Below are 64,044 nucleotides of genomic sequence, written 5' to 3' on the forward strand. Positions count from 1 at the left end.
CTCTCTGAGTCGAACGCTCACTCCTGTTCAAAAATTTTTCCAGGCCACAGGAGGATATTTTTGAGGTTAACCTGCTTTCTCCCTCGCAGGTCGATTACTAATGTTTGTATGAACTTGTTAAATCTTAGAATTTCTGCATGTGTTAGAAATGTTTATTTGATTTGGGTCTGTAAACTAAATTATTATTTTGGACCTGTAAACTTAATATTCTATGCATGTTTGATGGATTGGATGAGGGAGCTGAGCTCCCATTTATTTTTATGCTGATGAGTATGTGGAGGGTGAGCTGAGCTCCCCAATTGAGTATTTATTGTGTTTACAGGTCGGGTGAGTCGAAAACTCCCCGTTGGAAAGTCCATTTTATGGCCGGACTCTGTCCGTTTGATTTCTTGAATTTGGGCCCAAATAGGCCTTAGAGTTGGGTTAATGAACAGTTAGGCTTACTACGGGCCTCGGGGGCTTTAGGTTGGCCCAGGTCCTAGTGCCGGTCCGGCCCATAGGTTGGGTCGTGACAAGTTATATATAATTTTTTGGGAAAAAAGTGTAAAGGAAAGAATAATTTTCTCATAACAGAATTTTGTATTTTCATTAAGGGGGTGTTTTGATTTAGCTGGTGGATGCTGATGGCTGATAGATATTTAAACAACTAAAGCAACCTGTTTAATAAACTTATTAAGTGAACAAAAAGAAAACCCTTTACACTACTCACCGTAACTCCTCATCCAAGTATGTGATTTCCAACTGACCACGGCCACTTCCATGCGACGCAATAGGTATCTATAGAGCATTTGAAATAAGCAAAGAAAGTGATGCAGAAATCTCAGAAATTTTACTTTAAGATTGCTGAAGACCTTTGCTCAGAGATTTTCAACACAAAGAGTTGCAATATATATATATATATAACATACCAGACCAGCAATTCTAAAGAAGTCAAATTTAACAGCCACTCTTCTTGAATTTAGAGGTACTAAATTAGCAGTGACCTGTGGATAAACGCATAACTTTCAATTTTTACAATAGATAAATAAATAATGATAAAGTATGAAAGAAGAAAGGCATATATAATACTTGAATTAGAATAGCTTTCAATTTAAAGTGTTTCAATACTCATTCAACTCATTTCTACTAAATAATTCAATAATTAAATTTTGTAGATTTAATCTACCCCAATAAGATTTATAAAATTTGAGTCATTTGCATTTGGTGCATTTGTGGTTACTATTCACCTAACTATTTATTTTAAAATGTTAACTTTTTCATGCTTAAGGGATATACTAGTTCTAATTGCACCCATATACCACATTTTGAATTATAATTGTGATGGCATTGATTGCCAATTGAAATTCAAAACTCACTAAGAGAAATTTCAAAATTTCAGTTTTAGTCACTTGGGTTTACTGTTCCATTGGACCTATTTACAGTAGAAATTTGGCCAACTTTTCTTCATCAAAGTTGTTTCCTTAATGTCTTAGCTTTAATTCTCTTTCTGAATCACTCCATTTGGAGTTTTGTAGCTCAAATTATGCTATTTTTACTAAGGCTGATCGAATTGGTCAAAACCCAGAAATTCTAGGCACATTAGGTTCTGGCAGATTTAGAGAGCTAACTTTGGTTAGCAATTTAACTAGGTTATGATCAAAATTTGCATTTATATTCTGCATGAAAGTTGTTCTACTATGTCTAAACTTTCCAATGGTATAAAAATCAGGTTATTTGGACTTTTCTACACCAAATTATGACCATTTGAACATGTAATGTTTATATAATTAGTTTCGTCCAGTGGCAGGGTACCTAATCCGGATTTAACCAAATTGTGGTCAGTTTTAGGGCAAGGTTTCTACATGAAAATTGTTACTTTGGGTCTTATTTTTATCTCCAATTCGCCTTACACCAATTGGAGCAACAAAATTTCAATTATGGCCATTTGAATGGGCAAGGGTTAAGCTGTCCAGATTTAGACATTACCATATTCAATCCCATTTCAATTCTATGCATTCAATCACACTCATACACACATCAATTGACCAATTTAAGTATCAATTATGTCAATTGTGCATCAATTCATCAAAATCCCCAAATTTTCTCTAATTTCCCAATTGCCAAGAACCCTAATTTCTAATTGTCACAATTCATGAAATCAAAGTGTACAAGACTTATTTACATACTCAATCAAGCATGAATACATTTTTAACTCTAACAAATTCCATCAAACCCTAATTTCCACATGTTGGTCGAATTTCCTAGGGTTCCATACATACATGATTTCTTGATTTCCTATTTAAATTCCTACTTATTCAATTCCATCTCTATACATAATACTCAATTTAAATTGAAAGAAATACTTACCTAATTCAAGCAAATTTTCCTCTTCTCAAATCTTCAATTTCCTTCTTCCTTTTTGCTCCCAAGTGATTTATCTAGGTCTAAAGGTGAGATTTTGTGTTAGGGCTAAGAGAATTTATGAGAAGAAACTAAGGGGATTCAAGCTTTTTAAGTCCAATAATGAAGGAACATGAGAGAGTGTAGAGAGAGAAAGAGGACGGCAAGGATAGAGAAGAAGAAGACCAAATATTTTTTTCTTTTTAATTATCATTATCTCCTTTTAACTTATCTCAATTAAATTAATTAAATTAAAATTCTTTATTGTGTCATGCTTGTGTTATCCATGATGTCATAAAACTTTTTAATTTTTTTTATTCTTTTTCATTTTTTTTTTCCTTTTCTTTTGCTCACCTCTTCACTTGTAATCTATTTTTCATAATTTTAATTCATTATATTTTCATGGACATTTAGGCCAAAAATCACCTCTAAGGGTAAATTTACCATTTTGCCCTTACCGGTCTGATCCATTTTTCCAATGGCATTAAATTGCTTCCGGAACTCTGGTTCAATTATTTAAGCTGATTCTCTATTCTTTTCTGTGGTTTTCATAATACCATTAGCTTCGCAATTATCTTTAGGTCTAGGATGCCATAGGGTCCCATTCGAAAATAGAGCAGTGATTGACCTCGCAGTCATTTCCCGATTCGGTCACCCATTGCTGTGGCCTTTGCTCATTAAACCCATTATGCCTAGTTTTCTTAATTTCTATTTTACCTTCATGTAATTATTATTAATTTTTACTTGTAATTTTTCTAGGTGACTTAAATATGATTTTACACATCCCAACTGTCCGAGCAAACACTGATCACCAAAACAGTGAAATGTATGAAACTAATAAACATAGGGGTGTTACATTTCTAATTAATGTGCACAAATCTTAAATAATAAATAAAAGTAAATGAGGGGAAATTTTCCGTTGGTTTTACTTTCATAAAAGTATGAATGATTATAAATAAAGGATTTTATGAAATGGATTTTGAGCATATTTAAATAACAAAGGTGTAGCTATGTAAGCGAACGAGTTTAATAATCACTAGATTAAATATTTATATCGAAATGTGTCTAGATAAAGAATGCATAAATTTATATGCAAATATATTATCTAATAATTATTAAATTCATTCTCATATGAGTTCCAAGTTAGACTATGTTTGATAAAGTATAAATGCAATGTAATGTAATCAATTATATAATGAAATCAAAATTTTAATATAATAAAATGTAATTGTCGTTACATTACTATGTTTAGTTGCTAAATAATATAAATAATATAATGCAATGATAATTTTTATTTTAATTTTTAATTTATTTACGATATTAATAATAAGTAATAACGATTAAAGTGATTAATAGTCAAAAGTTAGAGATAACTGAGTGACAGTAGTGGTAGTGATGTTAATGGTGATAACGGTAGTTAGATGGTGGTAAAATGAGGATAGTGGTGGTGGTAATGGTCAGGTGGTGGAGGTAATGGTCAGGCGACGGTGGTGCGGTAATAGCAATCGTGATGATAACTTGAGGATAACGTTAGCTAAGTAGCGGTAGTAATGGCAATTTTGATAATAAATAAATAAAATCACACTGAGTAATCATAATTTACATCAATTTTATTATGAAATAATTATTACGTTACTTTTAAATGTAATCAATTATATGATATAATTATTATTTTATTATATTAATTTTTTTATCCTACTAAATAATGTAATAAATATGTAATATAATCACATTATATTAAATCTGATTCCGTTATATCAAATACGCACCTCATCCATAGATGATTTAATTTGGCTCTAAATCTAATTGACTAAAAACATCAAATTAAATCATATTAAATTAAAAATTTTTTATTTATGTCTAATCTGATTTAATACTTATTTTTTTTAAAATAACCGAGACAAGTAAAAAATCAAATTTTTTTAAATAACCAAACTATTTAAATTAAAAAACCCAATTAAAACAGTTCATCTCAATTTTTTATTATACAATTTTACTTCAATGGTTATATTCAATAGCGATAGCGATGACCTTAGAAGGGGACTCTATAGGATGGATCCACCATTTTCAAAACGAACAAATTTCCTCTATTACCTCTGGAAATTCTGCAATAAGGAACCAGAATGCGGTAAGTAATCGGTTATATATATTCTTCTGGAAAAAATGTAAAGACAAGAATAATTTTCTCATAACAGAATTAAGGGAGTGTTTTGGTTTAGCTGGTGGATGCCAATAACTAATAGATATCTAAACACCTAAACCAACCTCTTTGATAAACCTATTAAGTGAACAAAAAGAAAACCCTTTACGCTACTCACCGTAACTCCTCATCCAAGTATGTGATTTCCAACTGACCACGGCCACTTCCAGGCGACGCAATAGGTATCTATAGAGCATTTGAAATAAGCAAAGAAAGTGATGCAGAAATCTCAGAAATTTTACTTTAAGATTGCTGAAGACCTTTGCTCAGAGATTTTCAACACAAAGAGTTGCAATATATATATATATATATATATATATATATATATATATATATATATATATATATATATATATATATATATATATAACATACCAGACCAGCAATTCTAAAGAAGTCAAATTTAACAGCCACCCTTCTTGAATTTAGAGGTACTAAATTAGCAGTGACCTGTGGATAAACGCATAACTTTCAATTTTTGCAACAGATAAATAAATAATGATAAAGTACGAAAGAAGAAAGGCATACATAATACTTGAATTAGAAGTTGAAATTTATAATTAGCCAAGATCAGCACTTACCATGACTGCTGGAATGACAATAACAAAAACAAAAGGAAACCAAAATTCTGGTAGAAGCAAACAGTTACAGGAAGATAGTGTTTGAGACGAAGCACCTGATTAAAGAATGGCCAAGTTTCCATGTTTTGAGCCCTTAGAGTCTCCACATTAATTGCCTGGTAGATTTTTCCATTTGGTCTTAACAACTTTGGCCTCTGTTACAAGAATATTATTATCATATTATTGCAAGAATTTGTTCTGAAAAAGGTCATGCAGGCCATGGCTAGATTTCTACTCTCTGAGTGAAGTTTAGCATGAAGATTTGTGTCATGATATGAAGTCTTGTGCTCCTTTCTTATAATCTGCTGAACGTAGCAATTCCAAGCTAATTTGAGCAATCTACTGTTAAATGCTTTGCTTTTAGGCAATTTCATTTTGTCTAAGCAGACATATCTTTAACCTGCCTTATGTTTCTGTAGAATCTTATCCTGCACTGTCACAGAGTCGTGCCAGGTAATGTCGTGTCTGACACACTCTGCCTGCAGAAAAGGCATGCTGTCCAAGAATAGCCCTCCATAACTATCTATTTGGTACAACGATAACGTTATTCCAATATAATCTAGAGCTAGAGCTCACAGGTTCATGTCTAAAAATTTGTTCTGATCATTACATTTCTGTTGCTACAATAACTGTGGAAGATTTGATTCACCTGTAATAAAATCATGTAAAAATATACGCAGCAGCAAAAAAGCAGGATCCAAGTAAAAGGAAAATAAACTGATAGGGTACAAATCAATGCATAATGTAGACACCATTTGTATGCAAAGAAATGATTTTTGTTAAACAGCTGTGAGCACATGTTGACAAATCAAAAGTTGAGGATAATTCAAACCTTTGTTTGAAGAACTGATTGAGATGTTGTAAATATAAGCTCCCATTTTCCATTCAACAGCTTAGACTTCAAAGGTTCCTTCACCTTATTCGCTGCCTCCAGTTTACAAGCAATCTGATCGAATGAAATAGTCCACATATATGATTCATGGACAGAGGAGTGCTTAACTGCGTTGAAGAAATTTAAAGATAAAGCCAAACTAAGGTCAAGCGCAGACCTCATCAACGCGTTCTTGATCCACTGGTGTAGCCTCAGCTCCACGATCAAGGGGAGCTATGGCGTCAAGAAGTTCCTCTTTAAGGCTCTTAACGTCTTTTTCCTTTATCAAAAAGCCCTGAAAGAAGGAAACTTTGGTTCTCCATTTCCAAGAATCAGCAGAGGCATAAAGCTTGTCCTTGTTGCTAGAGCTTATTTCGATTTGGGTATTGGGTTTTGAAGGTAAGGAGAAAGATTTTGATGAGAGAATAGTTTGTGGAGGATGGGAAGTGCCGAGTTCAGCCGAGGAAAGAGGTGTTTTCAGGTTCGCAGATGAAGACGTGATGGCCATTAATGGCAGCAGGCGGTGTAGTCAAGGATTTCTTTTTTTCCTCTCTTTTGGAACGTTGGTATTTTCAGATTGTGGATAAGGGGCTCTGTCCATTGTCTTTAAGACACCTGTCTTTTGAATATGTAGTACTGGACAGATATTGCAATGAATTAGAAAATCAAATTATTATTTGAAAACTATTATTTTTCATAATTTGTATAAATGAAAACCGGAGGATTTTGTTCACATTGGGTTGATCTGTATTAAAGAGAATATCGTTACTTGAGTATAATCGATTATGGCATGCTAGACCAGCTTCAATTCAATCAAAGGCAGAGACAATCCACATAAATATTGGATTAAATATGTAAATTTCTCTTGTTATATTTCAAGTCATAGAAACTTTGCCTTCTCAACCTTTGTGAATTATGAAGGAAGAATATGAGAATGAGGGAGAGAGGGGTATGAATGGTCTCATAACACAGTCTCGTGTTCTTATGCGCATTCCCCAAATAAAGGCAAGGGTAGCCTCTGCAAACCAATGTGTAGGGAAATAGTGAAAGATTTTCCTATCTGATTTCTCATAACAATAAATATATTCAGTCATCTGAATTTTACAGCTTCACAAATGGTAAATGTATATACAGGAAAAGAGTCGGCACGTCTGTATACAAAACTTGCAGGCCTGAAAAAAAGAAAGCTAACAAGCAAAACTGTTTTCTATACCGTTTTTATACAACAAACGAAGCTAAGGGATGTCTGAGTAAAATCTGCAGTAAGCTTTTCATTCTCATTGTCTGACTACCCAAAAGATTACAGTGCCTCAATGTGATCAACACATCAGACGGGTACACGGTAGGAGGGATCAATCATTTTCAAGATGAACAAATTTCCTTTGTCACCCCTGGAAATTCTGTGGAAGTAAAATGCAACATATTTCAGTTGAAGAATACAAGGGACTCTAGCTATATAATTGCAACGGAAACAGAAGATACATTATCCAAGTATAACCTAAGGAATAGACATCCAGATGTGCTTTGGAACTTGAAAATTTGGAGATGAAATACATTGCATTCAGATAGGTCAATTATGCACTTTACTGATTTATCAACAGAACTTTAACTGACCACGGGATAATGAAGGGAGATTGAAAAGAATCCATATTTAGAAGAATGACAAGCTGATTACAAGAGACCAGTCAAATAAGACAGATATTCTTATCAAGATATGTTCCATATATATGAGAGGAAGTAGGCATAGCTAGTAACATTTGCTTCTTGATGTGCCAACAAGGACTCGAATGCACGGGTTATACAGTGATTTGGGTCTTGTTAATCAGTTCAAAATTTTGCACTGCAGGTAGTTCAATGTGTTCTACCTGAACAAACTAATTAACCCATTATTAGAGGAAAGTTATCATCTTAACACTAAGTTGGGATATCAGGTGCCTAATCAATCAACAGTTAGCACAAAAGGGAAAACAAAAGGCAAGTGAGGAACTTTAAAATTGATAAATTTCAAGTCCATATGAATTGTAATATCACTCACCGCAGTTCTTCATCCAAATATGTAATTTCCAACTCACCACGAGCTCTTCCAGGTGCCTTAACGGGTATCTGGAAACCATGATAAAATCAATTATTTGTTCCATGTAAATTAAGGGCATGAGTAAACACTCACAAACAATTTAAAACTCTGGCTGTATTCATTTCAGATAATGCGTCATCAGTTTATTACCACTTGCACTTTTACATTTTCAAGTACTTTTGAACATGTAGAAAATTCACCCTATGAGTTGATTTTCCCGATGGTAGAACTGCCTTGGATGGTCTTCATGAAGTTTGCAACAATAAAATGCACAGATATAGTGATGCTAATTTTATCTGTTATTTTTAGGCAGAAGATCCCATCAATTCAGCTTATGCCAATTGAACCTCCAAATTCCAAAAAAATACAAAACTAAAAAAAGATATAACAGAACAACATCAGAGAGAGAAAAAAAGAGGTTTAAACAATCCAGTGCTTAAGTGGAAGAGCATATTTAGTACCCACTTTATCATCAATCAGTAATTTCTGATCTTATTTAATGAGTTGTGAACTTTGCTGGAAGATTTCTATTGAATAACATTCGTACTGCTCAAAAGCTTTTACTTTTGGTATTATGGCTTATTTTTCAGGGTATTAAAGCAAGAGAATCTGAATTTTAGATCCCATTCACCACATCTTCAAAATAAATTAAAATTCCCATGTCTTGAATACTATTCATGAGCAGGGTTAATAAATAAATTTACTCATTACACTGTCTTTTAAGCTTTTAGAATTGGCAGTTGCTCATCAAGCTTTGATGTGAACAGTAAAAAGTAAAACACACATGCTATAATTGTAAGTAGGGTGTGTCTATAGAGAGCTTGAGCTCATATGAGAACGAGTTTATCTACCATTAGATTGAATTTTTATATCGAGATATGTATAGAATTAATTGAAGTGTATATATAGAGTGCACAAATCTATATGCAAAAATTCAATCTAACGGTAGATAAACTCGTTCTTATATGAGCTTGAGTTCTCTATAGACACACCCTTGTAAGTAACAAGAAAAACACTTACCAGACCTGCAATCTTGAAAAAATCAAATTTTACAGCAACCTTTTTTGCAGTCAAAGGTGTTAAATCTGCTGTTACCTACAAAACATGAATGTCAAGTTAGCAGGGAAAATAGAGGTAAATGACTTCACTCAAACCAAGTATATTGCTTACATCAAAATCATAATTCAAAAGAAATTGAAAAGTTGATGAAATTAATTAGAATATTACCTGGTTGAAGATTGGCCAAGACTCCATGTTCTGGGCCCTAAGTGTATCCACATTGATTGCTTGGTAATTTGTTATGGATCTTAAGAATTTAGGTCTCTGCATAACATTGTTTCATGATCTAAGAATCATAAACTATCTCAAAACAAGACAGGATAACTCAAATAAATTAAATCTTAATTAAAAATTAGTCTATGCAAACCCCCCCCCCCCTCTTTTTTTTTTTTCTATTCCCCCCGATTTAGGGAGGACAAATAAAGTTTTCTATCCATTTCTCAAAAAATGGACCAAAAACACCCATGAAAGAAAAACAAGTTTGCAAGATATTTCAGCTTACCTGGGTTTGCAGAATTGATTGTGAAGTAGTGTAAATAAGCTCCCATTTCCCATTTAGTAAATCAGATTTGAGTGGCTCCTTTGTTGGATTAACTGCTTCAAGTTTGCGCGCAATCTATTAAGAAATACACTTAAATATTGAGAACTGGCAAAGTTTGTAAACTTTTTAATTAAAATTTTAGCTCGCTGTTACTAAGTCGTCTCCAGTTCTTGAGTTCGAGTCAAAGCCAAATCAACCGCAAAAAAAGGAAAAAACTTTAAGAAGCTTATCCAATTTACTTTACGGGTTTCTGAATTCCATGAAATCTATTCTTATTTCGTATCATAAATAACAATCCTAAAACCCAAATCAAAGCTAAGAGGCCAGGCCAAATCCAAACTGGGTTTGGCTCAATTGTTGAAACTGGAGGTAATTTCAAATGGGTACCATGGACTTTTAAGAGGCCAAAGAAAGAAGCAAATACACCAACCTCATCAACTGCCTGCTGGTCTTCAGGAGTAGCCTCAGCTCCACGATCAAGAGGAGCAATTGCTTCAAGAAGCTCTTCTTTGAGGACCTTAGCATCCTTGCCCTTTTTCAAGAAGGCAGGAAAGAAAGAAACTGTAGCTCTCCACTTATCAAAGCTCGAGTTATCATTGCTTGAAAGGTTCAAGAAATTGGTTTGGTTGTTGGTGGGTTTGGAAGAGAAGTACAAGGTCGTGGTGTTGGTGGTGGTGGTCGTGGTGAGTTTGGGGATTGGTAAGTTAGTGGAGAATTGGAAGGCAGTGAGGATTGCAGAAGAGCTTAGAGAAGATAAGGCCATGAGCTATGGTGAGCTTTGGAGGAGCTGAAGCCTGAAGGTGGGGTTTGCTCTCCCTTCACTAAAAAAAATGCTCAATTATTAAAATTGAAAATGAGAAAAAATTATTTAATTATTTAACAAATCTAAAAATTAATTTTAAAAATAAATATATGAAATAGTTAACATGGCAAAAGGCTAAAAGCTATAATCATTAATGATGCAATAATAATTAGATCAATTATGTAAATTTTTATAATTTATTTTTTTGAAAATTAATTATATTTTAATATTATTTTTCATATCCTTTTAATCTTTAATAAATGATAGTAGGTCTTATGTTTTTATATTTTTGTGTATTAAAAAAAAAAGTAAATTTCGAAGGGTGAATGGCTTAATAATTTAATAAGATCCGCGAATCAGTGAATGTGCTTATTTTTATTGAGTTTTAGGAATATACATATGTGTAAATTTATAGGCGCTGTCAAGACTCTTTTTATTTAGTATTTTCCTAGCTATAAGTGTTGAAAAAATAAATTTTATATTTTTTATGTATATGTGTATTTTTGAAAAAAAAATATAGAGTCAAAATAATAATATTATTGATATTAACTCTGTTGAACAATAATATTTATGCTCATAATGGAGAATAATCACCTTCAATGTTAAAATTTAAATATAATAAAAAAATTATAAATATTAAAAATTTTGAGTTTCACACGACAATCACATGTTTCAAAAGTTTATTATATTTTATTAATTTATACTATCATCATATTCACTTTTTATTGTCATGAATAACAATGACTGATTGATACTATTCATAAATTTTCCCTGAAGGCATATATTAAAACTGTGATAGCGAATAATTACTTATAGAAAATAACATTCCTAATTATGAAAGTTTAAGCTTATTATATAAATATAAAGTAAATTCTTATATTTTAGAGAAAATTTAATTAAAGTAAAATTAATAATTCAGACAAATAGAGATATTCATTCTCAATAGATAATATTTATATTTTAGAGTGCTACTATATTGCTAATGTGATTACTATTAATAGAATAACTTATAATTTAATCTTATAAAAAAACTTATAATTTAATGTATATGAAATATGATAAAAATCATAGTTTAATTTTTTTTTTATAAGAAATGGGTTAATTTTAAAATATATTTTTGTTAATAAAATAATTTTATTAAAGTCATTATTAATCAATTAATAATTATAATAATTTTTAATCTATATTATTTTATAATAATTTAGTGACTATAATTTTAATAAGAAATAAATTAGCTTAGTCTTTGACCACCTTTTGTTGAAAAAGAGAGGAAATATTTATATTTTGATATAATTAATAAAAAATAATTAAAATTTAATTAAAGAGACTAATTCGGTAATAAAAATAAATTATAAAAACTAGTAAATTTAATTTTTAAAATAAAAATTAATTAATAAGTAAATATTTTTTTAAATTAATAAACAATGGTAAGTTTTAAAAAAGATTGATTTATTTTAATACAATTCAAGTGATGCTTTAAATTTTTTTTCTTATTTTATTTAATTTTTTAAATTAAGAATGTATAAATTTTGTTAATTTTACCACTATTTATTGTTAATTTCAGTATATTTATTTATTTTTCATATTTTAACTAATTATTAAGATTTTTTTTATAAAAATAGATTTTTTTAATTATTTCATTAAATATTGTGTAAAAACTTTAGAAATGGTTGGAATTAGACGGAAGGAGTAAATAGTAATTATTCTCCGTTAAAATGACGTCATTTGACAGTTAAAATCGAGGCGGACAGAGCCAATTCGTTACAGGGAAACAAAGCAACAGGCTTTATTTTAACTACGCGCTCTCGGGCAACAAAGAAATCGTAGTCGTACAAAGCTGAAATAAACAAATCGTAGCCGTAGAAAACATCAGCGCAAGGAAAACATGGCCAAACTCGCTTCCACTTTCTCTTGCCTCGCTTGTCGCTACTCTAATAATCCTAATCGTTCTTTCTTTTTTATTTTATTTTCTTTGAAGCATCAAGCTTTCTTGGAGTTATGAACTCAAAAGCTTGAATCTCGAATCCTGAATATCCCAAAAAGGATGCATTCAAAATTCCCAGTTACCCATTTGAAAGCATCAGTACCAGTTGCACCCAGTTCTTTGATTTTGTTTAAAAGTGACTTCAGCAAGTTTGGTTGCTGTCAATTCAATTCCCCCGAGCGCAGGTTGAGGTTTAAGCTCGTGGGTCAGTCTCTTGGGGACAGATGGAAGATTAAAGACATAGATGCTAGTAAGATTTTACCCCCTTCTCTTTTGTTTTAAAATTTAGTACTTCTCTTCATTTGTTTACTTGTGAAAGCTAGAAATTAGATGCAAAAGATGAAAAATTAAGTGAGAGAATTTTCTTGGCTTTACATGAGTTAGGGGTATACTGTGTTCCAGAGTAACTATAATTAGTAACCAAAAAGGAAAGAACTTTTGCTGCTTCCTTGATTAGTTTTGAAACTTCAATTAATCCATAGCTAGCTGCCTTTTTTTATATATGCATATATGTGTGTGTGTGTAATTCAACTCAGTTAAGTTTTAGTCACAAACTAGTCAGGGTAGCTACATGGATTCTATTCTTTCAATCAACTCTGTTCAGGGTTTTTTTTTTTTTTTTTTTTGTGAATTCACTAAATCACGTATAAAACCACATTTATCTATGATGTTTTTGGTCTATTTCGTTTTTTCTCACCATATGAATCTGGAAACCATCATGCTAGTGCACTCATAGGTCTGTGTTGGATTTGAGCAAATCATCTCAGTTACTCACTCATCCTTCCCTGCAAATGCTCTCATTTCTTATCTGGTCCATATTAGTGCTTCCACTAGCAATCTCAACATTCTCATCTCATTGTTGCTTTTTATGAGAATACACAATTTTTTCATTGTTGAGTACTCAACTAAAGGCTTTTTTATAGAATTTACTCTGCAATCTAGAACAAGGACTTTACAATCACATAGTATTCTGGTCATGCTCTAGTGATTCAAGAAGATTTGAGTACTTGTGTAAATTATGGTGATGCAACTTAATAATATTAACTACTAAGAACATTGAACCGCGTAAAACCTCGGCTCTGTTCTGGATCTGTTTATATTTGTATGATTCTATTATGTGGGTATCTAAGTGTACAGACTTGTGTGCATTTTGTTAGTCATTTTATACTGAGTATGCTGAGGAGTTCATAATATATTCAAGAAAATCCGGTCATTGATCTTTCTGTGCAACTTTAATCTCGACAGAGGCAGTCCAAAAAAGAGTCAATTCATGGCTATCTAAGACCCAAAATCTTTTGATTGAGGTGACTTTGCCGCTGGTAAAATCTGGTCACATTGGAAAGCCTGATCCTGGAAAGGTGCTCAATGTAGCAGAGCTGGAGGAAATATTTATTACAGAACAGACAATTCATAGTAGCACACCGAATGGAACTCTCTCATTAGCTGCTATAGTATCCATAGAGCAATTTAGCAGGTAAAATTATCTATATTTTTGGTTATATTCATTTGAAATTCTTTCTATTGGTCTATATAATGCAATTAATTCTTATAGAAGTCCCAAAAATTTGGTCTTCCAGGATAACTTGGGGGGTTGAAATTAAAATTATTAATTATGCTTATACTTCTGTGAGAAAGAAAAAGAAAATTGAGAAAGGGGGGAAGATATTTGTCAGCCAAATGGATTTAAGGATCCATCTAGATCCCTATCTGAGACAAATGAACTGAATTATGAATTTCCTCGCTCAATGCCAAAAATAAAATTATTTTAATTGAAGGCAAGTAATCTTCTCCCAAGTCATGTACTACATTGGTTCCCCTCTTGGTCACAACCAAAGATCTGCACCTGAATTTGCAAGTTGGCAAGCAACTTAGACAATTTAGCCTAGATTTCATGATTGATATTGTTTTGCTGAACTATTATACAAATATTTAGGTTGTTGAAAATCTTTTATAGCTTATATTATTTCTGATGGCAGTATTAATATGAATGTGCCATGAAAATGCTTTTCTTTGAGTCTGCTGCTTAATCTTCTAGCTAAAAGACTGATCAAAGAATTTCGATTGACTTTTGGGACAAGATTTGCAGGATGAATGGATTGACTGGCTATAAAATGCAGAAGATATTTAAAGCACTTGTTTCTGAATCTATGTATAATGATGTCCGTAATTTGGTGGAGTATTGCTGCTTTACATTCTTGTCAAGGGATAGCTCTGCTATCCATCCCTGCCTCACGGTTTGTGGAATTAGTATTAATATTTTTTTTTTTGGACTTGTAAATTAGTATGTTCTTAAAATTATATATTTTTTCAGCCTGCTAATCTATTGATCTGGTTAGTGTTTTTTTATCTAGCCTTTTCAGTTTAATTTTGTCATTTGAAATTTTGTTGGTTTTTTTGGATATGCATAATTATTTGCTTTCTCCATTTTATGAAACATACATTATATGTTTACAGGAACCAGCATTCCAGCAGCTAATTTTCATAACAATGCTTGCATGGGAGAATCCTTACCACAAACAAGATGGTTCTGAAAAGGCTTCTCTTCAGGTTCCTTTTTTCGGTCTCAAATATTTCTTGGACAAACACTTGTAGCGTCATGAATTTTAACTCCAATTTATATCATAGCAGTTTTTTTTTCCCTTAAATTTGATTAAAATTCAATAAAATGGTTCATTTGTAGAAAGATATGGCAAACATCATAAAGATGGCTTTAGATGCATCAATATGGTTCCATTGATGACAACTAAGAATTTTATCACATTAATCTTGTTTATGCTTAACTGAATCCCACTCTATGATAATACTGAGATAGCACAGGAGTCGCATAGTCATATCTTTCTTTAATGACAACTGATGGGTTAAAGTTCACTGTTCTCCAACTGGGTTTGGTTCTTCAGTTAGTTGTAACCATTTTTCCCCTGAGAGAAAAAGAGCATGAATAATGAACTGTATTTGGCAATCTTTCTATCCTAATTGACTTTCTTCATTAGTTGGTTCTTTACAGCCATTACAACAGTGAAATATTTGAAATGCTGGAAGGTTCACTATTCTCTTTCAATCTCTTTAACAAGAGTTTGTGAGGGTGATAACTCAAAAGCTAATGCATTTCTTGCTGGCATTGAAGGGTAAACTTGTAGGAGAAGAGGCATTCGTACGCATTGCTCCTGCTATTTCAGGTGTGGCTGATCACTCTACAGCACATAATCTTTTCAGGGCCCTTGCTGGGGATGAACAAGGCATCTCTTTGGGCTTGTGGTTAACTTATATTGATGAACTTCTCAAGTAAGCTTCATGATATCCTTTATAATGATATTTCATATCATAGCTTATGGTCTAAATATCATTTCCACATTGAATCTTAATGAATTCTGAATTTTCGTTGTGACTATTAGGTGAACTGAATACGCATAGCAAATAAACAATAGGTGACCGTTCAAACATTTCAACTAGGATTCAACTATCAAAACAAAGAATTTGAGTTTTTAGTGGAAATTCTAGTAAAAACAGAATCCATTGACCAATGAGTTAAGAAAGATATGAGGGAGATTGTTGACAGTTATTAATCATGTCTGTAATATAATTTGTAGGCTATTTGTAGTTTTTAAAAAAGCCACACATAAGGATTATTGGCACTTACAATTTTTATGTCTCTTTACGCTAGGTAATTTTTACTTGACATCCCTAAATTTTGGGAGATATTTCATTTTCGTCCCTATATTTCAATTTGTTTCTAAAAAATTCTTGAACTTTTAATTTTATTTTAGAAAAAAATCCTATAACGTGCAATTACAGTTTCTAGATAAAAGAGTAGGAGATTGAATTATACTAGTAAAGCTAGTACTAGAAGGATAAACAATAAATATAGTTGGTGCTTATGCCCCACAAATAGGACTAGATAGTAAGAGTAAACAAAGGTTCTGGGAAGATATGGATGATCTAATGCAAAGCATACCGAATGAAGAGAATATTTTCATTGGTGGAGATTTAAATGTACGTATAGGAAGTGATAGGTAAGGTTATGAGAATGTTCATGGAGGTTTTGGTTTTGGTAGACGAAATGAAGAGAGAAAAAACATTTTGGATTTTGCTATGACATGCGACCTAATACTAGCAAATACCTACTTTATAAAAAGAGAGTCACATTTAGTGACTTTCAAAAGTGGGCAACATAGAAGTCAAATTGACTTCCTTTTAACTAGGAAGACAAATAGAGCTCTATGCAAAGATTGCAAGGTCATTTCAGGAGAGGCTTTAACAAGTCAACATTGGTTAGTGGTATTGGATATCAAGTTTAGGAACAATTCAAGTAAGGTCAGAAGAAATAGTGTAGCTCGAACAAAGTGGTGGGGGTTCAAAGGAGTAAAGCAAGTGAAGTTCAAAAATGAGCTTCTCGAGTCCGAAGTATGGAGCTGGATATGGAGGCTAATGGTATGTGGATACAGATGACATCAAAGATTAGAGAAGTAGCTAGAAAAGTACTTGGAGAGTCTAGAGGACATGGACCACCCTCAAAAGAGAGAGAGATGGTGGTGGAATTAGGAAGTACAAAAGGTAGTGAAGAGAAAGAAGGAATGGTATAAGAAATTACCTAAGTGTGATAATTATGAGGCACATGAATAGTACAAGATAGTAAAGAAAGAGGCAAGAAAAGCAATTAGTCAAGCAAGAGCGCAGACGTTTGAAAAGTTATATGAGAAACTTGGAATTAAAGAAGGGGAGAAAGATTTTTATAGATTAGCAAGGAGGAGAGAAAAGAAATGTAAAGATCTCAATCAAGTTAGGTACATTAAGGATAAAGAAGGAAAAATATTGGTGAAAGATGAGGACAATAAAGAAAGATGGAGAATTATTTTGATGATCTCTTTAATAATAGTCAAAATGGTAATAGCGTGAATATAGACTACAGAACAATAGAAAAGAATGTGAATTATACTAAAAGGATTAGATCTTTAGAAGTAAAGGAAACACTTAAGAGAATGAAAGTGGGTAAAGCCTGTGGACTCGATGGAATACTAATTGAAGTGTGGAAGTGTTTGGGAGATATGAGAGTGGCATGGTTAAGTAAATTATTTAATAAGATTCTAAACTCAAAGAAAATGCCTGATGAATGGAGGAGTATTTTAATACCTATTTTTAAAAATAAGGGAGACATATAGAGTTGGTTAAACTGTAGGGGAATTAAACTTATGAGCCATACTATGAAGTTGTAGGAGAGAGTTGTGGAACATCGACTACGTCATGATACTTCTATCTCTCCCAATCAATTTGGCTTCATACTCGGTCGTTCAACTATGGAAGCGATATTTCTCATTAGAAGCTTGATGGAGAAATATAGAGATGTGAAGAAAGATCTACACATGGTTTTTATCAATTTGGAGAAGGCTTATGATAGTGTTCCAAGAGATGTCTTATGGAGAGTGTTAGAACAAAAAATGGTATCTATTAGGTACATACAAGTATTGAAAGATATGTATGAAGAAGTAACTACTATTGTGCGCACAGTTGGAGGGGACACATGAGATTTTCCTATCTTAGTTGGATTACACCAAGGTTCAGCTGTAAGCCCTTACCTTTTTACATTAGTTTTAGATGAATTGACGAAACATATACAAGAGAGTATCCCTTGGTGCATGATGTTTGCGGATGATATAATTCTGATAGATGAGACACGAAAAAGAGTCAATAGAAAGCTAGAATTTTGGAGAAGTACTCTTGACTCAAAGGGTTTTAAGTTAAGTAGAACGGAGACAAAATACATACATTGCAAGTTCAATGAAGACCGAACTGGTGATAGGGAAAGAGTTAGTTTGGATGGAGTGGTACTGTCTCAAAGTAATTATTTTAAATATCTTGGCTTAGTCCTTTAAGTAGATGGGGGATGTGAGGAGGATGTTAGTCATAGGATTAAAGCCGGATGATTGAAGTGGAGACGTGCTACAGGAGTTTTATGTGATCGCAAGATTCTCAATAAGTTGAAAGGAAAATTTTACCGTACAGCCATACAACCAGCTATGTTATATGGTAGTGAGTGTTGGGCACTGAAAGAGTAGTATGTGTCTAAGATAAGAATTGCACAAATGAGAATGTTAAGGTGGATGGGTGGCCATACTAGACTAGATAAAGTCCGTAATAAGAGTATTAGAGAAAAGGTAGGAGTGGTGCCAATTGAAGATAAGTTGAGAGAAGGAAGATTGAAGTGTTTTGGTCGCGTAGACATACGGAGGTTCCAGTTAGACAAGTAGAGCACATTAGGTTATAGGATAAAAAGAAAAGAAGGGGTAGACCTAAACTGAGTTGGAGAAGAACAGTACAACATGACCTAGAAGAATTACACATTTCCGAGAATTTAACCCAAAATCGTATAGAGTAGAGAAAGAGAATCCATATAGCCGACCTTAAATTTTTGGGATAAATGCTTAGTTGAGTTGAGTTGAGTGTATTTATATTTATTATTAATTTAAATTTTATAAAATTAATTATTTTATTATAAGTGCTTCTTTAGACACAATAAAATAGTTTTTTCTTAATTATAGGGAGGTGGGACACTTCAAAGTGAGGGTGCATGTGCACTAATTGTACCTAATAATCTCTCTTTGCTCTCTCCTCATTCCACTTCTCTCTCCCGTCTCTTTCTCCCCTCTCTCTCTTATTTTGTCTCCCTTTTACTTCTCTCTCTCTCTCATTCTGCCTCTCCCTCCCTCTTCTTTCTCTCTCTCTCTCTCTCTCTCACACACACTATGCCCTTTCTGTCCCTACCTCTTGTCTGCAGCTTACAAGTCTTCCTCTTTAACTAGTAGATTTTGGGGTTTACCTTTGAAACGTGAAGAAACAGAGCAAAAATTGAGTACAGAGCAAGTGGACGCAGAAGAAGACAGTCCCACATCAAAAAGAGAGTCTATTGTACAGAATATAACCAAGAATCAACATTGGATCTCGAAAGTGAAGTTTTTTTTTTTTAAAGAACTTGAAGCTCCAATCACTTCAATTAGGAAAATAAAAAAAAAGAGAAGAGAACCCTGCAAAAATTGAAGATTGAGAACAAAGGAAGAGGGTAATAGATTCTACAGTCTGGCTTTGATGGCTCCCTCTTCTAGTCCTTACTATTTTTGTCTCAGCACTGACGTCCTAACAGAATCCTGCGACGCAGCATCTGCCACTATCAATGTCTCAACAATCGCATGGCAGAGTTGTAACTGCTCAAAAAACAAAACTTGAACCATCATCCGCAGCGGAAGCTGCTTGTATTGTGCCGTGAGTTAACTTTTGGCAGTCCATCACTCCACAAATCTTCCCCTGCTCTACCTCTGAAACCCATGGATGCACCTTTAACGTAGAGAAAGTTAAAATTGCCAGATTGTAGAATCTGTCAGGTTTCAGATTCATAATCTATCAGAATTGAGAAATACCATAACTTTGAGGGAAGATTCAAAGCAACAAATCAAAGATTTTAGAAAAATAAAAACAAGGAGTGATATATAATATATGGTGGTGGAGAGAGGACGTGAAGAGACAAGGAGGGGGGAAGGAGTGAGAGTAGAGGAGTCAAGGGGCAGTTTTAGAAGACAGAGAGAGAGAGAGAAGGCGGGGCGGGAGGGGGGGGGGTGTTGGTTGATATGGGGGGTGCGCTGGAACAAAAAAAGGAGATGAATAGAGTTAAGGAAGGGTATCTAGGTAATTTCTCTCTCTCTTTTTTTTTTTTTACCTTGAAACGTGCTACTGCAAGTGTGGGTCATAGGATTTTTGTCTGAAATAAAATTAAAATTCAAGGACATTTTAGTAATAAATTGAAGTTAATGGAGATAAATGAAATACACCCCAAAGTTAAGGAATAACATATAAAATTACCCTTCTTATGCTAGTCGTATGATACTTAGTCTTTCCCTCTGTTGAATGTAATATGATAGTTGGGGAAATAGGGGTTAGTTTTAGAGAAGCATTCAAACCTTTCTCACTTTTCTCCTGTTATTTTCCTTTTACTTCCCTTTCCTGATATGATAGACATATTTATTGAATGCATGATTTTCTTTTTCTTATATATTCTTGAGATCTCAGTTCTTATTGTTTTTAGTGCAGAGTTCATGAAGGACGGAAATCATACCAGATTCGTGAATGTCCTAAGCTTTCAGAGGAGAGAATTTTGTGCATTGGTTCCAGCAGGAAACGTCCTGTTCTAAAATGGGAGAATAACATGGCGTGGCCAGGAAAAGTTATTTTAACTGATAAAGCACTTTATTTTGAGGTAGTTATTCCATTCAGCTACGTTGAATTTGTGAATTTTGATAGGAATCCCTGATATAATTGGTGAATGACACAGTATGAACGTTTTCTATGGTTTACTGAAAAAACTTTGAGAATTGCATGGAAATATTTGTTTCGTTTAGTAATCATGTTCACATGATAATATTTCTATTTAATACTTGGCTAATTAACAATGGATGTATTGGTATAACTGCCAAGTTACCAATTCAAAAGTTTTATATATTTAAACTTGCAAATTTGTTCGACAGAGAACATATCTGTATGATGTGCTGAATACAGTGGTGTGCACTAGGCCTGCTTATTTTATGGTCTGCCCAGGCCTTAAGGAATATTCCCAAGCAATACCATGTTTGTTGGTGGGTTTGGGTTGGGCTTTGGAGAAGCCCATTTCCCCAGTACAACATTTTTTCCAGCTTATTTGGTCAGGCCAAGTGGGGCCTTACACTAGGCCCAGGAATATCCTGGTGTTAGAAAAATGATTAGGTGTTGCAACAACTCATCCTCTCCACAATGTGTTTGAGTTCATAATGTACAGTGGTTTGTCACTACTTTGGTATTTACTTCTTCTAAATATTACATATGATGCAGTCTTATACTTAACCTCTTTGTGGATTATCAAAAGTAGATTCATATTAACTCTCCATTTGTGAAAAATGAAAAGTTAGCTAATGTTGAAGCTTGGATCTGACTTGGAATTTAATACTTAGACATAATTTTATTGTTGACCCTTCTTTCAAGAATTTCTTGGTCCTTTCTTCAGCGAATCATTGCACATATGAAAGGAATGTGGGATTTTTTTTTTTGTTCTCTATGCTTTTGTGATTAATTTGATTTTGTACTGTAGAGAATATGATGCGATCATCACAATGCTAAAGCAACTTAACAGCGTTAACTGAAATGCTGAATTTTGAAGTTTGTTACGGTGCCTTATACTCAACTCAACTCAACTCAACTCAACTAAACTAAACCTTTATCCCAAAAATTTGGGGTCGGCTATATGGATTCGCTTTCTCCACTCTAAACGATTTTTGGTTAAATCCTCAGAAATGTGTAATGCTTCTAGGTCATGTTGTACTACTCTCCTCCAAGTCAATTTAGGTTTACCCCATTTTTTCTTTCTATCCTCTAACCTAATGTGCTCTACTTGTCTAACTGGAGCCTCCGTATGTCTACGCTTCACATGACCAAACCACCTCAATCTCCCTTCTCTCAACTTGTCTTCAATTGGCACCACTTCTACCTTTTCTCTAATACTCTTATTACGGACTTTATCTAGTCTAGTATGGCTACTCATCCACTTTAATATTCTCATCTCTACAACTCTTATCTTAGACGCATACCACTCTTTCAGTACCCAACACTCACTACCATATAACATAACCGGTTGTATGGCTGTACGGTAAAATTTTCCATTCAACTTATTGGGAATCTTACGATTACATAAAACTCCCGTGGCACGTCTCCACTTCAACCATCCGGCTTTAATCCTATGACTAATATCCTCCTCACATCCCCCATCTACTTGAAAGACTGAGCCTAGATATTCAAAGTGATTACTTTGGGACAGTACCACTCCATTCAAACTAACTCTTTCCCTATCACCAGTTTGGCCTTTACTAAACTTGCAATGCATGTATTCTTTCTTCGTTTTGCTTAACTTAAAATCCTTTGACTTTAGAGCATTCTCCAAAGCTCTAGCTTTCTATTGACTCTTTCTCGTGTCTCATCTATCAGAACAATATCATCCACAAACATCATGCACCAAGGAATACTCTCTTGTATATGTTTCGTCAATTCATCTAAAACTAATGTAAAAAGGTAAGGGCTTATGGTTGATCCTTGGTGTAATCCAATTGAGATCGGAAAATCTCTTGTGTCCCCTCCCACCGTGCGTACAATAGTAGTTGCTCCTTCATACATATCTTTCAATACTTGTATGTACCTAATAGATACCCTCTTTTGTTCTAACACATTCCATAAGACATCTTTTGGAACACTATCATAAGCCTTCTCCAAATTAATAAAAACCATGTGTAGATCTTTCTTCATATCTCTATATTTCTCCATCAAGCTTCTAATGAGAAAAATTGCTTCCATAGTTGAACGACCAGGCATGAAACCAAATTGATTGAGAGAGATTGAAGTATCATGACGTAGTCGATGCTCTACAACTCTCTCCCACAACTTCATAGTATGGCTCATGAGTTTAATTCTCCTATAGTTTGAGCAACTCTGTATGTCTCCCTTATTTTTAAAAATAGGTACTAAGATACTCCTCCATTCATCAGGCATTTTCTTTGAGTTTAGAATCTTATTAAATAATTTAGTTAACCATGCCACTCCCATATCTCCCAAACACTTCCACACTTCAATTGGTATTTCATCGGGTCCACAAGCTTTTCTTACTTTCATTCTCTTAAGTGCTTCCTTTACTTCTAAAGATCTAATCTTTCTAGTATAATTCACATTCTTTTTTATTGTTCTATAATCTATATTCATGCTATTACCATTTTGACTATTATTAAAGAGATCATTAAAATAATTTCTCCATCTTTCTTTAATGTCCTCATCTTTCACCAACACTTTTCCTTCTTTATCCTTAATACACCTAACTTGATTGAGATCTTGACATTTCCTTTCTCTTCTCCTTGCTAATCTATAAATATCTTTCTCCCTTTCTTTAGTTCCAAGTTTCTCATATAACTTTTCAAAGGCCTGTGCTCTTGCTTGACTAACTGCCTTTTTTGCCTATTTCTTTGCTATCTTGTACTGTTCATATGCCTCATTATTATCACATTTAGGTAATTTCTTATACCATTCCCTTTTTCTCTTCACTGCCTTTTGTACTTCCTCATTCCACCACCATCTCTCTTTTGAGGGTGGTCCATGTCCTTTAGACTCTCCAAGTACTTTTCTAGCTACTTCTCTAATCTTTGATGCCATCTGCATCATTATATCATTGGCCTCCATATCCAGCTTCCATACTTCGGACTCGAGAAGCTCATTTTTGAACTTCACTTGCTTTACTCCTTTATGTTGCCTTATCTTCATTTAATTTCTTGCCCATTATCTTTGTGCTTGTTTTCTTACTTATGTCAAAATTTAGTAATTCAATTATATAAAGATGAATATTGATGTTGTGTCAAGCAGATAGGAATTTTATTATTATCATTTTGTTTTGGATTTCCTACGTTATTTACTTACGTTGTAATTCATGTTTTTGTTGTAAATATTATTTGGAAAGGTGTGTGTTCTTGATTGCTCTTCAGCTACATTAATTCATGCATGTCCTACGTTGTTATTAACAAATATTGGAATATGTAAGGCATCTGGTCTTTTCAATTTGGTGTATAGCAACATAGTTCTTTAAATGCTTAGCACTTGTTTGGCTACTGTGAACTTTGGAAAGATAATTTTGGACCGGGGAAAACCAATATTTTACCTAATTGTATAAGGTAAAAGATAATTGGTTAGTGTAAAATTATTGAAGTGGCTGATAAATAGTTTTAAATGTGCAAACTCATGAATCATGTATACCTAGTAGACCTTTTTTTTTTTTTTTTTTCCGCTTTACTTGTTTAATTGGTGTTATTGCTGCCCTTAATCATTTATCTTATCATGCCTATCTTGCAGGCTGTTGGTTTGGCTGGGCAGAAAGATCCTATAAGGTTTGATCTTGCTAGAAAAGGAATACGGGTGGAGAAGACAAAGGTTGGACCTTTGGGTTATGTGCTTTTTGATTCTGCAGTCTCTATTTCATCTGGTCCCAAGTGAGTAAGCTTCTTCAAGCCCATCTCTTTGGAATTACCTGAGTTGTGGTCTGTACTTGTACACGTGTGTTTATAAGTAATATCCTGTTATCTTTGCACATCTGTCAGTCTGCTATTATTTGATTCTCCCATGCCAAATAAGATTTCGTACCATGATGTTATAGTGGTAAGGCCTGCATAAGTGAACCTGATGATGTAAAAATGGCATTCACACTCGTAATTTTGTAGAACAAGATGAAGCCTAAATGACAATTTTGGTAATTCTATCTTCTTGCTAGAAGAATTTATTGTTAGCCTTGTTGGATAAAGTTAGGTCCATGAAGAGCATTTATGCAAAGAAAGGAAATTTAAGAGTAAATGAAATGGACAAGCAATATTTTCAGTATATAAAAGTAGACATAAACACAGGAAACAGGGTGCTGGTTAGCTGCCGTTCAATCAATGAGTAAGCTGAACTAAACTACCGCTGGCAGAGTTGTGATTATTTTGGAGGGAAAAGAGTTCTTGAATCTTTTTCATGTTGTAGGCAGATAATGCATGTTCTGTACTGCATATATATGGCTGGAAGCCAGTCTTTTGCTTACATGATTCATTGTAGGTCACTGGTTTGTAGACCATATCATTCTCATGCAATTGTATACTTGTTGAATAATTGGAATTTAACATGTAACACACTTTTATTTGCATGGTGAACAGAACAAAGAGTTGTTCAATTGAGGAGTTTTCATGTTGAAGTACTTATGGCTGCTCACGCTCTTTGTTCCATTACAGTTTTTGCTCCATTGATGCAAATCCTATTTTTAGGAAAAAATATAGAAAGTACAAGTTGTAGGGATTTGTGATTGTGTAGTCCTAATTAGATTGGGATTCCTAATCCTATAAATAGGCCTAGTTATGTACATAATTTTCAGATTTTGATATGATAATTATTTGAGAATAATAAAATTGAGAATTTTTTTTTTTTCCTTAAGGATTTATTCCTTGTTTGCCTTTATTCTTCTGGTGCTTCATCATCCATTGATTGAACTTTTGGAGTATTCGACATTGTTAGTGGTATAATACCAGTTTCTTTTAGACAATGCATGGAATCTTTGAAATATAGTCAAAATGCTCAGAAAATATTGTGGCAACATTTGAAAGCATGATTTAAAAATAAAAAAAAATTGGGAGTACATTGACTCAATTGCAGTTAGACAACTGATAGCATTTGAAAATTTTGCTTAGGAGCTGTTCTTCATTGTTGCTTCTGAAGTTTCTCAATAATGATGTCAACAAACAAAGTGGCAAGATGAATGTCAATTAACCCAAATTCTTACATTACATGATCATGTTTATGCCATAAATTCTGTTTGTTTATACTAATATTTTTCTACTTTCACCTCATATATGTACATATAGATTGTTAATCCAAGCTTAGCTTATTATTTTTTATTTCAGCAACCTTAAAATCTCATAATTTTTATTAGGTCCATTTATATATCAATTATGAATTCTTTTGTTCAGCTCGGAGACATGGGTGCTAGAATTTGTTGACTTGGGAGGTGACTCAAGAAGAGATGTTTGGCATGCATTTATTAATGAAGTTATTTCCTTGCACAAGTTCATCTGTGAGTTTGGACCCGAAGACAGCGATCAGTCAATATTTCAAGTGTATGGTGCCCAAAAAGGGAAAGAAAGGGCTATCACCAGTGCTATTAATAGTATTGCTAGACTTCAGGCCCTTCAATTTATGCGGAAGTTGCTGGATGATCCCATCAAACTTGTTCAGTTCTCATTTTTGCAGAAGGCACCCTATGGAGACATTGTTTACCAAACTCTAGCTGTAAATTACTGGGGTGGACCTTTAGTTAAAAAAGCTACCATGGCAGAGTATCAAGCAGCACAAGGAGCAAAGCCTTCTGATGAGTTATTGGAAATCAGTAATCATGTATTTGACATAGATGGAAGTGTTTACTTACAGAAGTGGATGAGGTCTCCATCTTGGATTTCCACTGCTTCCATTAATTTCTGGAAGAACTCTTCAACAAAGCAAGGTGTTGTATTAAGTAAAGATCTTGTTGTGGCTGATATGACTCTTGTAGAGAGGGCAGCAATAACATGCAAAGAAAAATGCCAGGTGGTTGAAAAAACTCAAGCGACAATTGATGCTGCAATGCTTCAAGGGATACCAAGTAACATCGATCTCTTCAAGGTTTGACTTTTTCTTTTGCACTGTTTCTTCTTCTGAGTAGTTTTCCCATTTGCTTATGGAGCCAACATCTTTTAGATAACTCTTAACTTGTGTCACTTGGTGAAGACATATTGTTGAGAAGGCATTGTTTCATACTTCCCTGAATGGCTCTCTTATAGATTGACAGTAGTGCAAGTGGAGTGTAAAGTTAAAATCCCATTTATGTCATTCTTTTTTTTTTCTCCCTTAAAGTACCACATATGTGAATCGAAAGTTCATATCTTTAATATAGAAAGAGGTGAAGTGAATTTTTATTCTGAAGGGACTAGTTCATAATTAGGATTTTATCATTTTTGTTTCTGCTATTGCTCTTGTAAGATTGGTAACTCTGCTTTGAGTTGATCTATTTCTGCTTCCTTCTGGGTGAAAGAAAGCAGTAAAGAGAAAATGCATGTGAGTTGAGGGCAGTATGAAGCAACTCATGATGTGATGAGAAAATCTTACACAGTTGAACTTTGGTCTACTTTCTATTCTAGTCATTGTTGAGAGTTGAGACTGGTCAATCTTTTGAGGGAATTTATTTTGGACAACAAGAGTTTTAGAGTCTGCTTCTCTTGCTCCAATTTATTGTCCCAAGTCCCAACCCATTAACTATCAACTTTTTTCGATTGTCCTCTGTGTCTGTGTTTGTGTTGACACTTCACACACACACACGCAAAACAAAAAAAAAAAGGAAAACAAAAAAGACAATAGACAATTAGTGATGACAAGCATTAGGAAATATAATTTGGTGATAGTAGACTGCATTTCCTGTATTGGAAGAAGATAGTGTCCAGATTCCAGGGCAATTCATTGGATCCCAGCAGCAGTGGTTCTAGTAATACCATTAGCATTAATAAATTTTGTTTGTTTTATTTCATTTTCTCATGGAAGTCAATGAAACAGTAGTTTTTGACAAAATTGGCCTTTATCTTGATGCAGGAACTGATACTTCCCCTGGCTATGGCTGCCAATAATTTTGGAAAACTGAGACGCTGGGAGGAGCCACATCTGACCATCTCTTTTCTTGCATTTGCATATTCAGTTATTTTCAGGTCCATTCATTGCTTGAGCAAATTATTATGGGAACAACTTCTGGTTTTAATCCTTGCAGACAGCTTTAACATTAAGCAAAGCCTAGTGCATAATACTATAAAGATACTATTTAATTTTTTAAACTAGGTGATTAACTTGTAATACACATACTATTTCATTTTCATGTCTGACAAAGTTTTGCGTGTAGGTTGAATTTCTTAGCTTTTTGATTGTTCGTCTGCTCAGTATTGGATTTTGCTGAAATAGCTCAACAAATTCTTGAAGCTAATAATATGTGCAAGTTATTCTTTACAACATACATTATGTTTATTTGGAGCAATTTGCATTAAACACAATTTCAGTTATATAAACAAATGATGGTGTCACTTCAAATTTTTCTGGCATATGGTCACAAAGAACTTTCCTCTCTTGGGCCATGATTACATCTAATCTTTCCAGGGAAGTGCTTATTTTTTACTTATAATTTTCTATTTACTCCTTTGCTGTGGTACTCTCTCTAACTGCATTGATCTTTATTTTTCTTCTGCTTATTTGTGCATGTCTTCACAATTGTAGTCAGTTACATCTAAGCTTACATCGGTTGAATGATATTGTTCATGCACTTGATTAGCAGCTATAGATTTTTATTCTGAACCAAAGTTGATATAGCACACTTTGTTTTTCTTGTTATTTTTCATAATTTATTTTTCCATGATATTATTAGAATCTAAGCTTGAATTCTGACTTTCTTTTTCAGAAATTTGCTGCCATATGTATTTCCGATGATGTTAATGGTTTTGGCAGCTGGGATGCTAACACTGAAGGGGCTTAAGGAGCAAGGTCGCTTGGGCAGATCATTTGGGAAAGTTACCATTCGTGATCAACCACCTTCAAATACCATTCAAAAGATTATAGCAGTAAAAGATGCCATGTGTGATGTGGAAAATTATCTCCAGAATCTGAATGTCACACTTCTAAAAATTCGTACAATTATTCTTTCAGGTCATCCTCAGGTATGTTGTCATGTTGAGAAAAATTATTGAAATATAAATATGCAAATTCTATTGCTTCTTGTTCTCTATTTGATTCCGTATCAGAACCATTTAGTATTTTGCTTTCATGACTTAAGAACTTATAATTTGTGTTCTTTAGTTGAATACTGAGAAGGATAAATGTGCTTTGTGCAATATAATGCCCCCTTTCCACAAAACAACTTTGGATATTCATTGATACCTGCAATATCACTTTTCAGCTTAAGAGCTCAGGGGCGAATGAAAATAGATAGAATAGAAGGCTTGTTGATATATCATGGGATTAACATATATTCTACGAGTATTTTCTGATTCCTTGAGATCAGGAACGGGTATTCTATTAAGGTTGTAATATTGTTTTAATTTGGTTTGGGATTAAGGCTTAGGTTGTTGTTGTAGGGCTATTTGGAGAACTTTTTTTTGTTGCTGCCTTTTGAAATTTGATTAGTTTACTTTCCAGTCTTTGATATACTGTGGTGACAATCTGATTTTAAAATTTGAACCTTTTGTTAGATAACAACTGAGGTTGCACTGGTGTTGTTAGCTTCCGCAACTGTTCTTCTCATTGTCCCTTTCAAGTATGTTGCTGCCTTTCTTCTTTTTGATCTCTTCACCCGGGAGCTTGAGTTCCGGAAGGAAATGGTTAAGAGGTTCATAACCTTTCTGAAGGATCGCTGGAACACAGTGCCTGCTGCCCCTGTAGTTGTGTTACCTTTTGCATATGATGAGTCAACATCAACAAATCAAAAGGAGAAAATTAATAATAAACAATCAAAAAAATAGTTAGGGTAGAGGCAAGCCTTAGATATACAGACATAGGGATTGGAAAATCCCACCTGTAATTTTCTTTGTCCATTTTTCGTATATGAGCAGAAGCACATTAAGGGTGACAATTATTCTTGGTTGTTTCTGTGGGGGCGAGGAAAAAAAAATGAGGGGGGTGGGGGATCAGGCAGGGTTTGAGAGAATTTCATATTTACTGCTAATCAAGTGCGATGACAAAGATGCTTGAACAAAAGTGTTCACAATTTCTTTTATGGTGGTACATTCATTCAGACAGCACGCAATCCACCAATTCTTGCCCTGAATATCAACTGATCTTTACTGATCACAAGCTGTGTGATTAGGAATCAAGGTAAACCTTGTGAAATTTTCTTTCTTTAGTACTGATTTCTTCTTGATTAGCATATAATTGACATACTTTCTTTCAAAATTTCGCAGTTTGATGCTGTACATGTTATTTTCTTTCTGCTTGTACCACTTGTAAGCTGCTGCCACCCAGGTCATTTCTTATTAAACGTATTTAGAGACATGGAAGGATAGTTGTTCAAAATGCTCTGTACCTTGTAATAAAATGATTCCTCAAAAAATTCGACTGAATAAGCAAGCCCTTCAAAATAATTATTTCTCGCAATTTCAGTGACTCTACCTCTGCTGAATATGCTACTATAAATGCAATTTTCCTTTTTCACTCCATAAGTTCACAGGAAAAGATTCTGTTAGTTGTATTTGATAGAAAGATGTTTTTGTTTATTAGTCGTTTCTATCAATTGAAGAGTTAGTGTTGAGATGGTGTTTTCCCCCCTTTATAGTTCAGTTTCTCTTAAAAGTTAAAACATATTCAGCTATGATGATTAAAGAAAATTTTCTCAAAATTCTTCTCTGATTCATAGCTATGAAGTTACATCATCTAGTAAATCACATCACACTTCCATATATGAGAGAACCAAGCCAAAAACCAAAATACATTATATGGGGAAACTAAACATTTCAAAAATGAATCACATGATACACCGAATTGCATGTACTGCTAAATTTTGATTTGCAAGACAAATGCCAGGGGCAATATCACCATCAGATTCCACCATCCTTGAGGTAGCAGTGGCAGTGCTTTTGAGCTATTTGTTGCATTGCACATGACCTTATTGTCATGGTAACTGCAGAAAGTTTGATTCCTGAAATCCATCAACAAATTAGTAAATTACAAATCAGAAATAAGAATACCGAAATTATTAAGTGATGTGATTTACCTGCAAAAGATTGCAAAATATGAACTTACCGTGATGCACAGAAGGTGACAATATAGTCTGATGCAGAGCATGTTATGATGCTTGTTGCGTCCCTATCATATGCGTAGCTAGATGCTGCAGGGCATACTTGCTTAAACCCCCTCGAATAATTTGAAGGTACGCATGCCACAGGATCACTATATGCCCCTCTACAGCAGTACTCATCAGAATCAAACACATTGCATGCACTCCTGCATGCAATGACCTTCCCATCAGATCTAACAGAGAGCTCCGTCGGGCAATTGTTCCGAACATCTCCATCACAGCCAGCAATGCTACAATTCCCTTTACCACTAAGAGGCTCAACAACTATAGGCAAATTAAACCCATCTACAAGGCTAACATCGTAAAAATCTATATCTCCGAGGGTAAATTCAGCAATGGTGTTAGGTGGACTACTTGGACCTGAGCAATTTAGAGAGGTGCCACAGCTGCCTGTTTGACATGATCCAGTGTCATTTTTGTCAAAATTGCAGCCAGTTCTAGCCCATATCCGGCCACTCCAGCCAGTTGGGGCATTGTAGAAGGCAGTTTGGCCTGGATTTAAGGTAAAACCAGCCCCATGACTACTGTCACCTTTTGTTATTAAGCCAGGCCATATTGTTCCTTTGCAGTTGTTGAGCAAGGTGAAAGTTTTTGTTGTTGTGGAAATATTTTGCCCTATCAAAAACATCAAACATAAAGACATTAATAGCAGTGAATCCTTGAGTTTAAAGAAAGTGGCTAGTAGAGTAGAGAATGTTACCTGATACAATAGTAAAAAAGATGAACAAGAAAGCTGCTTGTAAACTGAGATTTTGAGCCATCTCAATTACACTTCCAAAGCTTTGTGTTTACATGGAGAACTGAGACATTGCAAGTGAAGCTATTATATGAGTGCATGGGGATAAAGGGAATGAAAGAATACGTGTCGAAGAGAGTAAATCTACAAACAGAGACAGCTCAAGAAAGCTTCCTTGCTTAATTATATGTCCAACCAATTGATTCCTTACTCCAAACATTTTATTCTCAATTAATAGATTCTTTAATCAATAGATTAAGCGGATCTTCTTCATTTCCATTGATTTTTACATTCTTTAATCTAAAAGTTCACTAGACCAGACAATGACAATCCCTTCGAGAATGATGGATTCGATCTCCCTTGCACTGGAAGGAAACTCATATAAAGCATCCTCTCTCTAGGGCGGAACAGAGATATGACTTGGTTGAGTTCTATATAAAGTCCAGCCCTTCCTCTGCTTCTTGAGAGTCCACTTCACTTCTCACTGGTAGAACAAGGTCTTCCACTAATGGGTTTTGCCCGACGCCCTCCATCAGTAAATGTGAATCTTATGGGAGCTTGGGAGAATAATGGGTTGGACTGCTTAATGTTTATATTGTTTCCAAGGAGGAGGACCAGTTGGTCCGTCCATGAGAGCCCTCACTAGAGCGCTCTTGCCGTCATTCTGGTGGCCCACCACTAGCACAGTCGGTGCGTCTAATGGTGTCTAGCTCTTGGGCCAAGCCGTGGAGCTCGTAGTACGCTTCGTAGAGGCTGCACTGCTCCTGCATTGCCTCTCTCGCCATTATCGCTCAGAAATGAGAGGCCTCAGAGGTGATCTACAGTTGAAAACGACGGGGTATAAAACGGCGCCGTTGCAGATTAATCTATCAAATTCAAAACTTGGGCCTAGTTCCATGGGTGTACGCCTTGCCTGTAGAGTTTAAAGCCCACTGGCCTCTGTTTCGGACTAGGCCTTCCACTCATGGGTTTCAATTAGATCTCCCAATTATATTATAGGGCAAAGTACCTCTGCCTATCTTGTACTTTAGTGCTTTTATTCTTTAAGTTGAGGATATCTTTAATCATAAAAACAAAAAGTTAATTTCTTCAAGATGAAATACTTATGCTTAAAAAAAAAGTTTACTTCTATAAACAAAAATCAAAGGCTTGCTTGGCAATATTAACGGTTATAGTAGTTGTTAATTATTTTAGTAGTTGCCGTCTATTTTATTAGCTGTTAGATATTAGTTATTAACGGTTAATTATTTGTATAGTGATTTAAAATAAAAGTATTCAGTAAAAATAACTTAGTTATTAAATGTAGAAATAGGTGTATCATCTTGTTGACCATAGTCAAAATTTTCTCTCAACCTCCAAACAGTAGGAGAGATAACTTTTCACATGTTACTCCATCAATCTCTAAATACTAGTATAAATATTATGCCACTATATAGTATAAATAAAAAAGAAAGTGTTTTAATTAGGGTCAAAACACTAAATACTACTTTAAAAGCTGCTATCAAAGAGGACTAAAGAGTAATATATAACAAGATAATGTTTTTATTTTGCAACTTAAAAAAAATTAATAGAATTTAATTTCATAACTTCCTGTATTACAACAAAAATATTAGACCATAAGAATAGTATTTCAATAATAATTTTTTTACAATTTTATAAACTCTTTTTAATTTAACATATATGAAACATGAAAACTCTTAATAAAAATCTCACTATATACCTGAGCCCTTTTGAGAACTTGAGTTTGCTAGTTGTAAGTCCTAGTGGTGTGGCAGTAAAACTAGAAGAATTCGTCTTATTGTAGGGAATGTATTAATTAAATTGTTTAAATCATGGATATATTTTGTAGAAATCAATCTATTTCTAACTGTTCTACCTCTGGCACAGGAGAGAAGATAATAAACAATGAAGAATTAATTATTGAAGATTTTAAAAAGTCAATAGATAATTAGAAACTTTCTAAAGTTCAAATCTACAAACAAAGCAAGTTTAACTTCCTTAGTAAAACTGATTATAGTATCAAAACTAGGGAAAGAGATATCCACATCACAAAGCCCTTTGAGATCATAAAGCTTTTAACTTCTTCTTCTTCGAATAAGCTCAAAGCCAAAGGATATAACTGCATTCATGCAGGATTAGTTCAAGTGGGAATAAAGCCCCGAACCAAAGAAGGTCTCAACACCTCTATCTTAGCTATTCTTAGAGATGCACGGATTTATAATTTTTAAGATTCTTTGCTTAGCTCTATTGAGTCTAGTCTCTACACTGATCCTATTTCTTTTGAGTGTTATCCAGATTTAACTATATCTTTGAATGATAAAAATTTGCTTGATAGTCTTGTTTTGCAGATAAAAACTCATAACTATAAAATGCTTCCTATATCTATTCCAATTGCCTTGATTTTTAAAGTTCATTATAAAGTTATGATGACCGCTTTTGCTTCTAAAACTCTTATTCACGGTCAGAAAGGAGAAACCCTCCTCCTACAAGCTGACCTCACTAAAGCCAATGTTATTATCCCTAGATCCATCAAATGGAATAAAGTATACTTTTCAGATGATTGGATCTTAGAAGGAGCCTCAAAGCCTAAGCCAATATCTCCTCCAAGCCCAAACACAGAGCTTAGACAAATTGTCCAATACCTAGATGGAAAAGTAAAGTTATCATTTACCAAAAAATCCACAAGTTCAAGACCCTCTTATGATACTACCTCTTCTTTTGAAACTATTGACTTAGGAAGAATTTCAAACTTGCCTTCTGTGATAAACTTACCTATCACCTGAATGCCCTCTATTATCAACTTCCCAATTACTCAAGACCATTTTAATCAAATCCCTTACTTGCCTAGACATTCAACTTCTGATATACCAAGAACTTCAATGCAAACTACTGATTTTTCTACTACCATACCTAGACTTATTTATTCTGCTCCAGAAGAAAAGCTAAGACCTACATTGTGACACCCATCACCCGTCTGCAGTGTAGCCGAGCAAGGCATGTCACACTCAGTATCGGGATGCCCTATCTTATCATACTTTATTCCTTTAATAATTTCTTCTCATTATATTTTAAAAATAAATTATATTTCTACAAGAGAAACTAATGGAGTTTCCCCTATTTTATTATCAGTTGGCATGTTTCACTATTCACCTGTTTAAAAATTTCGACAATAATTTCCAATAAAAATATCTCAACCATATTTATCACAACCATCTCATCATTTCAAATATCATTATGTGTTTCCATTCCCTATTCATTTCCATACAAATTCATTCATGCTCAATTCATATACAAAAATTCTCAATCTTCATTAATTTATATGATTTACAAACTAATTACATAAATTCATAATTTACAAGATATACAAATTAATTATATATGAAAGAGTTAATTTATTAATTTACATCACATACATATTAAATATATTTTCATAACTTACATTACATTACAACATGATAACTATTTATAAAATACAAAATATATTAGTATGACTTATATGGGCCCTATCTACATGCATTTCTGAGGATGTGACAACCTTGGTCACTTTGTAGATCCGGACTTCAAAATTCCAGTCTAATATCCACTGGGCTTTGTCTTCTGTACCTATGTGAGGAAACAATCCTTCACGCTAAGTATTTCTACTTAGTGGTGCAATAATACAACAAGAAAATAATATACAAATAAAGATAAAAATAAAGCCTTATTCATGTAATAAAAAATTATTTTGATTTCATATAGAATTTTAATATTAAATATGTTTTGTCATTCTTGATATTCTTTAGAAGTGCTTATCTCTTAATTTCACAGTAATAATATATATTATACAAAGTTAATTAAAATATTAAAACTTATATTCATAGTATCATAGAAGATGCATTTGTAATATTTATTTAAGTTAAATTTATTTTACTAATCTTATTATCTCTTTATTTCACATTTTCTTATGTTTTAGATCATTTCATAATAAATAAAATTTTATAGCTAATCTAGTTCATTTCAGGTATCTCTTACTCATTTATTTAATTCCCATTATTCTTAACAAATTTTACTGCCCAAGTAACTTATGACAGATTGACTAAACTGGATAAGCGGGTCCTTGGCACTGGATATCGTGGTGTCTCGGACCGTCATACCATGGGACGCAAAATGTCAACCACGTATGCAATCAATATAGTTAACACAGGGCATCACAGTACCTCGGGTCGTGTCACACCTTACCCCTCCGTAAGGCATAACATGATCCCGTAGAATACTTAATGAACTACCGAACTTCACCTACCGATAACTCATTAAGTACCCTACAAGGGATTTTAAAACAATTTTCTTACATTTTGGAAGTGGTGAGCATTTTGGTAGGAATTAAAAACCATTTATTCAAAGTTTAAATACTAGTAAAAATTTTTGTCCATTTTACTTTTGCCGCAATTTTTATAAAAATTTTGACAGAGTTCCCTCTGTATTTTGAGAAACCAGTTCTTCAAAAACCTGTAAAAAGCACTTCCAAAAGTTTTTCACAACTCCCAACCTCCAATAAAACTCAAATCAACCCAATTCAAATCTCTTCAAAGCAAATTTCACAATTTAATCAAAATTGGTCACCACAAAATATTTAATACTCCATTTACAAGGTATAAAGCAGAAAATTCATATGTACAAATATTAAATTTACAGAAGCAAACCCAAAATAATATTATTACAATTTATTTACAACTGCTCAATTTACATTGATACTTATGACATTACAGTATTTACATCAAAATAACCATAAGGGTATAAAACAATACCCGTATAAAAGGGATCAAGAAGTTCTTGTCAATCCATGACTCACTCTCTTTGCTTTCTCCTTGCTCTTATCTGCGACAGTAAATTAAACTATCGCTGAGTACAAACATACTCAGTGGTGCACAATAAAAATTTAAAATGTGATACATAAATCATTTATTGATGAAACATAATTTGAATACTTCGTAATCACATTTCACAAATATCAAAGCTCGTAACAACTCATTTTGTCAAATAATATATTAAACACAGTTTAGTCAAACAATTTCATAAACACAGTGTTGCCAAAATCATACACAACTTAAGTCATGACACAAAATTTTCAATCAATGCCGTGTTGTACACCACGACAAAGTAATCTACAACCCCATTAATCGAAATCAATGAGGGAGGTGGCTAGCTAGCTAATGAGTACTCATCCGATCTACAACCTCAACTGGTAAGCTAGAGAGGGAGGAAAATAATCGATCTCAACCCCATAAATGGAGGAGGAATAATAAGTAACTGTCATGCTAAGTGTGAATCAAAAATCCATTTCAAACATTTCATTCAAATATTGCATACAAAAAATCAAATCAATTTTCAAAGTTACAATTTGATCACAAGGTGGCAACACCAAAGTTCATAAATTCATAATGCGTGCTAAATCAATTTTTCAAGGGTAAAATGCTTAAATAATGTTTATTGTGCACAAACCTCAAGCGAGTCGTCCCTTAGCCTCGACTCGTTTCCTCGGGTTCCTTCCCGATATTCTTTTCAACTGAAACACAAAATTTTACAATGTTTCAGTACTAGAACTTAACATAAATCCTAAAATAAATTTTAGCTTCGCATTTACATAGTTCTAACGTGTTAAATTCGACGTTCTCGAAATTTTGTGTTTCGGGTTACTATTCACTGCACTATTTAAGTCAAATAGTTGACTTTCTAAGGCTTACTAGGTATGGGAACTCCAACTTCACCCACATACCACATTTTGGTCACTAAACTTGTTGGTTTTGGTCGTTTACTCAAAGCTTAGGTCGTTTAGGCAAAATTGCCAATTTTCGGTTTTGGAGTTCTAAGTTGCACTATTCCATTGGTCAATCTACTGTTGGAATTTGGCAAAACTTCCTTCATAGAAAATGTTCCTTATTGTCTTAAGTGTATTCTCATTTTTGGATCACCCCAATTGGAGTTTTGTAGCTCAAGTTATGGCCAAAATAAGTTTACTGTTCACGTGCACTGTTCATACTGGTATTTTGGGTTCTGGCAGATTTTGATCCAACTTTGGTAAGTAATTTGATCAAGTTAAGTTCATAATTTGGTCTAACTTTCTTCAGATGAAATGTTCTACTATGTCTTAGGTTTCCATCGGTTCAAGAATCGCCTAAATCCGAGTTTTCTAGAGAGAGTTATAGCCATCCAAACATTACTGCACAAATGAAAATCTGCAGAGTTGCAGGTTTGGTAACTCAACTTTGCTCAATAATTTGAATGGGTTAATGGCATAATTTGGGGTGATGTTCTCCATGAAAGTTTTAGGTCTATATCTCCTCTAACCCCTGGCCAAATTTCAGATCAATTTGACCTGTCTAACTCGAGTTATGACCAAATGAACAGTTGAACAGTTACTGTTCATTTGGTCAGTTTGGTGCAGTGGCAGCCTGCTCTCATTTCACTTTGGTCAATTGTTTCACCAAGTTTTGGTCAGTTTTTGGCCATGGTTCCTAAATGAAAATTGTGCTATTTTATGTCTATTTTCATCCCCAATTGGTGGCATATCAATTAGACTTATAAAATTTGAGTTTTGGTCCTTCAAAGTAGGTTTGGTCATGCTGCCAGCAGCATGACCAATTGACCCACGAATTTGGTTTAATTTCCTACCATTCCCACACAATTCATTTGGTCATAATTGACCACTATTTCACTTCACAATAGGTCAAACATGCCATTTATGCATTTCTCCAAATTTTTGGTTCACAAACCCTAACATTCAAACCCTAACTACACTAAAATGTTGCATTTATTCCCATTTATGCATTTCCAACTTACTACCATTCTCATGCAAGCTTACTAACACATTTAATTCATTCAAAATACATCAAACTCTCCCACATCCATGACTGGCCAAAATTTTAGTTTGTCCTTCCCCATATTTTTATTTCATTTTAACACATTACAAGCTAATTCAACAACTAATGATGCATTAAAAATGGAAAGAATGGAAAGTAACAAGTTGACATGCTCACCTCACTTAAATCCTCAAAACCCTATCTTTAGCTCCTCTTTCTTCTTGAAATTCTCTTCTCAAGTTGCAACTACAAGCTTTAATGAAGTTCTTATGAGAGTTATTAAGGTTGGGTAATGAAAAATTAAGCTTAGTGTAAGCTTAAGGAAAGAGCTTTCATGGAGGATTTATGGAGGAAGGTGGGGTGTCACTTTAGGAAGAAGAAGAGCTTTCTAATAAATTTCTTTTTCTTTTCTTTCCTTTATACGTTTTTTGCTTATGGAAGACCACTAAATCCAAATTAATTAATTCAATTTATTAATTTAGTTATGACATCATGCATGATGTCATAACTTTTGACTTTTTTCATTTTCATCTCTTTTTCTTTTTTTTTTTCTATTAGTTCTTTAATTTAATTCTCGATTCCGAAATTTTCTTTTCTCCGATTTTATTTGACAGTTAGGTCAGGAGTCAGCTCTCGGGGTCAATTGACCAAATCGCCCCTCGCCGGTTCATCCCGGTTTGCAAATAATCCAATATTTCTTCCGGCTCCCTGACCTAATTATTTGACTGACTTAACAGTTCTTTTTCGTGATTTTCTCTTTTCCACTGTGTTCATAAGGGTCCTAAGGACGGCAGCGTCACTTTTTACGGTTCGAAATTTGAGTTTAAAATGACTTCGCAGTCGTTCTCGAGGAGGTCACTCATCGCTGTGACTCTCGGCTCGTTTAACCTCTTATGTTCTGTTTTTCTTATTTATAGTTAACTAATTAAACATTACTAATTATTTGTGTTTATGGCTTCTCAAATTGTCTTAAGTGTGGCCCTAATCCCATTAATTGTCCGGACCGACACCGGTCACCGGAACAGTGAAATATACCAGGCTATGCAACGGGGGTGTTACAGGTCGTCATACCATGGGACGTGAATATGCAAAACGTCAACCACGTATGCAATCAATATGGCTAATAAGCCATGATAACAAATAGTCGAGCATACAAGCCATAAATGTGGGCATAAAGCCTTACGCAGTACTGCTCAAACAATTCCTTATTGGCATGCCAATCTATCCAATTTGACACACATGTCTAGACAATACATGGGCACTTTAGTACCATTAAGTATTAATATGTTTTATTATTTCATTATAAGTTCAAATTATAATTTATAACATTTTAAATTCTGTTCCTAGTAGAAGCATAAATTTCTAAATCACAGTTCTATATAGTTTATGCATTCTTCATAATTTATACATTCATTTTATATCATCCATATTGATCACAATACACATCGATTGATTTTTATGTACCATTTGTACATCGAAATATTTTCCTTTCTCTTATGATGATAACAATTAGCCCATTCACACATCTATGTAATTCATTTAACCGTTACAATATTTATATAAATTATCATTCACATTATTACCTCTCATGTACCACTTATTGTACAAGGTATTATTATCCTATTTGTAATAGGGACATAAGTCTTAATGATAACTTCATCTCATTTATACCTTTAACAATCCATTCATGTTAATTGCTTTTCATATTTTAAGTTGTATTATTTATATATTATGAGTTCCACATGTGATGAGAATACAAATTTTAACTACCTATTCACATAATTTAAGTGTTCATTAAGTCATTTAGGTAAATTACCATTCCTATTCCAAGTAATCCATGAACATTTCATGGATTTCAAACTTCATACCTTAATTTCCTCTAACAATTTAGCTCTTGCATTTTGTGTCATTCTATTTACTATTCACATTACTATTCATGCAAATTTTTTACTATTTAATAAATAATAGGATTAAAAATTCTAAATTCATAATAATACTACATTTTGGGTTGTACACTTGTTGGCACTAGTTGCCAATTGCAATTCAAAGCTCTCTTGATGTATTTTCGAAATTTCAGTTTTGATTTCTTAAGTTTATTGTTCCATTAGACTTATCTATAGTGGGAATTTGACTAAACTTTCTTCATCAAAGTTGTTTCTTAATGTCTCTACTTTATTTTCCTTTTTGAATCACTCCATTTAGAGTTTTGTAGCTCAAGTTATGATATTTTTACCATAACTAGCCGGATTGGTCATTGTCCAGAATTTCTGGGCAATTCTGGTTCTGGTAGTTTTGGTGAGCTAAATTTAGTTGGCAATTTGATTAGGTTATGATCAGAATTTGGGTTTCTGTTCTTCATGAAAGTTGTTCTACTATGTCTAAGATTTCCATGGGTTCAAGAATCAGGTCATTTGGACCTCTCTACACAAAGTTATGGCAATTTGAACCACCACTGTTTATATGGTTATTTTTCCAGGTCCAGATTTGGTTTACCCTGATTCAAGCAAATTTTAGGTCACTTTAGGTTGGTTTTCTGGGCAGGGTCTTTTCATGAAAAATGTAGCATTATGTCCCTAGTTTCACCTCTAATTGGCCTTACACCAATTGAAGCTACACAAGTCAACTTATTGCTGCCCAAACACACCGGACTCAAGTCTAGAATTTCTAGCACATAGGGCAGCTCGCCCAAATCACCATTCCAAGTTAAGGTCAAACCACCTCAAATGGTCACTAATCGACCATTAGAACACTAATTTACCATCCATTTGGCAAAACCCTAATTTGTATTCAAAACCCTAACTTCAACTTCCTACTCATGCATAACACATGAAGTTCAACTTCTAATCCATACACACTTCTCAAATACCATCACTAAACAACTTTAATTCAATTAGAATAATCAAAATCCTCACTCCCTTAAAGCTGCTGAATTTCATGCATACTCCAACATAAGTGTTTTATTCAATTTTATAATAATTTCTCATTCAATTTAACTTCCTAACAAAGATTAAAGAGAGAGGGAGGTGAGTATATGCACTAACCTCTTGTAGCTCAAGTCCAAGCTAACCAAAACTTCAATTTCTTCTCCTCTTTTTACTCCCAAAGTGTTAAGCAAGGTTCTAGGATAGATTTTTGTGTTGGGAACTTGGGGAAATATGGTGGAAATTTAGGGTTTCATGAGCTTGGTAAGCTCAATAATAGGGGATGGCTAAAGGGGTAAGGGTTTCGGCCAAGGCTTGATGGGAGGTGGAAGATGGTGATTTTTTTATTTTAATTATTTCCTTTCTCCTTTTATACTATGGTTGTCAATTATGATTGGTTAGAAAATTTTTAATGATGTCATTCTTACATAGTGCTTATGTAATAATTCAATTTAATTTCATTTATGTTTTATGTTTCTTTCTTCTTTCTTTACTTATTTTTAATTAAATTTTTAGCAATATTTATTCATAATTTAGGGCATAGATCTTACTTACTTAAATAGACAGGTTGGTCGAAAATCATCTTTGAAGGTGAAATGACCAAAATGTCCTTCGTTTTACTTATTGAGCTAAAATTGTCTGTACCAATTTATAAATTTTTTCTTGGCATTTTCTTAGCATTTTATTGTCATCTAAGCCTCAAGAATCCTTCACTTGAGTCCCAAAAATTATTTCACAGGGTTCCCCACAGGTCGAGGGTTGCTAACTGTCTTCACAGTTGCTTCCCGTTAGGGTTACCCATCGCCGTAGCTTCGGCTCATTTAACCTTATTGCATTTCTTTTCTTAAAATATTCCTTAATTTTTCTTGTCATTATTTAGGTTATTTATGACTCCTCACTCTAGTTTAAATATAGTTCTAGACATTCTGGCTGTCCGGAATAGTAGAATGTATGGACTATTTAAAGTGAGGATATCACACATATCTCCAACTTTGTCCTCTAAAACTGAGAATATAGATCTGAAATAAATGTTCTTTAAAAGGAATTTCAAGTCGATAAAGCATATCTCCAAAAGAATTTTTATGCTCCTAATAATTATGAGAAAAAACTTTGGTTTTTCAAACATTTCTTGAACCAAAGGGATGAAATCCAAGAAAAGTTTTATGCACTCATTCATGAGTATCAAGTACACATTTTCTTTTTTGATTGGTTTGAAATTTATGCTTCTGAGAATAATTTAGAATATCCTTTTGCTAAAAAAAATCCCTAAATCCACTATCTGAAGCCCCTTCTTGGCAAACTCTAAAGAATGAATGGATTCAGTCTGTTCATCCACCACTCAGAGAACTCTAGTTCAAACACCAAAAAGCTACACTTATAGCCTCACCCTTTAAATTCAAAGTGAGAAAAATGCTGAAAGAGATCTTGAGAATATCATTCAGCAGAATAACTGGACCAATAACCACCTTCATACTATTAAAAACCAGTTAAATGATATCCAGAAACAAATCTAGCATCCCACTGTGATTACATCATCTGGAGAATCAAAGATGAAAGCCCTAGTTTTTAAGCCCTTTGAAGTTTCGAAGACTTCCCTGTCTCAATTCCAGTAGAGAAACAAATAAGAATTCCATTAAGCCATACAGGATCGCTAAAACCAATTTGGCCCCTCAACTTTGACCAAGTCCAATGTTGTAATCCCAGATACTCCTAAAGCCTCTGTCAATATTATGAAAGAATCTTCTAATGAAGAAAATGGCTTCCAATATAATTCTTCTCCAGAAGTCAACAAAATTCATTGGCATAACTCCCAATAGTTTTATCATCCAAGAGCTACCGCTTTGGATATCAACATTAAAGATAAACCAAGTGCTCTTTCGCAAAGTCGTTATAATACTTCCTCTATTTATGAATGGAACATAGATGGAATGTCTGAATACAACATCCTCAATATCTTCCAGCAAATGACTATGGCAGCAAATGCTTACCGAACCCAGACAAGCACTTCTGACCAAGCCATTACAGAACTTCTTATTGCAGGATTCTTAGGCCAACTTAAAGGATGGTGGGACTATTATCTCACTTCCCAACAAAAGCTAGAAAATTTAAAGTCCGTAGAGCTTGATGAAGACCAAGAGCCAATCTTTAATGAAAATGATAGACTAATTCAAAATGCTGTTGCTACCCTCATCCTTGCACTTACTCTCCATTTTATTGGAGATCCATCCCACCTTAAAGACAAAAATGCTGAGCTTCTCTCAAATCTCAGGTGTAAAAAGCTTAGTGATTTTAAGTGGTACAAGAATACATTCCTTACAAGGGTTATGCTTTGTGAAGACTCCAACCAACCCTTTTGGAAATAAAAGTTTCTTGTTGGCCTCCCTCCTCTCCTTAGAGAAAAGGTTAGAAATAAGATCAAGGAGCATTACAATGAGAAGATTTCTTATGATCAATTAACTTTTGGCAAACTTATTAGCTACACTCAGAGAGAAGATTTAAAGATTTGTTAAGATCTTAAGCTTCAAAAGTAATTGAAATGGGAAATGCACAAGACCAAGAAAGAGCTCGGATCTTTTTGCCAACAGTTTGATATCTCTTACCAAAAGCCCTCCTCTTCAAACAACAAACCTTGCCATGACTACAAGACCAAAAGATATAGAAAGCATAAAAAACACTATTCCAATGATAAACCTTCCCAACCAGAAAAGCCTTACAAAAGAAAAACTCATACCAGAAAGCACCGAAAATCTTACCCAAAGCCACAAGAACCCACTCCCAGAAACGATGTTACCTGTTACAGATGTGGAAAAAAGTGTCACATTGCAAAATATTGCAAGCTTAATAAGAGACTCCATGAGCTCTAACTTGAGGAGAAAGCCTTGTGCAAAATTAAAGCCCTTTTGCTTGAATCAAACTCTGAAGATATTGTCTCAATCTCTTCTGAAGATAACCAGTCCTTCAACTTGATGAAATACTTTTTTATTCTTCTTTTGCTAAGGAACCAGAAAAACAATTAAACATGCTTACTAAAGATCAAAAGTTTTTTCTTAAAGTGCTCAATCACATTTAAGATCCCCAAGTTTAAAAAGATGACCTCACAAAGCTCCAAGAATCCTTTGAAGCCTCATCTTCCAGTACTATTCCATTTAAAGCCAATAACACCTATGATTTCATAGCCATTCTCCAAAAGGCCAAGACAAATAAAGTCAAAACCCTCACCTCAGTTATCCAAGAACTCTAAGCTGAGATAAAAACCATAAAAGCCAACCTTAAACAGCTCCAAGCCAAACAGAAAGAAGATTTAGCCGTTATCCAACTCCTTCTTAAGAAATTCTCTGAAAAAGAAGAAGATGAACTCGAGCCTGAAATCGAAACGCTCCAAATAGCCAACCTAAAAAATATTCTAGAAAATTTTCTCTCTTTTTTATAAGCAATTTACTTCTCAAAAGTATTTGATTAAAACTACTTTAAAGATTTTTGATGATTTTCAATTGGATACTATTGCTCTTTTTGATTCAGATGTTGACCTTAATTGTATCAAGGAATGAATAATTTCAAAAATATTTCAAGAAGCCATCAAAGAAAGACTCAAAGCTGCAAATAACTCTTATCTTAGAATTGATTCCAAAACTAATGCATATGTTTCCAACAACGAGTTGCATATTAAAACTTTATTTTTACTTGTGCTTAACATTCATCACACTGTTATACTTGGTACTCCATTCATAAATCTCATCACCCCATATTCTATGAATTATGTTCATATTTCCTCAAAGCTTAAAGGTAAAAAAAATGTCTTTTCTTTTATTGAAAAGTCTCAAACCAGAATTTAAACATCATTAAAGCATGTTCTGTTTATGAAAACCAACTGAACTATCTGATTTTATCAAAAGAAAGAGAACTTCAGGATTTAAGGAAAGATGTTTCTCTTCATAGATTAGAACACCAGTTTCAAAACTTTGTTTTCCAAAAAATAATTTATTCTCTTCAAAACCAAATTGAAAATACTGTGTTCTGATCTTCCGAATGATTTTTAGGAAAGAAAACAATATGTTATTGATCTCCCATATGAAAATAATTTTCATGAGTCTCAGATTCTGATCAAAGCTCACCCTATTCAAATGAACAAAGATCTTGACCTGCATTATCGAAAAGAAATTGATGATTTGCTTTCTAAAGGTTTAATTTCCCCTTCTAGGTCCCTCTAGAGTTGTACTGCTTTTATGTCAATAAATCTTCTGAAATTGAAAGGAGTGTTCTCATATTAGTTATCAGTTATAAACCTCTTAACCAAGCTTTAAAGTATATTAGGTATCCTATTCTAAATAAGAAAGATCTTCTTCAAAAGCTTTTTACTGCAAGCATTTTTTCAAAGTTTGATATGAAATCTGGATTTTGGCAAATTTAAATAGCCCCCAAAGATCGTTATAAAATTGCTTTCACTATTCCTTTTGGCCAATTTGAATGGAATGTCATGCCATTTGGACTAAAGAATGCCCCATCTAAATTTCAAAGAATCATGAATGGCATATTTAATCTATATTCTGCATTTTGCATAGTTTACGTTGATGATATTTTAATTTTTTTATCTTCCATTGAACAGCATTTCAAGCATTTGAACACTTTCCTGTTTGTTGCCAAGAAAAATGGTTTAGTTGTCTCTAAGTCTAAGATAAGTCTTTTCTAAACCAAGATTAGATTCTTAGGACATTATATTTCGAATGGCACAATCTCTCCAATGGAAAGATCCCTTACTTTTGTTGACAAGTTTTCTGATAAAATTCTTGAGAAAACCCAACTTCAAAGATTTCTAGGATGTTTAAACTATGCCCTGGATTTTTATCCAAACCTTAACAAAATACTCCAACCTCTCCATGATAGGTTAAAGGAAAATCCAAAATCTCGGACACAAGAACATACTTTTGTTGTTCAAAAAATTAAAGATCAAATCAAAGAAATTCCTTGCTTACACCAAGCTAATCCCAGTGCTTTTAAGATAGTAGAAACTGATGCTTCTGAGTTAGGATACCAAGGAATTTTAAAGCAATAGAAACACGATAAAGAGGTTATAATTCAATATGTTTTTGGACATTGGGATAATACCCAGAAAAACTATTCCACCATAAAGAAAGATATTTTATCTATTGTTATATGTATTCAAAAGTTTCAAAGTGATTTGCTTAATAAAAAATTCCTTTCAAGAATAGATTACAAATCTGCAAAAGAAATTTTAAAAAAGAATGTTCAAAACATTGCTTCAAAATAAATTTTTGCTAGATGACAAGCTATTTTAGGTATCTTTGATTTTGATATTGAATATATTAAAGGAGATATGAATCCTGTCCCTGATTTTTTAACTCGTGAATTTTTGCAGACTCCTCACCATGATCCCTAGAAAGCCTCCAAGAGATCCACCAAAACAAACAAAAGAATCAAAGCCGAAGTCCTCCTCTAAAGCCTCCTCATCCAAGCAGAAACCTTTAAGCCAATCCCAAAGCCTTATTTTAAGCCAACCAAAAGCCACCCCTCATAGCCCCATTATTTCCTAAAATGCCTTATTCCAAAAAGAAATAGATCAATTACAGAGCCCCTCTACTTCACAAATTTCGAAACCACTAGAAAGCCAAATGCAAGAATGATTAGCAAATCTCATCAACCATACTGAACTTTATCAAGTCCTAAGGGAATCTCTTCTTGAAGGACCTCATAAAGATGCGGTTATTAATGTGTGTTTAAAGCACTATGAAAAAGAGATTGTTTTACATAAACCAAAACCTTTTTTTCTAAATAAACTGTTTCACAAACTGATTTAACTTCAAAACTTGTTTCCTCAATAGATTTAACTTTAAAGCCCCAGGAACCAATTGTCTTACAAAACTTTTCACAAAGCTTTGGTTCCCTTTCACAATACTTTTTAAAAGAATCTTATCAAAGCATTTTAACTATTGAAGATGATTTTTATGATGCTAACCACAGTTTGTGTGCAGCAAAATTTTTTGGTTCTTGGCATTATAAAACGTGGGATCGCTCAAAAGATTCAGCTTATTACCAAAGCATTTTGATTGAAACAAGATCAATTAAAATTAAACACTTCCTAGAAAACTCTTCCACTTTAAATTCTCAACCTGCATTATTATCAAAGTTATCCACCCTATTAATTGGGGACAAGACCTTTCACTTCCTAGAAAATTTCAAGCCAAATTTAGGAAAAGCCTACCCTCCAACCAAACCTTCACTTATTGGGATTATCACTAAGCCTAGATTAATGCTTTTCTAATCCAAAATCCGAACCAAACTCATACCTGACTCTTCTTCTTCAACACCATTTCCAAATTCCATTTTCCCAGATGGTTTGCCCAATGGTGGACATGGATGGGAGCCACACCTGAGATTTTGCCTTCTGATATCTATCAAGGGTATACCACTTTTAAAGCCAAATATGTTCCTTCAGTAGAGGAAGACTTGTTCCATCCTCTGATTATTTTTGCTTCAAAATTCTTTGTCCCTTGGGTTCTTGCTTGGAACTATCAATATAAACTGGACAACTTCTTCAAGGCCCCATACTAATATGAAGATTCAAGGTCAAATGGTGATCTAAGTTTTAAAAGAACCAAAAAACCTCCTTAGTAACTGTGAAATAATGGCTTTTAAAGCAGTCTAAGGACCATCAAAAGCAAACTGCCTCCACCTCAACTTTCCTTGCTCAAAAGTCACATGCAAATTCTCTACTTGCCCAAGCTAAAATAGAAGAGGAATAATCTATAATAATGAAACAACTTTTGTCAAGTAGGACAGATTCCTCTACAACTTCCAGCAAAGCCAGCACTTTATCATAAGCAGTCAATCTGGGTAATGATAACGAAGATGACTATTTTAGAATTTTCACTGCACTAAAGCACCAATAAGTTTAAAGCCTTTTCAAGCCTACAACAGAAATCATTATAAAAGTAAAAAAAAAAAAAAAAAATCATGAGTCTACAGTATTTTGATTTTGCCAACTTTTGCTCTCACATGGATATAGTTTCAAGCACTTCACCAACTTTCGACGCATGCCCTCAACTTTCACATGAAGCATAGTAAAAACAAATGATTGTAAAGCATTCTCCTTCATCTATAAAAGGAGGATTTTTGCTCTTAGAAAGGTATCAGTTTTTCTTACCCTTTAGAAGCCCTCTGCCTTCTCCTGTAACCGATACTCTTCTCTTTGTACATTAACCGTTTAACTTTAATTCTATCTCCATATGTAAGTAATTTCTGAAAGCTTCAATCAAAGTATATTTTGCTTGAGGATTTTTTATTACTTTACTTAAATTTTGATTACTCCGTGGCTGATTCTCCTGCCTAATATTTAACATTTTATACTTTTGATCATTTTATGCTTTGATTTTATCTTATTATTTATTGACTTATCTCTAACTTCAATCTATTAATCCTCTTTTTGATTGTTATCCCTTCAATATATATATATATATATGCACACAAGAGTATGTTTTGTAACATGAGAAAATTTTTCTTTCAATTCAAAACGCAGCTCTTTTGCATATGCCATCTTAAATTGCACATTTCTCTCATCCTCCAACCCCCATCAACTTCATGAATCATGCTAGATATAAATATGCTAATATATATACACGCTAGTATGTTTTGTACCATGAGAAATTTGTTCTTTCAATTCAAAACACAGCTCGTTCGCATATGCCATCTTAAATTGCACATTTCTTTCATCCTCCAACCCCCAACAACTTCATGAATCATGCTAGATATAAATATGCAAAGACTTTTTTGTCTTTTATTTTTAACTTTTATATCAACTTATTAATGTTAATAAAGCTAGGAATTGTTGCAAGCCTGCATATAATGAAAATGGTTGAACTTCTAAGTTTTAAGGAAGCCAAAAAAAAAAATAATATTCATCAATGGATTTTGATTTAAGGATATTAGATTCGTTTGTAAACTATAATCTTCGTTTGGAAAACAATCATTTGTTAAAAAACAAAAAAGAAGAAAGAATTCAATTAAATTCACATATAAGTATATTATTTTTATATAATTTTTATTTTTAAAATAATTTTTTAAATTAAAAAAAATTAAATTCTTTTAGGTATTAAAATTTTTAATATAAAAATTGATAAAAAAATAATTAAATTGAATTTTTATTAAATTTTAATTTTTTAAAACAGAATAAAGATTTAAGATAAGCTTATGGATTTGCTTGGACGCTTTTTGATGGGTGCGCACTATACATCACATTAAGACAAGCAGAAAGGTACAGCAGTGACAGTATCATATATTTTATTAATCTTCACTTAAAAAAATTTATTATTTATTTATTTTAAAAATATTTATTTTCAGGATACATATATTTAATAAAATTCTTACTTAAAATTTTTACTTAAACTTAGTTCATTATGAATTGAAAATATAATTATGTAAAATTTATATATTTAATAAATAAATTTTATTATATATTTTATATCTTAAATATGTAGTAAATTGAGTTTAAATAAAAAAAATCTTAAAAATAAAGTATAACATCTTAATTTTAGAGCACTTTAAACGCTTCTACTTTTAGACGATAACTTGAATGTGGGGGAAATTTCTTATGAGGGAAACTATTCAATGATTTGCAATAGCAACTTTCAGAAAAGATTTGCAGTAGCAACTTAAAAAAAAAAAAAATTCAAGCCCATCTTTTATATGATAAACAACTTACCATTAATGGACTGGAAAACCTAAAATTCTAGGTGCAGCTGCAGAAGTTGCAGATGAGGTATGATTTTCTTCTACTTTTGAGAAAAGTGACCAATGTGTATTTGTTTGCAGATTGCTGCAAAGCATTTGCTTTAATGCTCACATGCATGCCTGCTCTTTCCATTCTGCTTCATTGAAAAAGGGTTTGGGGCTATCTAAATAAATAAAGGATATTCAAGTTTTCAAGAAACAATGGGTTTGGAATATATATATATATATATATATATATATATATATATATATATATATATATATATTCCATTCTGCTTCATTGAAAAAGGGTTTGGGGCTATCTAAATAAATAAAGGATATTCAAGTTTTCAAGAAACAATGGGTTTGGAATATATATATATATATATATATATATATATATATATATATATATCAGAATTATATCATAATTAAAGTTTTAAATTTAATCTCAATTAAATTAAATAAAAAAAATTATATTTCCTCTATTTAGAAATTAAAATTTTACAAGAATACAATTTAATTAATTTTTTTATTTAAAATAAAATAATTTATTTTTAAGTAAAAAAAATATTTTAAAAGAAATAGAAATAAATATGATTGTGTGAAAATTTAATTGAATTTTTTTAAATAATTTATTCTAAACAAAACCATTAGAAAATCAATTTAATTTGTTTTTATAGAATAATGTCATCGACTAGTTTTTCTTTTAAATTTTTTAAAATAATTTTAATTCTTTATCAAAATTATAAAAATAAAAAAATTTATTAATTTATATTACAAATAAAACTATTCTTTATTAATTAAACATGCTTTAATTTTGAATCACAAATAATTGAGGGTGGTGATGTATCTGTTATTAATTTGAGGATTAAACAAAATTCAAATAAATATTAAATTGATTTGGAAATTTACCTAATTATATATAAAAAGAAGGAAATTGATATGCTTAGATTCTCAATTATTTAATATACACATCAATTAGCAGACTGCCAATATACTCTTACCAATACAAATTTAATGTGCCCTACTCCTCCCTTTTGGCTAACTTTTAGAATGAAATTAAGCTTAGTTCATTTATTTTATATAATGTATTCTGCTTTAATATTAGACCACCCACAAATGTATTTACCTATAAAATTCATATGTCAGATATTTATATCTGGATAGGAGGGTGTGTTATTTTTATATGATTTTTAAGTTTTTTATAATTTATTTTTTATAAATTAAGTTTCAATTTGTTATTGTATTTAGTTAAATTATACATGACAAAATTTAATTCAATTAGATATATATATATAAATGTAAAAATTTTGTATTCCTCCATCATGTTGTGGGGAGAACATTCAACTAACTATTTTGCATTCAACTTTGATATATAAATATGCAACGAAAGAAAAAAAAATAAATAAAAGAACAAAGTTTCTGATTAACACAAGATGTTGCAGAAAAACTTTTTAACCAAAAACTTTTATTTACGAATAATTTGCTTTAATTAATGATATTAAAATTGCAAGTTCCAACTCCAATTATCAATTTCAATAAAGCAAAAAAAAAAAAAGTTTTTATTTAGATTTAGATTTAGATTTAGATATGTACTACTTATGTAGCTTATTCTCAAACACCTAATTAATCTTTGAATTAAAAATTTATATTTTCTTTCATAAAATTTTGTATGAATGAAACTAATTATTCATTAAAAAATAATATTAAAAATTTAGAAGATTTGATAATGTTGACAGAGCATCTAAATTGGCTAATAGGTAGACTGAGCGCTCTACTATTGGACTCGCTTATCTATGATTTTTACATAACCCGTTAAATACCTTACAATTTAGATCTTTTATTAAAAGAAATATTTGTATCTCCTAGAGTACTTTTTTTTTTAAATATATATATATTTAAATAATAAAAAATAAAATAAAATAATATAAACACTGCAAAAACTTAAAATTTATCAGACATATTTAAAAATTATTCACTCAAAATTTATTAATAATAATAAATTTTAGATGATATATTTAAAATCTGTTACACATATTGAGAATTATTAAAAAAAGAAAGAAAAAAGAAAGGGAGAAGTTGCCACTGAAAAAGCACTCACAGTACGTGCCATTGGCCACTTAAACATGAGATTAAAGAGAGGAAAAAAGAAAAAAAACAAGAAAAATAGAGGAGAAGAAGAGATTTGAGAAAGCTTTAAAATTATGAAATGATTAGAACATATAGCTGGGTGCATACAAGATGAAGCCATAGAAGATGCATGGTGCAAGCATCCAAAAATAGCAGAGGACAATGTGCACAGTTTATGATTCGTGACAGACAAAGTAATAAAACATGGGTACCACATCCTTCAAAGGTGATAGCCAAGCTTGAAAGATCATATTTACATACCGATCAAGGCATCGATTTCATGGAACAGAAGCCTTTAATCTCTGGCAATCAAGTGGGGGAGGTGCTTTTGTAGGTGGTGATGGTGGTTGGCAGGCGTTGAGAGCTAGACAGTGAGATTTCAGCTGTTATTTATGATGGAGAGAGAGAAAGAGAGAACAATTCCACTAGCCAGAGGATTTGCACCCAAAATGAACATGACCCTTCCATATATATGTATATATACTGCGAGGGCAAGATGGTTATTTATTTATTTATTTCTTTTATATTTATAAAAAGGCATGTAGAGATTCCAACTTAGATCATTAATTATTGAAATTAAGAGCTGTAATTATTATCGAATTAAATTTTCGACTATAGAGTAAAAGATAGTGAAAGTATTATGATTCTCTAATAAGTTTAAGTGACATTAGAGTCAGCTATTAAATAAAAGACATATTTATCGTGAGATTTTGTAATATTCTACCATTAGCGGTAGAGTTTTGACTCATATACCTCTATGATCTAATTCTAAGATTTGAACCTTATTATATAACTTGCTAATTGAGCTATCTAGTTGCATAATAATTATATATGGGTCTTGTTCAAAGATAACAATCTATTCTACTCCCCTTGCCTCTTTTAAGTTCTAGCTATTAAAAATTTATGGGGTGATCTTCCCTAAAATGTGAAGGATTAATGTTTTAATAATAAATATAGAAATAAAACTAATACAATTTATAACATAGCTAACTTTTTAATTATATTCTCTAGAAAATAATTAATATACCTCTATTACTGAATCAAATTTAATTTTTCACAATAAAGTGTCTAATTTAATTTGATTTAGTGACTAAAAGTATATCACTCACTTAATAAATGACAGGTTGGAGTCCCCACAATGGTGGTCCAGAGGAATTTTCTTAATTGTGTCATAGTAGGAACTAGAGGCTATCAAATTGACAAGAAGATAAAACTCTCTATGCATTATTTTGGTGGTCCTAAGACTTTATAATTATTTCAATAATTATTAAGTGTCTTTAACTCTCAACTAGCTAGTTAGATTTCAATTTTTTTGTTTTATTAAAGATTTTTTTTGAAATAAATTATTTATGAGAAAAGAATTTAATTAAATTTTATACAATCATACTTAATTTCTACTTTTTTAAAAGAATTTTTTTAATTAAAAAAATTGAATTCATTAAAAAAATTGAATTCTTTAATATTAAACTTGAAAATTGACAAAAAAAAATCAATTGAATTGAATTCTTTTAAAATTTCATATTTTAAAAGAAACAAGTGATATGAAGAAGTAATATATTTTTATTCACCATTTCAATATATTTCCATTTAGAGTTTTTCCTTAATTTTAATTGAAAATAAATTTATTTAAAAGTAATTGAAATTTAAATATTGCCAATATTTATTTTTTAAAACTTTTCAGAAAAAATAAGCTCAATTATATATGCATATAATCAAGTATAGAATTACATCCCAACTTAACTATTAATTCACAATGAACCTGAGAATAAATAGAAGAATTTTATTTTTTGAATGATAGAGAAAGATAATAAACTAAGAATCTATTTGAGGCTGCTATTTCAGTGCTGAGTCATTGTCCCAGAATGTAGCAATCCAATATATGCTATTGCCAAAAAAAAAAAAAAAAAAAAATCCAACATATGCTTTTTAAATAACCAACAAGTATTCTTACCAAAAAAAAACCCAACATGTATACATACTGAGGAACCACTTTTATTTATTGTTTAAAATTTTATTAAAAAATAATTAAATTATCTAAATTGTAATAAAATATTCCTTCATTTAATTAAATTATACTTTCTCTTATATAATTAGGAAAGAAAGAGGAAGGTGATAAGATAAGTTTTAAAAAATTTTAAAAATAATTTTGTGTTTATTAATTAATACTCTTTAATATTTTCAAAACGACAGATAATTTTAGATAAATCAACTTTTGAAATGTGATAGATAAAAGTGAATGGAATAAGTAGTTAATTGGCATTAAGAAAAATTAATAACTAAACAACATACTAATTAGAAGAAATGTCTCGTTCGTGTCTCCTCATCCACTTGTTCTAAAATTGTTCACTTTTGTGATGCTACACGTAGTGTAACTAAGTGAAAATTAAATGAATAGATAGAAGCCATGAAATTTTTTTTTTTTTTTTTTTGGTTTTTGACACACAACAGCATGAACATTTTTTTTTTTTTTTGGGTATGTGAAATAAATAGAAAGAACATTTAAACTCATAACACTCAACCAGCCCAGCTAATTAACATGTAATACCTAACAATAAAGTGTTCAATATGATCTAAATTACATATTCATTTTTAGGTTACTACTCATAATGTACGTAATATGACAATTAAAAGTCACTCATCTATCCTTACAATTTTTTTTTTTTTTCATTCATGACCATATTGCATTGCTTTGTTGCATGCATACGTTCACATGCTTCAACGATTGCCCTTGAAATTAAATTGAAATTGACATTGAAATCAATATATTGATATTTGGTTGTTTTGTATTTTTGTTGATAATAATTTTAATCAACACACAATATTTTTTTTTCTTTTTTTTTTTTTTGGTTTACGATAAAAATTGAAATTTGAGTTTTTAATAGTATACAAGGCACGTTGTTAAAGTCTAGATTTATTATAGTAAGTCGAGAGATATATGCTACAATTATTAGACTCACCTATGAGTACAATGATTCACTTATGAGTACAATGATCATCAACGGCTAAACAATCATTTAAATTGTATCTTGTGAGAACATGCATGCCGAGTCGATACCCTAGAAATAATTGAGATAAAAATAAGAAATTAAAAGGGAAAGAACATGGCCAATAAGATCTATATATAACCATTTTAAAGATTATATATGGTAGTTAATTTTCCTTGGCCTTCTTCTTAGAGTAGTTCTTAGAATGGAAGTCAAGGAACAAAACCAAAAGAGAAGTGATGAAAACAGCATCGAAACACCAACCCAACATCCCAGAGCACCCCGCACTAGTGAAATGGTAGTAGAAAATCCAACCCATGATCCCAAAGCTTGAAAAGAACTGCAAAATCTGGCAATCTGTGACCAACTTTTTCCATTTAGGACGAATCCCTATGGCACAAAGAAAGTAGTAGTAGTACATTATCACATGTACAGTAGCATTTGTGACAAGTACACAAGGGAACATAGACTGCGAGGAGTTTAGTGATATGTAGCACATCACCACCACTGTTGCATGATGGTAGACATGGAGGAAAGTCAACCGTCTGATGGAGTTGCTCAAGATGATCAAAAGGGTATCCATGAATTCAAAAATCTTCGAGATATAAAATATGTAAGCCCAGAAAAAGAGAGGTCCAGTAGGTGGGGTTTTTTTAGGGAAGCAAACAACAGAGTCCAAGTTCGGAGCAAGAAGGATGATGGAGAGAGTGCAACCAAGGGCCATAACGAAGGAGAGCGAGAGAAGGATCATGTTATGAATGGCTGTGAGGTTTTTGAGGAAACGAGGGCTGCAGGAGATTAGGGTTGTGTGAGAGAGGAGGAAAGTGAGAGAGAGATAGGAGAGAACGGTGAGAGAAAGGAAGAGAAGAGAAGAACCTGGAGTTTCACCTTGTTTCCATGCGAAATTGAGAATATTTGGATGGTTCACTAGCCAATATTGGAGGATTGGGAAAACTGGGTTCTTGCTAAGGTGGTTCACTACACAATACTTGACAGTTTGGAAAAGGAACTCCATGGCGGCTCACCGGTGGCGGTGGTGGTGGTGGTGAAAGGAGAGTAGAGAGAGCTTGGAGAGGTTTTAGAAGCTTAAGATAGGATGTAGAAGTAGACAAGTGCAAGAGTTTTAATGTGCGAGGTGATGAGTGTAGCTGGCCAGCGCAACCTCATTAGACGTCCTCAGTATCTGTCCCTTCCCCATTTATTTCCATTTACTATTCTAACCCAAAACAAATAAATAAATAAAGTTGTCTGCAAATCTATGGAAATGATAAAAAAAATACTAAAATTTTATGTGCAGCCTAATTTACTCTACATTTCAATGATTAGCATATTCACATTTGCCAAGTGCCTACGAAGGCATTGAATGCACTATTAAGTGAGTATATATATTCACAATGTTGGTTTATATTTGTACGTGTATATATATTACATATATTATGTAAAGTATATAAATTTAAGTTAAGGTTTAGTAGAGTATAAAATAATTAATTATATAATGCAATTAAAGTTATAATGTATTGTAATTATCATTATATTAATATATTTAATTATAAAATAAAAATATAATTAGTATAATTTTTATTTTAATATTTAATTTATTTATATTATTAATAACAAATAGTAATGATTGCAGTTATTAATAATCAAATAGTAGTAATGATGATAACAACAATTAGGTGATGGTGATAGCGAGATTAGGTAATGATAGTGGTAAGTGACAGGTGGTGTAGAGGGGGTAGTGGCTAAATAGTGATAGCAGTGATTTAGTGACGGTGACGGTGATAGCAATGGTGGCAACAAGAGGATGGTGCTGGTGGCAACAGGGTAATGGTAGTAGTGCTGACAATAAATAGAAAAAAAATCAAAATAAGTAATCATAATTATATTCATTTATATGTAATAATCCTCACGTTAGTTTAAATATAATTGATTATATTATGTAATTTTCATTTTATTACATCATAATTTTTTATGTTACTAAATATCATAATCAAGCATGCAATATAACTGCAATTACGCTATAATTTTGATTACATCGAACTAAACTGACTTTAAGGTATATAGATTACACAATATAAAAAAAAAATAGATATAATATTTAAGTAGTTTAATTATAAAATTTACGTATAAAATTTATATATTAATCAAGATAGTTTGGTTGGATTTCATTCACCTTTAAAATGTGAAGGGTAGGAAGTTCTTGAATTTGAGTTTCTCTATCCATCTATTTTCAGATAATTCACCTTTATTATGATGAAAAATAAAGATAGTTAACTCATTTTGCATATAGCTCATCGACTATTATTGGGTCTATTAGGACTCCATTAAATATAAAAAAAAAACTATAAAATTCATGTTTATAGGCGACACAAGAATTTTTTTTTATTATAATAAAAAATTAAATTACAATATTCCAAAACTTTTCGTTACCATCATCAATATCACAAAATGTTTTATTCAAATAGCATAACAAAAATGTTTAAATTTCCAATTATAATTAGAGTCTATGAAGAAAGAGCATTCAAGGATAAGTGCATTGCTACGATATTACAAGTTTTACAAATTTTAATTTATTTCATGTAATTAATTGTTGCATATGTATTAATATTTTCTGTCTGTTGATTGAAATTTTTATGATTTAATCACCCTTATTTACAATTTTCAGAAATTCTATTACACCATATTTATTGGTAAAATTCTTTCATTTATTTTAATGATAAAATAAATTTTAAAGATCAATTTAATTGATGAGAGTGAATTATTTGTGAAAAAAGGTTTCAATTATGGGATTAGATCAATAAAAAAAAAAATCTTTTTCACTAATTTTTTAATTTCAAAATGTATGAATGATTTATTTTTAAATACTAAAGAATGATTCGCCAAGAAAAAGTATTAGCGATGAATAATATTTTCGTCACTAATAATTTTTCTGTCGCTAAATTTAGCTACGACCTCAGCAACACTAACATAATTAGATACTTTTTTTAATAATAGTCTTCCAATTGATGATCTCAATTAAAAGCATTTTTTCCAACATAATTAGTAACCTTTTTAATAGGCTACTTCTTCTAACAAATTAAGTCTCCATGATCTCATTCTAGATAGGTTACTATCAGGTCTCAGGCAATAATAAGAACTACTTAATTTTATTTTTACAGTATTTCGAGATAATATTTCATAGCTTTTGAGATCTCACAATTTTAAAAATTTAAAATGTTAAGTAAAAAAAAAAAAAAAAAAACCTAAAACTAAAACATATGAAACAAGAACATAAGAAATAAAGATAGGGATAGCATATCCCATTGAACATATCTAGCATATAACAAAGCCGCTTTTGTCCAAGTACAGGTAGGTGAATTAGCTTGGCAAAGAATCCACCTAATTGAAGAATTAGGAATAAGGATGTCAACGGATAAGGTATTCGCAAAAATTACTTTACTTAAGTTTGAATTCAATTAATATTTTTAAAATTTAAACTTATTCCAAATCTGATTAAAATTTATTATTAACTATCCAAACCCATTTCAAATTTAATTATTATTGTCTGAAAAACACTCAAACTTATTTAATCTTATATATTTTAATTAATAATCTACATAAATTTTTTTATTAATAATTTATATTTTAAAATTTTAATAATTTCAAAAAATATTTAAATTCTATTTTATTTAAAATAAAAATATAAAATTTATAAATATTATTATAAAAATATATATTTTATATTTAATTAATATTTACATAAATGATTTGAGTAACAGATATTTAACATATAAAATTGAAATCCGTCATAAGTACTATTCTTCAAACTCAAACCTATCCTGAATCTAATTATATATTGCTCAAACTCATTTTGTTAGGGTCTTGCAAAAATTTGATCCATTGATAGTCATTTAACATATACTATTTCACCTGAGTATTCGGTTCAAATTGAATCATCAAAACTAAATTAACCAAGTTATCATATTTTAGAAACTAAACCAAACTAAAATGAATGCAAAATCGAATCAAACCACTCTATTTAAGTTTGATTCAGTCTGAATCGATTGATTTTCGAGTTTTGATGGATTTCTTAATTTAGACTTGATTTTCAAGTTATTTGGTTTGATTTTGATCTTGGTTTAAATCTAATAATCATTAATCAATAAAATTAAATAATTTATATATAAAAAATTACATATAATTCATAAATTTTCTATAAAAATAAATTAATTTAAAAATTAATAAAGTAATTCAGTTTGATTCAGTTCAATCGATTTTTTTCTCTAAAATCGAATCGAACTGAAATAACTGAAATAATTGAAATTCTTAAAATGTAAAATCAAATCGAAGAGAATTATCTTAAAAATTAAATTAAATTATCGAATTAAAGCGATTCAATTCGATTTATTCGATTCACACTAAATAGTACTCACTCCTAATTCTACTTAAAACTGAGCTATAGTTGACTTTAACAACACTACTTGTCGATCTATCTTATCCTCATATCTAATCAAAGCAACAATAAATAGAGTTTTAATATTTTTCTATATCTAGCAAAAAAGAAAAAGAAAAATGAGAGATTACAATATTGGCAAACTTATGCAATTAAATTTTGCAATTTTCATAGAATACACGCTCAACAATGAAATTCAGGTTATTGTGCAAATAAGGTGCGAGTCTGCACTCTGTAGTCTTGGGTGCAGTAGGGGTGCGCCTATTGGCCTTTGGCCCTTAGCCTTTGCTTTTTTTTTTTTTTTTTAATAATAATAATAATTTTATTTACTATGAAGCATTACACATTTTTTAGAATTTAACCCAAATCGTTTAGAGTGAAGAAAGTGAATCCATATAATCGATCCTAAATTTTTAAAATAAAACTTAATTAAATTGAGCTGAGTTAATAATTTTATTTTACTTAAAAAAAAAAAGAGCATGTGCTTTATTAAACACATATAAACTACTCTTTTCATTCACTTTTATTTATCATTTTTTGTAAGTTAATTTTTATAAGTTGATCTGTTTCATATTATTGTTGAAATTATTATTAAGAAAAATATTTTTTAAAATATATTAGTTAGAAAATATTAAAAAATAATTTATAATTAAATTTAATAAATTTTAATTATTAAAATATAAAAATAGTAAAACTATTTTTTTAAATTATTTTTTTAATATTATTTAAAATAGTGTTTTTTTCTTTGCAAAACAGTTTTAATTTTAAAACATCAATATCAAATAGTCACTTAAATTTTGAAAGGGCCGTTACCCCCTAAAAGTTTTGAAAATTAAAATACTATCCAAAATTTTAATGTATTTCTTTTTAAATTATTCCCCTAAAATTTTGAAAATTAAAATTTTACCCATAAGTTTTAGTGTATTTAAAAAAAAACCATTTGCCCCTCTAATATTTTTTAATCTTTTCATAAGTTTTGTTTTTATTTTTATATTATTTAATTTTAATCTCTTAATTTTTTATATTTTTATTTTAATCCCTATATTTTTAATAAATTTTTATTTAATTTTCTTTCAATATTTATTTTTGAACCTCCAAATATGAATGTCTAATTCCGTCTCTATCCCTAATTATCTATTATTTTGAAAAGATTAATGAATTTTAATTTCTTTTTAATTTGACCCTTATTTCTACTAAATATAATTAATTATTTATATGTTTTTTAAAATTTATTTTAACACTTTTCAATTTTTATCTTAATTAGTTAAAATAAAGTATAATTTAATAAAATTAAAAAATATTTTATTATAATTTAAATAATTTAATTATTTTTTAATTATGATATAAAAATTAAAATAAAAAATAAAAATTGACGAAAGAGAAGATATGATATTCTAAAAGAATTTTGTTTTTAAATAGAAATTTCTAAGTGTGAAGTGAATCCCTAACCCCACACCGATGAAGATGCGACGTGCCACGTGCCACTCGCCGTACACAACATTGTCCCAATCACTCGTCCTTCCACTTAAATGTCTATTTTTTTTTAATTATTTTAAATATGTGTCTATGAATTATTTTAATATATTTATGAAAAAATAAACAAGAAAGGACTGCAGGTAGGTGTGATTTTAAGTTGTCATTAATTGATTAAATAAAATGGATAATTCTATTAATTTTTCATTTAAATAATTTTTTTCTCTTATTTGTCAATATTTATAGCTTGATATGTCATATCTGGTATCTGTTATTGTCGCCATTTATTATTATTTTTATTTAAAATAAAATTATATAGCTTAATAATATGAGAGTCATTTTTATAACAGCTAAGTCTTTAATTTAAATTATCAATTATATTAAAAAATGTATTATTAATTAGTAATAACACATTATTTGAAAATATCAATATTGTATTACAAAAATAAATTTTATGTCATTATATAATAAAATATTATTTTATTTAATCTAATTTAATTCAATGATTAAATATATATTATTCATCTGATAGATATTCAAATTTTCATTCTTTTAATTTTCTTGATGCTAATAATAATAATAATAATAATAATAATAATAATAATAATAATAATAATCTTATTGAAAAAAAATTGATTAAAGGAATTGAATTGATAGACTTTCAAATAAGAGAGGGTAAGCATAAATAAAGTGAATTTTATTTTATTTTTTTTATTAAAATTTAAAATTGAAATTATATATAAAATAAATTTTATATATGATTTTAATATTACTTAATTAAAATACATTTATTATTTAAAAATTGTTTTAATATTTAGATGAATTGTTTTTTTTTTGTTACTTTTCCCTATTTATTATCACATCTATCACTGATATAAGAGTGTGAATATTTCTTTTGTGTATAGGAGAATTGGAAGAGTAAGAATTCAAATTTAACTCTGTCGAATGAGTGAGATACTTTCAATTTAGGGATGACGATAAGTAAAATACCCATGAAAATCACCATATTGAATCTAAATTCGACTAATATTTTTAAAATTTGAACTTATCTTAAATCCGATTAAAATTTATTATCAACTATCTAAATTCATTCTAAACCCAATTATTATTACTTAAAAAATATCCGAAAATATTTAATTTTATATATTTTAATTAATAATCTACATAAAAAATTATTTTTATTAATAATTTATATTTTAAAAATTTAATAATTTCATAAAATATTCAAACTCTATTAAGAATATAAAACTTATAAATATTATTATAAATATATATTCTATATTTAATTAAATATTTATATAAATGAGTTCGAGTAATAATACCCGATACCTAATATGTAAAATTTAAATCCGTTATAGATATTTTTTTAAATTTAAATTTATTTCAAATTTATTTATATATTACTTAAATTTATCTTATTAAAATTCAATCAAATTAAATACAATCAATCCATTGCCATTCCTAATTCAACTACTGAACCAAAATAAGCTACGATGAATTGGAAGAAATTAAAGGGGAATGGTGATATGGTTGGAGAGTCATATTGAAGTGATAAGTCCTTTGACGGTACTGGATTGGTGGATTGACCAAGTGAATTAAGAAATATGACCTTACAGGTTGAAGAGCCATGGAGACTTCAGAATTAATAGCAGACTTTTAATGAAGGATGATGACTTTATTGAATATTTCACACTTGTGTAATAAAGAGAGATGGGTCCATTTTGTTACTTCTTTTAGATTGAGTTTGAGCATTCACCTAATCTTAATTGCTATATTGTGCTACACCTGCCCACAACTGATATCAAATCAGAATTTATAAATTTAATTTGAGATTAAAATAAAAATTAAATTAATTAAATTCATATTAATTGAAATTAGATTTAATTAAATTAAAACTAGTCGGTTGAATTTTAATTTAAAATAATTTAAAAGTTTTATCTGATGTATTTAATTAAAATTAAATTGAATCGAAACTAAAATCAAAAGCATACTTTAATTTAATTCTAATTTTCTAATTTTGAGTTAGAATCACTTATTCTGAATCAATTTTTGTGTTGCAATTCATTTAGATTTTATTGCTTTTCAAGTAAATTTAAATTTATTATTTCAAGTTTTAATTTAATTACACTGTGATTCAAAAAGATTAATCTTTCATTCAACCATAAAAAGGGATACCAAGATATTTATATATAAAAAAAAGGCTTAATAGACAACACTTAAAAATGGATTTTTAACCATGTTGAATATGGGTACCCTAGCCAAGGGTGACATGCAACATCAAGTACACTTGGCTTGGAGTCCTCATGTGACGGGTATGGTTGGCAATTTAGGTTGATGGGTCGTGTTCGTGTCGTGTCAACACGCGACACGAATATGATTAAGGTCGATAGGAACACTACACAATTAATAAATCGTGTAAAAAATTTAAACACGAACACGACCTTTCTATTATACGGGTTACATAACACGACACGATTAATATTAAATTGTATTAGGTGTATTCAAACACGACACGACCCATTTAACACAAAATAACTCATTTAACATGGTTTGATATGACTTAACCCATTTAATATGCTATATAAGTGGGTTTATAGGTCATTGTGAGTCAAATGGGTTAGTGAGTCATGGGTCAACAAGTGACACGAATATTAAATCGTATCAAGTCGGGTTAACGGATTAACCCGTGACACGACATGATTATAATCGTGTCATAAATGGGTCGACACGAATTCGATACAAACACAAATAAACTTAAACTAAACCTTATATTTTCTTATTGTGTTTCCGGGTCGCGTCTAAAATTGCCACCCTAGTGAAGGGTCCATGCCTTGATGGACTCTGTGAAGCCTTTAAGATG

General features: G+C 31.5%; 5 protein-coding genes across 8 annotated transcripts; 1 reads left to right on the plus strand and 4 right to left on the minus strand.

The window, feature by feature from the left end:
• Positions 1-4,357: 4,357 nt before the first annotated feature.
• Positions 4,358-6,716, minus strand: LOC110649446 (probable plastid-lipid-associated protein 4, chloroplastic). Of its 2 annotated transcripts, XM_021804024.2 has the most exons (6): positions 6,249-6,707; positions 6,032-6,145; positions 5,256-5,354; positions 4,955-5,029; positions 4,698-4,765; positions 4,358-4,484 (listed from the first exon to the last, which is right to left on the minus strand). In XM_021804024.2, exons 1-6 carry the CDS (start codon positions 6,576-6,578, stop codon positions 4,412-4,414), a joined length of 759 nt encoding a protein of 252 aa, XP_021659716.2. In that variant the 5' UTR covers positions 6,579-6,707; the 3' UTR covers positions 4,358-4,411. The 2 variants fall into 2 exon arrangements, 1 of the variants encoding a protein (XP_021659716.2); XR_009150494.1 differs by lacking the exon at positions 4,358-4,484 and having other exon boundaries at positions 4,696-4,765; positions 5,161-5,354; positions 6,249-6,716.
• A 395-nt stretch (positions 6,717-7,111) lies between these two features.
• On the minus strand, positions 7,112-10,581 carry LOC110649447 (probable plastid-lipid-associated protein 4, chloroplastic). Its single transcript, XM_021804025.2, has 6 exons — positions 10,175-10,581; positions 9,706-9,819; positions 9,372-9,467; positions 9,165-9,239; positions 8,106-8,173; positions 7,112-7,470 (listed from the first exon to the last, which is right to left on the minus strand). The coding sequence occupies exons 1-6, from the start codon at positions 10,505-10,507 to the stop codon at positions 7,398-7,400; spliced, it is 759 nt and encodes a 252-aa protein (XP_021659717.2). The 5' UTR covers positions 10,508-10,581; the 3' UTR covers positions 7,112-7,397.
• Positions 10,582-12,423: 1,842 nt separating this feature from the next.
• On the plus strand, positions 12,424-30,305 carry LOC110649448 (uncharacterized). Of its 3 annotated transcripts, XM_021804026.2 has the most exons (12): positions 12,426-12,780; positions 13,776-14,004; positions 14,617-14,764; positions 14,985-15,077; positions 15,655-15,812; positions 20,604-20,769; positions 24,423-24,559; positions 26,063-26,750; positions 27,711-27,823; positions 28,561-28,816; positions 29,348-29,969; positions 30,056-30,305. In XM_021804026.2, exons 1-11 carry the CDS (start codon positions 12,591-12,593, stop codon positions 29,615-29,617), a joined length of 2,448 nt encoding a protein of 815 aa, XP_021659718.2. In that variant the 5' UTR covers positions 12,426-12,590; the 3' UTR covers positions 29,618-29,969; positions 30,056-30,305. The 3 variants fall into 3 exon arrangements, with proteins under 3 accessions (XP_021659719.2, XP_021659718.2, XP_021659720.2); XM_021804027.2 differs by lacking the exon at positions 30,056-30,305 and having other exon boundaries at positions 12,424-12,780; positions 28,561-28,805; positions 29,348-29,498; XM_021804028.2 differs by lacking the exon at positions 12,426-12,780 and having other exon boundaries at positions 13,860-14,004; positions 14,609-14,764.
• A 173-nt stretch (positions 30,306-30,478) lies between these two features.
• On the minus strand, positions 30,479-31,785 carry LOC110649450 (pathogenesis-related thaumatin-like protein 3.5). The gene is given in 4 exon segments (XM_021804029.2): positions 30,479-30,789; positions 30,894-31,563; positions 31,649-31,730; positions 31,732-31,785. Coding segments are annotated over 4 exon segments (951 nt in total). The 3' UTR covers positions 30,479-30,644.
• A 23,405-nt stretch (positions 31,786-55,190) lies between these two features.
• On the minus strand, positions 55,191-56,424 carry LOC110649445 (uncharacterized). The gene has a single exon (XM_058151048.1). The coding sequence runs from the start codon at positions 56,292-56,294 to the stop codon at positions 55,446-55,448; it is 849 nt and encodes a 282-aa protein (XP_058007031.1). The 5' UTR covers positions 56,295-56,424; the 3' UTR covers positions 55,191-55,445.
• Positions 56,425-64,044: the final 7,620 nt, after the last annotated feature.

Source organism: Hevea brasiliensis, chromosome 8, assembly GCF_030052815.1.
Source record: "Hevea brasiliensis isolate MT/VB/25A 57/8 chromosome 8, ASM3005281v1, whole genome shotgun sequence".
NCBI classification, from domain to species: Eukaryota; Viridiplantae; Streptophyta; class Magnoliopsida; order Malpighiales; family Euphorbiaceae; genus Hevea; species Hevea brasiliensis.

Coding starts and splice junctions, on each gene's coding strand:
- LOC110649446 (XM_021804024.2), bottom strand. CDS start 6,578: ATGGCCATCACGTCTTCATCTGCGAACCTGAAAACACCTCTTTCCTCG. Junction 5,030..5,255: donor CTTGGCCATTCTTTAATCAG/GTGCTTCGTCTC, acceptor GTTTATCCACAG/GTCACTGCTAATTTAGTACC. Junction 4,766..4,954: donor TCTTTAGAATTGCTGGTCTG/GTATGTTATATA, acceptor AATGCTCTATAG/ATACCTATTGCGTCGCCTGG.
- LOC110649447 (XM_021804025.2), bottom strand. CDS start 10,507: ATGGCCTTATCTTCTCTAAGCTCTTCTGCAATCCTCACTGCCTTCCAA. Junction 9,820..10,174: donor ACCAGCAGGCAGTTGATGAG/GTTGGTGTATTT, acceptor ATTTCTTAATAG/ATTGCGCGCAAACTTGAAGC. Junction 9,240..9,371: donor CTTGGCCAATCTTCAACCAG/GTAATATTCTAA, acceptor CATGTTTTGTAG/GTAACAGCAGATTTAACACC.
- LOC110649448 (XM_021804026.2), top strand. CDS start 12,591: ATGCATTCAAAATTCCCAGTTACCCATTTGAAAGCATCAGTACCAGTT. Junction 14,765..14,984: donor CTATCCATCCCTGCCTCACG/GTTTGTGGAATT, acceptor ATATGTTTACAG/GAACCAGCATTCCAGCAGCT. Junction 15,078..15,654: donor CTGAAAAGGCTTCTCTTCAG/GTTCCTTTTTTC, acceptor CTGGCATTGAAG/GGTAAACTTGTAGGAGAAGA.
- LOC110649445 (XM_058151048.1), bottom strand. CDS start 56,294: ATGGAGTTCCTTTTCCAAACTGTCAAGTATTGTGTAGTGAACCACCTT.